The sequence below is a fragment of the Papio anubis genome, chromosome 19 (assembly GCF_008728515.1).
Source record: "Papio anubis isolate 15944 chromosome 19, Panubis1.0, whole genome shotgun sequence".
Lineage (NCBI taxonomy): Eukaryota > Metazoa > Chordata > Mammalia > Primates > Cercopithecidae > Papio > Papio anubis.
The window spans coordinates 51711597-51782443 of record NC_044994.1 but is presented as its reverse complement, the minus strand read 5'-3'; the positions used below and the strand labels follow the sequence as shown (position 1 = coordinate 51782443).

At 44.8% G+C, this 70847-nt stretch overlaps 2 protein-coding genes and 1 long non-coding RNA gene across 8 annotated transcripts; 2 read left to right on the top strand and 1 right to left on the bottom strand.

Annotated features, from left to right (window-relative positions):
- Nucleotides 1–866: 866 nt before the first annotated feature.
- On the top strand, nucleotides 867–5302 carry RAX (retina and anterior neural fold homeobox). Its single transcript, XM_021930179.2, has 3 exons — nucleotides 867–1379; nucleotides 1686–1939; nucleotides 4759–5302. Exons 1-3 carry the CDS (start codon nucleotides 1091–1093, stop codon nucleotides 5257–5259), a joined length of 1044 nt encoding a protein of 347 aa, XP_021785871.2. The 5' UTR covers nucleotides 867–1090; the 3' UTR covers nucleotides 5260–5302.
- A 27729-nt stretch (nucleotides 5303–33031) lies between these two features.
- On the bottom strand, nucleotides 33032–44932 carry GRP (gastrin releasing peptide). 6 transcript variants are annotated; one of them, XM_017951807.3, is made up of 4 exons: nucleotides 44870–44932; nucleotides 38389–38612; nucleotides 37504–37558; nucleotides 33032–33391 (listed from the first exon to the last, which is right to left on the bottom strand). In XM_017951807.3, exons 2-4 carry the CDS (start codon nucleotides 38602–38604, stop codon nucleotides 33285–33287), a joined length of 378 nt encoding a protein of 125 aa, XP_017807296.2. In that variant the 5' UTR covers nucleotides 38605–38612; nucleotides 44870–44932; the 3' UTR covers nucleotides 33032–33284. The 6 variants fall into 6 exon arrangements, with proteins under 6 accessions (XP_017807296.2, XP_017807292.2, XP_009191084.1 ...); XM_017951803.3 differs by lacking the exon at nucleotides 44870–44932 and adding an exon at nucleotides 43691–44414; XM_021930178.2 differs by lacking the exon at nucleotides 44870–44932 and adding an exon at nucleotides 43691–44416 and having other exon boundaries at nucleotides 33312–33391; nucleotides 38370–38612.
- Nucleotides 44933–44995: 63 nt separating this feature from the next.
- Nucleotides 44996–46991, top strand: LOC108583114. The gene is made up of 2 exons (XR_001897416.1): nucleotides 44996–45071; nucleotides 46778–46991. It is a non-coding gene; the product is annotated as an uncharacterized LOC108583114 (long non-coding RNA).
- Nucleotides 46992–70847: the final 23856 nt, after the last annotated feature.

Sequence of the window (70847 nt, the reverse complement as noted above, 5' to 3'; positions counted from 1 at the left end):
GGAGTGCGACACCGCTGTAACTTCAGTAAAGGATCCCGCCCTCCCCGCAGGGCAGTGGGTGAGAGCGAGGAATTCCTGGTGGGTCTCCTGCGGGACCTAAGCCCGGCTGCACATCCGACTCCGGGCTCCCAGTCTCCTGCTGGGCAATCGGGCGCTAGAGATCACCGGACTTGCGGACAGAAATGGCCCTGGGGTTGGCGCTGGGGGCAGGGAGGAGGGCTGCCGACGCTCAAGTCCGAGGGGACTGGGAGGAGTTAAAACAAATGCAGACGGATAAACTAAACGCGAGGTCTGGGACTTCGTACAACCGAGCCAAGGAAGGAGTGGGTCCAGAAAAGGGAGACAGTGAGGGGAAATGCAAACTGGAACTAGTGGGGGGCTGGGAAGCCTTCGGCTGGGCCTCCGCGCTTCCAGGGGACGCAGGCCAGGGTGGCGGCCCCGCCGAGGTGAGCCAGAGGGGGCGAGACGGGCGAGTCTGAAGTTGGGAAGGGGTGCGTCCAAGGAGCCAGGTGACCCCTAGGGGTTAGTCTGAAGTGAGAGGGCAAGCCCAAGGTACAAGGAGACAAGGGGAGAGATGAGCCCAAGGGCGTCGGCCCCACTGAGGCAGGACTAGGGGTGCGCCGCGATCAGGTTCCCCGGCGTATCAAGCATCGCGCCGCCGATCCCTGGAGTGTGTTTGTAAAGCTTAAAACGGATCAAGAGGTGGGAGGGGAATGTTCCTAGTGCTGGGGGTGGCCAAGAGAGGACCCTGTGGCTGGTCCGGGCAAGGACACGCCCCTCTGTGGAGGGAGGGGCCTAGAGAAGGGGCTGGGTCCCGGGCGATAGCTGCGGAGCCGAGGGCCAGTTGGCTCCCCGCCTTTAGCTCCAAGAGCTCCAGCTACCCCGAGCCCGAACTTCCGACTTCTGGGACTAAGGCTGCAGCGGGCTGAGCGCTCGGCCACCCCCAGCGTGCGCAGCCCGGGTGGGCTTCGCCCGCAGAGCTTAACTTAGGGTCCAGACCCTTCGGGTTGCACCGCCACACTGGGAAAGAGTCGGCTTCGAGCCTCTCCTCTCTGTCTCCAAAGCTCCCTCCCGCCTCCCGGCGCCCCCCATGCACCTGCCGGGCTGCGCGCCAGCCATGGCCGACGGGAGCTTCTCGCTGGCGGGCCACCTGCTCCGCAGCCCGGGAGGGAGCACCTCGCGATTGCACAGCATCGAGGCCATCCTGGGGTTTACCAAGGACGACGGGATCCTCGGCACCTTCCCCGCGGAGCGGGGTGCCCGGGGCGCGAAGGAGCGGGATAGGAGGCTGGGCGCGCGGCCCGCCTGCCCCAAGGCGCCCGAGGCAGGCACCGAGCCCTCCCCGCCGCCAGCCCCGGCGCCGGCCCCAGAGTACGAAGGTGAGTGCTCACCCCTGGCTGTGCGAGGCCCTTCGGGCGCCCGAGCTTAGGAGTTTGCCAGACGAGAGTGTCCCTTCCTTAACTTTTATTAAGGCACCTGGGCGCGGGGTTGGGGACTCTGTTTATGGCGGGAGCTTCCAATTTGCATTCAGAGAAAGCTTAGGACCCCATTGCCGCCCTCACCCCGGACCTCTCCGGGCCATCTCGGAGCCCGCAGGCGGGCTGGCCAGCGCCCACGGCGAGGAGGGGTCGCCCCAAGGGTGTTCTGGGGAGTGTATCTGACCCTCCCGGGCCTCGTCGCCCCAGGCCCTCGCCCCTACTGCCCCAAGGAGCCCGGGGAGGCACGGCCGAGCCCAGGACTGCCCGTCGGGCCAGCCACCGGTGAAGCGAAACTGTCAGAGGAGGAACAGCCCAAGAAAAAGCACCGGCGGAATCGCACGACTTTCACCACGTACCAGCTGCATGAGCTGGAGCGCGCGTTCGAGAAGTCCCACTACCCGGACGTGTACAGCCGCGAGGAGCTGGCCGGCAAGGTCAACCTACCCGAGGTCCGGGTCCAGGTAAAAAGCCCAGGTTGAGAAACTGGGATCCGGGAGGGCCCGAGGCCCAAACTGCAGCCAATGCTTCTCGGAATTCACGGGCGTTCACGCATTTATTACTGTCCTTCCTCGACTTGGCACGCCCAGAGTCCCAAGGGAGAGGCACAGCTCTTCGATGTTCCCTGTGCACCACCCTTCAAGTAGTATGTTCCTGTTTGTAGTAAGAGCTCCCCTTTGGGGGTTTCCCTCTTTTAAGCTAAAAAGAGAAGAAGGGAATGACTTGCAAGATGAAGAAGCCGACAGCTCATTAGACATAGCCAGGAAGGGGTTGGGGATTGCTGTGTGGAAAGGGAATGCAGGTAGGGATCGAAGGTGACAAGATTGGGGCCGCAAATGCTACCCTCGTCACTAACCGCGTATACTGAGTTGAAAACGAAAACCCTGTTTCCTTGCAAAGGGCCTGGCACCTCGCAGTTGAAACTTTGGTCGGATTTGTTTAAGAAACTGACTTTTCCTTTTCTGGTGCACATCCAACCAAACTTCTCGCTGCAAAGGCCTTTTCTTTTTATTGTAAAGAGGTTTTCGCTTTAATTAAAGCTGAATTATCTTTAATCCCTGATCATTAAAATATTTGAAAGCCTTAAATATTTGCTAGTCATCTGTGAAAAATCTGGGAGGATTTCCAAATTGGGAGAGTTTACAGAGGGCTGAAAGACAGACATTGGGAACAAATTTCACTGCATCTGAAAGGCAGTGGAACTAAGATGGGATTTTTGTGTGTGTCTAATAAGTTAGATTTCCAGGAAATGAGAATACTCAAGTGTTCGGAGCTTTTGTCCACGTCTTAAAAGTAAAAGAGGACAAGCTGCTGCTTTTTTTTTTTTTTTTTTTTTTTTTTTTCTGCTTAGTTTAAGAGTTGAAAGTAATGAGTAAAAGTCATGGCTTAAAAAATATAATTCCCTAATGTGACTTGGGATTAACCAGCAAGGACAGTTCAATGTCTCCTAATTTGGGGCAGTAAAGCTGCAATGATTTCACTGAAGGGATGGAAATTTTAGCACCTGCTTTCAAGAAAGGAAAGATGGGAGAGGGAACGAATACAAGAGAAAGAAGACAGGCAAAGCCTCCCAGTACCCTACAGAATTCAAGCAAAGCAGACTCAGCTCCCTGGGGACCTGAGCCCACCTGCATCCTCCCTCATTCCTTGTTCAGGGGTTTTGGCTTCTTCTCTAAGTTGTGAGATTCTTGAGAACAGTGTCTGTGACTTCTTTGTGACCACAGGGCCAGCACAGCACCCAGCATATGGCCATTCTTAACACATGACTATGATGTAATCAGATGGTAGAGATACTAGGCAGGATCTCCCGCACTGAGGGCAGCAGTAGAGCATTGCCATAACCGACCTCAATCCTTCTGTCTATAACCTGGGACACTGGATCTGAAGGCTACAGCTGACAGACACGGAAGCTGAGGAGGTGGTGGGACAGGATCCCTCACCAAAATCAGTGTTTCTTTTCACTACTGTTGGCAAATATCTAATATTTAAGGAAGACTTGAGGCCTTAGATATGCAGCTGAATCTTTTCTGGGATGGTACATTGTACTTACACTTTTGTTGTTTCTCTTTTTCTCCCTAATTACAACCTCTCACACACTTGCCCTGCGGTGCTTACGTGCTGAATTGCTGTTCTTTCAGCTGTCCTAGGGAGTCCCCCACCTTTATTGACTGAAAACTACTTTCTCCCTTCTGAGGTTGCGACAATCTCCCCATTTCCCTTCATAAATATAGCACTAAAGCCACCAGTTTGGCTGAAGTTCTTTTGTGTTCTCTACTAAACGGATTCTCTGTCTTGCCTATGAAGGTGGAACTGGTAGTAAAAATGTAATTACACATTTTCCAGAGCTTTTATCAAATCAGTAATGAAGTTTCATTGGAAGAAACCCGACGTTACTCTTGGCAAGAACTTTGTATATGTAAAGAAGAAGAAGCAAAAAACCTTGTCATTGAGCTAAGGTCTTAGGGTAATGTCAAAATTAGCTTTGTAATGTAAAAGTAGATATAATAGACTGGAATGATTAAACCCCTTGAAAGTAATAAGAAACAGCAGAAATAGTAAGCAGATATTAATTAAATAAAAATGAAAATATTAAAGCAGCAATTCAAATATGCTTGGGGCAAAATAAACCCCACTTGCTCCTATCTAGTTATCATAACCAGTAATCCGTGAAAATACGTGAATTTTAATCCCCATTCTCGCCAGTTACTCTGCTTAACAATATTTATTTATACCTGTATTTAGAGACAAAGGGTAGGTAAAGCAGAGAAAGTCTGAGACCAAACTACAGCAACTTAGAGCTGTACCATACAGGGAAGAAGCAAGTCTAAACTGTTAGGAGGGGCTGCCAACCAGCAGGTCACAGAAAATTGGTGAGATCTCATTTCAAAGTTCTACGATCCGATTGCAGAGTTAAATTCACTTTTTTTCTGAGCTCCTGCTCTGTACTAGGATTTGGAAACAGATACAACCACAGTTATGGATGAGATAAGCAGAGAAAAGGGTGGGACGCCGCGGAGGACTAGGATGGGACAAAAAAAGAAAAAAAAGAAAGAAAAGAAAAGAAAAAGAAGAAAAAAGTGGAAAAGAGAATGCTAGGTGGGAGGAGTCGGAGTGGGTGGAAGGAAGAAGATTCGGGCCCCCGCTCGGCAGGTGCCTAACAGTTGCGCCCCTAGTTTTATTTGAGGAGGAGGGAGTGGAACCTGCCGGGCTGAACGGGCTCAGGGTTGGGGACGCGGCCTCAGCCTCCGATGCTTCCCGACAGCCCCTGTGCTCTCTCCTGCAGGTGTGGTTCCAGAACCGACGGGCTAAGTGGCGGCGGCAGGAGAAGCTGGAAGTGTCCTCCATGAAGCTGCAGGATTCGCCCCTCCTCTCCTTCAGCCGCTCTCCGCCCTCGGCGACACTGTCGCCCCTCGGGGCGGGCCCGGGCAGCGGTGGCGGGCCGGCTGGGGGCGCGCTGCCGCTGGAGTCCTGGCTCGGGCCGCCGCTGCCCGGCGGGGGCGCCACGGCGCTGCAGAGCCTGCCGGGCTTTGGGCCGCCGGCGCAGAGCCTGCCCGCCAGTTACACGCCGCCGCCGCCGCCGCCGCCGCCCTTCCTGAACTCCCCACCGCTGGGCCCCGGCCTGCAGCCTCTTGCGCCGCCGCCGCCCTCCTACCCGTGCGGGCCCGGCTTCGGGGATAAGTTCCCGCTGGACGAGGCGGACCCGCGCAACAGCAGCATTGCGGCGCTGCGTCTGAAAGCCAAGGAGCACATCCAGGCCATCGGGAAGCCGTGGCAGGCCCTCTAGGGGTACTGGGGACCGTCTTGGGAGCCGACCCCGGGCCGAGCGCACCGTATCCACATCCTCTCTACCAGGGACCCCCCCCCCCCCCCCCCCCCCCGCCCCCCCCTTCCCCTCCCCCGCCCCCCCCCCCCCCCCGCCTCACTCGGCCCCTCTTTTCCTATCGCCTGCAAGCCACCCGCCAGGCATACCATGCGCCTGCTCCCGACGCACGGGAAGAAGGGCGACTTTCAGGCCTGAGGAGAGGCTCTCTGGCCGCCTCAACACATTCACGGACCTCAGCCCTGCAGCTGGAGGCCAACAAGCTGCCGGGCCCCGCTGGCCACGCCGCTCCCATCCCCGCAGGCGCTGGAGCCTCCAGGCCCAAACAGGCTGAAGCTTCTGAACTTGGCCATTCCCAGGAGACTTGGAGATCCCCAGATAATCGTAACAGGGAAGCAGGGGCGGCGGAAAAATAGAGGTTGAGGAACTTTTGTATAAGTAGTTTCAAAGTATTTGAGAGGAGAATTAAAGGCATGCTTGTTTTGTTTCGACTCTGTTTAAGCACGCTTAGGACTTGGGGAGAGGAGTGAATATGGGGGTTCGGGAGGAGGGCGCGCTGATGGACAGAGTGCGTTAGGGAAAGAGGAGGACTGAGAAGAAGCTCAGGGTTCTCCCGTGAAAATTCTAGGGACACTTCGCTGCACCAGAGAATCGTCCCCATTCGGAACGCTTCGGCGGCCTAGACCCGAGGCGCCCTTCCCTGGAGTGGATGTGCGCGCGTGGGGTCCGGAGTGGAAGGGGCTAAGGTTCAGCCACTAGCGCGTTCCCAGTTCCCCCGCTAGCCCCATAGTCCAGCGGCAGCTGATACTTTGAAGTCTGACTTTAATAGAAAGCGTCAAGACCAATTTCCCTAGGACGCGACGAAGTGTCCCCCGGCCCCTGGCGTCCCCGCTCTCCTAAGGGCTCCTCTCAGCTCACCAGGTAGATCTCCGGTTCGGTGCCAGTCCCTAACACCCAGGACTGGTGACTAGCGGTACAAGCACTGAGACAAAGAGATGCTTTTCCTTTTCGGAGCCGCGAGACTCTAACCTCCCCAACTCGCTCCACACTCGCCAACCCAGAGTTCGGCAAAAGGCGAGTCTGGTGAGGTGCCGTGCTCGGAGAGTGTCCTGGAGCGCCCTGCGGCACCGCCCCGAGGACTAGTTCTTGCGAGCGTGCCCTGGACAGTATCTGCAGTTCTTTGGCGCCGGTTCTAGGGCGAGGAAGGAATCCCGAAATCTTAGCCCGCTTCACAAGCTCCTGAGACTCTCGGAAGAAGGAGAGTCCCGGACTTCCGTCTGAGCGTGCTCGATATCCACCGGTGACACTGGAAGCTGGGCCACCGGCCAGCAGAACCTGGATGCCTGCCAACAGGTCCTCGCCACACCCCACCCCACCCCACCCCCGTCTACCCCACAACCCCCGTCCCTAAGCGTGCTTTCGGGATGATGCCGCCAGAGCCTTAATTGGCGTCAACTGGCTACTGTCTGTACCTGTAAAGACTGTGTAAAGTACCAAGACCCTGGCATGACGAAATATGGATCGTAATCACGGTCCCCCTTTCCCCGAAATTCCCTGACTGTTCTCCGGTTCCTGAAACCGACTTGGGAAAAGGATGACCACACTGGAGCTGGAAGTAGGGGAAGCCTCATCATAGTTTCCAGTCCTTTCTCTGGGGGTTCTGAGAGGCTATTGCATAACCAGGACTGTGTACCCCTAGACCTCCAGCTGGTGCCTTGCACACAGTAGGCTGATGAGTAAACATTTACTGAATAAATTATTTCCCCCAAGAGGTAGGGAGTAATATCTGCACTTTCCCTCACAAGTATGTCTCCTTGCGAGAGACGAATGGAGTAGCTCATGTGCTATCACCTCTTAGCAAGAAAACAAAACAAAACAAAACCAGAATGAGTGTTTGGCCTATCATTTGTTTCATCCTTTCATTCCCTAAGGATGATTATTTACAGAACTTCCCACTTCATGGGCTCCAAGTGAGTACCACACTTGCCCTGTCCTCCTTCTTACCGCAGTCTTGGGCACCTGTGACCTTGAGCATGCCACCATCAACATCTTCTTCACTTCCCTTAGATCATTGCCAAGATCATCCATTTCGTCTCCTCTGTGCTGTTTTTCAGTTCTTTCCCTATGTTTTTCTGCTACTTCCACTTCATCTTCTACTGTTTAGTTTCAGACGATAATAGATTTTCTTCTAAACCATCTCTCCAGGCATCAACAGAGTGAGCCATACCCAGATTTCAGAGACAAGCCCTCGGAAAATGATCACAAAAATATCAATAGCTAATGATCATTGAAGGCTTACTATGTGCCAGCACTCTTCTGAGAGGTTTACGTCTACTGGCTCAGTTAAGCCTCACCACAATTCTGCCAAGAAGATACAATTAGCCCCATTTTATAAATGAGGAGACTGAGGCACGGAGAGGTTGTCCCAGTTTACACTGTTTCTACGTGTTTAGGACTGAAATAACCAGAAGTGTCCATCACAGTGCGTGTTGGGAAAACATTGCTGATAAGTGCTCCTTATATCAATTCTACCACAGCTCATTAGGCCATATTGGAAACAGAGATCCTGGGCGGTGGGCACTAGCTGTGCTTTCCCGAGCCTCCTGGAGAGATCTGCACACAGCATCTGCCCCAGGGTTCCCCCGTCCCCAAGCCCCGCGGGGCAGCTCTGAGGGTGGGAGATTCACTGCCAGCTCCAGGAGTAGGGGTGCAGATGGGGCGGGAATCCAGTACTTAACTCTGACTGGAGGTGAGCAGCTTGTGATAAAGAGCATTAAAACCCCGACGGCCCTGAAATACTTGGGGCCTCTCAGTTCAAGCCCATGGCTAGAGAATACTCTTTGCAGAGGCGCTGGCCGAAGTTGGGGCACAAGCTTCCAAAAGTAGACAGTTGGCTCTGTCGGGCATGAGGCTTTCAGGGACCCCGAGGGAAGCCTGCATCACTTTCCCAAGAATCACATTCAATGGTTCTTGAATCTTCCCTAATGAGTTTGCAGATTTGGCTCAGGCGATGCCACCAGTGCCCATAGAAGGAAAACAAGAACCACATGGGTCTCACGAGGTTCCAGAAGAAAAGGCACCGTGCTGCTCCAAGAACAGACCTAGGGCAAGCCTCGATTGGTTTCAGTCAATTCAAAAGGTCTGGAGATGCTTCCTTCCCAAACCCCGACAATGTCTGCTCTGCCCGGCCCTAGGAGGAAAGCAAGCGGGTCTGTAGACCCGGATCCTCTTCTGCTCCTGTGAACCAGGTTGGGCGGGCCTCTCAGACAAGGAGGGCGGGGCGGGGAAGGACGCCGCGGATTGGACCGCGCGGAGAGAAGGGCGGAGTCAGACACTGTTGGGGAGGTGAGTTGCTGACAGCTCTTAGAGCCTCGGGGAACCTCTGCTGACCCAGAGAGCTGGAGCCTGCCGGGAGCGAACCTCCCCGTTGATCGTGGCCACCATCAGCCAGCCCCAAGGCAGTTTTTGTTTTGTTTTGTTTTGTTACAGACAGGGTCTCGCTCGGCGCCGAGGCTGGAGTGCAGTGGCGCAATCATAGCTCATTGCAGCCTCGACTTCCCAGCCTCAAGCAATCCTTCTGCCTCAGCCTCTGGAGTAGCTGGGACCACAGGCGCGCGCCACCACGCCCGGCTAATGATTTTTGTTTTCACTTTTTTGTAGAGACGAGGGTCCACTATGTGTGCCAGGCTGACCTCCAACTTCTGGCCTTAAGCGACCCTCTCGCCTCGAAATCCCAAAGCGTTAGGATTACAGGCGTGAGCCACCGCGCCTGTCGGAGCATTTTAAGTTTTGCGTTTTTCCCTTTCTAGAGCATTCTCTGTGCGCGAGGGCGGCGTGTCCATAGCGCGCGCCATGGCTCCCGGCTTCTGTTGGCGATGCTCACAACCCAATTTCTTTCCTGCACGGACGCAGGGGACTGAGGGTTCGGCCTCTCTGGATTCCTGGGCTCCAGAGGCTCGACGTTAAGAGAACAACCGTAGGATCGCGGAGGCGCCCTCGCTCTGGGTGCTGGGGTTCGGCGCTGCGGCCCTGGACGGGTCCAGGCTGTGTATCCCTAGTGGATTTCCTAGTTCCGAACCCAGTTCTGTCCCCTGCCGGTCTGAGCCCCCACCTGCGCTCCTCAGGAGGGTGATCCGGGCTGGTGAGGGTGGGATGGGGTGGAGGGACTAGAAGAGAACCCCCAAGAGGGGAGGGCTTTGACCAGAGGTCAGCAATTAAACTGGGACCACCCTGCTGAATTTATTTATCCTAAATATATATTTAATGTTTGGGGAAAGGGAATTGCCAAACTAGTGGAGACAATCCCTATCTGTCCCCCACGCCGCCCCAGTTAATCTAGAAGCTGGTGAGGGTAGAGGGAAGGTCAATTCCTCCCTCTCTAGTCCAAATTCACCGGCTAGTTCAAAGTCTTTGCGGAGACCGCCGGAGCCCACGCGCAGGAAGCGGGGGTTGGGGGCGGCAAGAGAGTCCAGGACCCCCAACTCAGCTTCCAGAGAGCCAGAGAGCGCGTTCCCCACAGAGTCGGCGTACGGTGAGGGCACCCTGGGTGCGGACCTGAGAGCCCTGGCGGTTTCAGCATTTGATGAGATGCTCTCCCCGTCATCCACCCCTTCCAGCTCCACCCCTCACCCCAGGCTCCCAGCCCCACTCCCAGCCTCGCCCAGTCCGCTTCTCCAGCCTCCATCCCAAGAGCTTCTTTTCACCAGCAGAATCTTGTTACATGAATGGAATCCAAGCCTCTAGAAGGTGGGCAGGGAAAGACTGTCAGGGAAGATAAAATTAAAAATTAATTTATTAAAATACAGTTAAAGTAATTAAAAGCTGCACTTCCGTGCTCGGGTAGACGGAGCTCCGCACTCCCCCTTGGTGCCTTCTTGCCCTCCTGGGAAAGGCGAGACCCCGCAGCGCCAGACAGGAGCACCCGACCCTTGTGGAGGCGGATGGTGCTCTCTGTGACCTTGTCGTCCCTTTTATTGGGGACAAGTTCTAATAATCTGGCCTCCGCTTGTTAACTGTACAATAGTGGGCAGAGTTAATGACTCATTAGTGATTAATGCCTTTACCACGCCTTAATTGCTCACTATAAAATCCCTTTGGTAAACTGGATTAAATCATCTAGATCCTTGGCCGCGTCTCCCCCAACCCTGGCAGAGGCGGAGACTGCTGGGTTCCCCAGCACCCTGCGCCTGTCAGCTTTTTAATGGCAGGTGCAGTGGCAGCTCCTCTGCCTGGGAGTCAGGAGATCTGTGGCCCAGTCATGACTGTGACATTGCCTGTTCGTGGGACCTTAAACAGGGTACTGTCAACAAACCTCACTGGAGCACTAGGTCTCTAAGATCTCTGCTCCCTCGTTACTGCAACATAGACACCGAAAACGTGACAGCTCATTTGAGAAGCAGCGTTCCTCTGCTCTGTGCTTAGTATAAGTGTGTGTATTTATGTAGTGGGTTCTGAATGAATTGCATACAAGGATGTCTTCCTGTCCAAAGTTCTCTGCAAAATGTTTTTTCCAATCCTAACAGTGGCTGGATGCTGTAGTCCCTCCAGAGATATTTTTTAAAAATGAGTCTCTAGTTGTGTTCTTTCTCATACCATCTTAACTTCCTGCTGTCTTTATCTAATCTGCAGACTGTTACAAAACATGGTGGGCCTAGCTGGGCATGGTGGTGGGCACTGTAATCCCAGCTACTCAGGAGTCTGAGGCAGGAGAATCTCTTGAATTGCAGTGAACCGAGATCACGCCACTGTGCTCCAGTCTGGGCAACAGAGCAAGACTCTGTCTTACAACAAGACTCTGTCTTAAAACACACACACACATACACACACACACACACACACACACACCCCATGGTGGGCCTGTAATGATAAAGTCCCAACACTCAAGCAGCAAGGCCTAAGGAGGGGAAATAAGGACCCAACTGTACATAAATTTCCAAATGCCTACTGGTTTTCTCCACCTGAACATTCCAGAAGCTATCCCAAAACAAATGTGTTCAAATAAAATCTTATTTTTTGCTCTGTAGGCTCCTAAAAGCTCCTTAAAACCCTTGTTCCTCTTTCAGCATTTATATGCATCCAATGGATATGATAATAATTATTTTTCAGAGTAATTCTTAACCCCTCAAGGTAAGTTATATCCAAATTTCCTTTCTACCTTATTTCTCAGCCATATATCTTCCAAATTTTAGCTGATCACTTGGATGTCTTGAATAAAGACATTTCCCAGCTTCCCTTTCCATTAGATGTGATTAAATAATGACCTATGTCATGTAAGGGAAAATCCTTCTTATGCCCCTCCCCTGCAGTCTGTTGGCTCTGAGGCAGGCGTGATGCAGGTGCTGGGGCAGCCATCTTGGCCCATGCCATGAAGCCACACTGTGAGGATGTTGAGCAACAGCATAGAAGAGATCCAGGTCCCTGGCTGGGAGCAGTGGCTCATGCTTATAATTCCAGCAATTTGGGAGGCCGAAGCGGGCAGATCACTTGAGGTCAGGTGTTCGAGACTAGCCTGGCCAAGATGGTGAAACCCCATCTCTACTAAAAACACAAAAACTAGCTGGGTGTGGTGGAGGGCGCCTGTCATCCCAGCTACTGGGAAGCCTGAGGCAGGAGAATTGCTTGAACCTGGGAGGCAGAAGTTGCGCCACTGCATTCTAGCCTAGGTGATAGAATGAGACTCTATCTCAAAAAAAAAAAAAAAAAAAAAAAGAAGAAGAAGAGATAGGCTGGGCATGGTGGCTCATGCCTATAATCCTAGCACTTTGGGAGGCCAAGGTGAGTGTATCACCTGAGGTCAGAAGTTCGAGATCAGCCTGGTCAACATGGTGAAACTGCATCTCTACTAAAAATACAAAAATTAGGCGGGCGTGGTGGTGTATGCCTGTAATCCCAGCTACTCAGGAGGCTGAGGCAGGAGAATCACTTAAACCCAGTAGGCAGAGGTTGCAGTGAGCCGAGATGGCGCCACTGCACTCCAGCCTAGGCAATAGAGCGAGACTCCGTCAAAAAAAAAAAAAAAAAGATCCAGATCCAAGTTGATGACACTGTAGAGCACCATACTAGCTCTGTACTACTACGTGGGCTCTGTTTTGATCCTAATTTTTAGGGTCACTATCAGCCATACCTAAATCCAATTCCTTTCTTTCAACCCTTATATGCAGTCAAGTACTTAGCCCCATCAGCTTTACTTCAGAATGTCTCCTGTATTCACCTACCTGTGCTTTTCCTTTCCCTGCCAGTTTCCCAGTTCGGGGCTTTATCATCTCACTCATGCTGCATGGCCTCCCGTGGCATGCAGTGCTTCTGTTATGGCGGCACTTCCTGCATCTAGGCCCATTTTATGGTATTTCTTTCTTAATTAATTGAGGCCTCCCACCCCGCCTCTCTTTCTCTGTCTCCCTCTCTCAGACAGAATCTCACTCTGTCACCCAGACTGGAGTGCAATGGTATGATCTCAGCTCACTGCAACCTCCATTTCCCAAGTTCAAGTAATTCTGCTGCCTCAGCCTTCTGAGTAGCTGCGATTACAGGAATGTGACACCACACCTGACTATTTTTGGTATTTTTAGTACAGACAGGGTTTCACCATGTTGGTCAGGCTGGTCTAGAACTCCTAACTTCAAGTGATTTGCCTGCCTTGGCTTCCCAAAGTGCTGGAATTACAGGCATGAGCCACTGCGCCTGGCTAAATTTTATTTTCAAAGAACCCCTTCAGTCTGTTGCTTCCAAAGAGCCTGGCTCTCTTTCTTTTGCTAAGCTTTGGAGCTATAAAAATACAGCCTCCACATTGGTCTCCTTATTCCTCAATCGTTTCAATCTATCTTTCACACTGTAGTCAGAATTAGTTGTCTCAAACGATTCCTCTGCTTAAAAACAATTTCTTATGGCCTATGGAAGAAGAGCCAAGCTCCTAAGGATGACATCTGAGCTTCTCCCAAATTTGACCTCATCTATCTTTCCAGGCTTGTGACTGGCATTCACACTCTACCTTCTTTCTCTCCTCATTCTCTATACAAATGATATCAGTGCACTCTGATTTTCACTGGACCACCACGTACTTTTTCACTTTGAGGCTTTGAACTTTAGAACAAATAAATGAGTTCAGCTAGGTTACAGGATATGAGATCAATATGCAAAATTCAATTGCATTTCTACATAACTGCAATGAACAATCCAAAAATGAAATAAGGGAAACAATTCCAACCACAATAACACCAAAAAGAATAGAATAGGAATACATATAACAAAAAGTTCAAAACTTACACCGTGAACTACAAAACTTTGTTAAAAGAAGTAAAAGATCTAAATAAATAGAAAAATATCCCATGTGCAAGGATCAGAAGACAACATTGTTAGGAGAGTGATAGTCCCGAACTGATCTGCAGGTTCAACATGATCCCTATTAGAATCCCAGATAACTTCCCTGTACAAATTAACAAGCTGATTCCAAAATCTATGTGGAATTTTAAGGAACCCAGCATATCCAAAAATAATACTGAAAAAGAATCAAGAGGATTCACAGTGCCTGATTTCAAAACTTACTACAAAGCAATAGTAATCAAGATAGTGTGATACTGGTATAAGAACTGTCACATAGATCAATTGAAAGAATAGAATCCATACATAAGCCCAAACATCTGTGGCCAATTGATTTTCAAAAAGGGTGCCAATGCCATTAAATGAGGAAACAATGGTCCTTTCAATTGGAACAACTGGATATACACATGAAGAGAATGAGGCTGGACCCTTACCTCACACCACATACAAAAAGTAACTCAAAATAGATAAACTAGCTAAATGTAAGAGTAAAAAACTATAAAACTCTTAGAAGAAGACATGGGGTAAATTTTTTCATGATCATGGATTATGGCAAAAGAGTCTTAAATATGATACCAAAAAAAGGCAACAAAAGAAAAAATTGATAAAAAGGATTTCATTGAAATTTCACATGTGTGCTTCAGAGGACACCATTAACAAAGTGAAAGGACAACCCACAGGATGGATGAAAATATTTGCAAATCATACATCAGATAAGGAACTCATTTCTAGCACATATAAATAACACTTGCAACTCAATAATAAAAGGATCAGTAACCCAGTTTTATAATGGGCAAAGGACCTGTATAGATATTTCTCAAAGAAGATCTATAAATAACCAATAAGCACAAGAAAAAAATACTTGACATAATTAGTCACCAGAGAAATGCAAAACAAAATCACAGTGAGATACCATGACACACACATTAGGATGGCTAGAATAAAAAAGGTAGCAAGAAGTATTGGTGAGAATATGGAAAATTGGAACCCTCATATACTGTTGATGGTAATATAAAATGGGCCAGCCACCTCAGAAAACATTCTGGCAGTTCTTCCAATGAGTGACACAGAATTACTTCATGACCCAGCAACTCCACTCCCAGGTAAGATACACCAAGAGAAATGAAAACTGTATGGTCACACAGAAACGTGCACATGAATGTTTATAATAGCAGTATTCATAATAGTCAAAAGGTGGGAGCAACTCAATGCTCATCAGCAGATGACCTGATAAAATGTGGTACATCCATATGATGGAATATTATTCTGCCATGAAAAGGAATGAGTACTGATGCAGGCTACAACATGTGTAGACTTTGAAAACATTGTTAAATGAAAGGAGTCAGTCACCAAAAACCACACACTATATGAATGGAAATTCATATGAAAGTCCACAATAGGGAAATCTATAGAGACAGAAAGTAGATTTGTGGTTGCTTCATGATGGGATACAGACACATGGGGACACAGAGGGGATAGGAAGTACAAAATACGGAGTTTCTTCTTGAAGTGATTAAAATGTTCTAAAATGGGCTCTGGTGATGGTTGCACGTAGCTGTGAACACACTGAAAATCACTGGATGGTGCACTTTGGGTGAATGATGAGTATGTGAATTATTTCTCAATAAAGCTGTTAAAAACAAGACAAAATTAGTGTTCCCACCAGGCTCTTGCTGTTTACACACACTGCAGGCAGATACTCACATCGGAAAATTTTTCCTAAATATCATTTTCATCATGTTGCTCCCTTACCAGTTCAGCCTATTTAGAGTCAATAAAGATACATTGATCAGCTAACAGATATTGAGTGTCCACTAGCCTAAGTGCAGTGATAAATACATCCGCAAAATTCTGCAATTTCAAACCTCAATGCCTTTACTACCTTCAAGCGTCATCCACAAGATTCACTCATACGTCTTGTTTCCCATTTATCTTCTTAGTAACAGAGATCCTCTGCTCTGAACAACTGACCTTCACAGCATCGAAGGTCATACGATTGACCTCTATACTATTGCTCGATGTGGACAATGCCTTTTTATCCAAAATTGGAGACAAGCCTAAAATGCCAGCCATCCTGGGAAAGAGAATAATGACTTAAACGCACTCTGTAATAGCAAAGACTGGCTACAGCTGCTTTTTGGCCAGTGATAGTTCAGTGAGTGGTGGGGCTTGGGTTGGAGGTCCTGTGAGGAGCAGGTATGAGAAGAGAGAGGCTTGGCCTCAAGGGAGGCTTCGCTTACTTTTCACTTGCAGAGGTCAGCCCTGCTGAAATGCCGGGTTTGTTTTTCCTTCTTTATCTGGGCACACACTATGTTTCCTCTGAAGGATGCTTTTTCTCTTCTCATTGCATCTTTCTAGTCTTCATTCAAAGCTCATCTCCTCCAGGGGTCTCTCTTTGCTTTTATTATTGTTGTTGTTTGTTTGTTTGTTTTTGAGAGAGGAAATCTCGCTCTCTGCAGCCTCCTGAGTAGCGGGGATTACAGGCGCCCGCCATCACACCCGGCCAATTTTTTTGTGTTTTAGCAGAGTTGGGCTTTCACCATTTTGGCCAGGCTGGTCTCGAACTCCTGACTTTAAGTGATCAGTCCGCCTCGGCCTCCCAAAGTGCTGGGATTACAGGCGTGCATGACTGCGGCCAAAATCTCCTTGGTTTTCTTCTATCCCTGACCCACCCCTTCCTACCCCTCCCATCTCCTCCTACACAACATTTATTTATTTATTTATTTATTTATTGAGCAAATGGGTCCTCAGTTAACTTGACTGCCTGATAGTTGACCAAAAATCTGCTCAAGGCTCAAATTTTAGCCTGTAAGACTTTGTACTCAAACTCAAATGGCTGGCTGAGCACTCAAATGGCAGCTCTTTTTTTTTTTTTTTTTTTCTATACCTTTTTTTTGGGGGGCGGTGAGGGAACACTTCTTTCAGATCACCATCTCAGGGAGATTACTGGATTCCTTGTTGGGAGATAGTAGGAACCCTAGTTCTGCTACTGACTTGATATGTGACTTTAAGCAAGACTAGACTTCACACCAGCTAGAGTTCCTTGGCTGGGAAATAAAGGGGCTGGATTATAGGACCTGTAATATCTCCCAGCTGCAAAATTCTGATGCGGTGAACAAATTTACTTCAGAAATTTGGCTGAGGCTGCCATCTGATGGCTATCTTGAGAACTTCATCTGCTGAGTGTGAAGTAGACGCTTCTAGTAGAATGTCTCGCTCCCTCTTGCAATCATCAGCAATAAGGGCTTCAGCCAGAAAATTATGTTTCCTTCTGAGTGCCGCCAAGTTCTTGAACTTCACTTAGATGAAAAGCTCCTCCTTTTCCACTCACATTCCCACTCAGGTGAAGTCAACTCAACCACGGTCTTTTTATATCAGTAAAGCCACCTTAAAAATCAGGAGGCTAAGAAAGTTTATGCCTCCATGTTTTCATGCTGCTCCATAATTCTCATCAGGAAGAAATTAGTTTTAAGTTAATTTATTCAAAGTGTGATTGACTTCACCTTTGAAACTCTCATGAACAAATATTTACTTTTTTTCTTCAATAAAATGAGCTCTAGAGTAGGGCAATTCTTAATTCAAATCTAATCATTTTTTAAAAAATTCAACTAAGAGTAGAATCTTCTTTTCCTTCCTTCCTTCCTTCCTTCCTTCCTTCCTTCCTTCCTTCCTTCTTTCCTTCCTTCCTTCCTTCTTTCTCTCTCTCTCTCTCTCTTTCCCTTCCTTTTTTCGTTCCTTCCTTTCTTTCTCTCTCTTCTTTCCTTCTTTCTTTCTTTCTTTCCTTCTTTCTCTCTCTTTCTTTCTCTCTTTCTTTCTTCTTCTCAGAGACAAAGTCTAGCTCCATCGCCCAGGCTGGAGTGCCTGATCTCTGCTCACTGCAACCTCCACCTGCTGGGTTCAAGCAATTCACGTGCCTCAGCCTCCCAAGTAACTGGGATTACAAACGTGTGCCACCATGACTGTTTTTTTGTACTTTTAGTAGAGACGCGGTCTCACCATGTTGCCCAGGCTGGTTTTGAACTCCTGAGCTCAGGCAATTTGCCCACCTTGGCCTCCCAAAGTACTGGGATTTCAGGTGTGAGCCACCACACCCAGCCAAGAGTAGGATTTTAAGTGCCTGCACAGTCAAAAGTATTTGATTCATACTATCCCCTTCCTGGAGCCTTCAAAACACAGCAAATGGATAAATTTAGTCCTTCTGTTAGACATTATATACTGTGGGATTTCCACTTAGGTTAGTCTCTAATACCTAGCACTGAATACCAAGGTATTAATAAGTATCCTAATATATCACCCATCTAAAAATAGTTGCATTTTAAATTTCTGGGGACACAGTGACCAACCCAAAGGAATCATTCTTTAATAGTAGAATTTTAGGTGTATAAGACATCTGGTGGGAAAATTCTTTGCAGTTCCGTAATTTTTATGGCCACTCTCCAATAGCACATGGGTGGCTGAGATGCTAGTGACACTTAAGGATCCCAGGTAGGAAAAGATATGTTAAAGATTTGCTTTTTTCATTCACTTGCTTCCTAGAACAGATATTAATGGTCTCAGGAAGGGAATTATCTTTTTGACTCTGGGGTATTTGTAGCAGACAGCTGTTGTATAGTAAACTAGAATTTGCCTTGGAGTTGAAAGAATTAATTTTATAAGACAGGTGCCCTTGAGCTAGTTCTTTAATTATATACCTCAAGTTACTAATCTTATAATTTGCATAATATTATCTGTCTGCCTTAAGAGTTGTTCTGAAATACTAAACTAGATCATCCAATTGGAGGTTCCAGGTAAGATTTCTATTTATACTAAAATGGTGTCCACTCCCTTTGTTACTGGAAAAGCCAAAGGCACATCTTTGTTATCCTCTTTTTTAAAGGATCTCATAAGAAAGGTTTCCATTAAAAACATAATTTTTGAGACTGCATCTTTCCTTCTCTTCTTTTCCCTTCCTAGATAATATGCAAGAGAAACAAAACCTTCAAACACCAACCTCAGTGAAACTGGAAGATAGTTATGACTTGAACATTAATAGAAAACTTATAGTGCAGCCCCAAATAGCCAAGATTATCATGGAAGATACGTACATGTGAGCCCCAAAAATCTAAGACAGCGCTCAGTTATTTTAGAAAGCGTGTTTTGCCAAGGTTGAGGACGCGTGCCCGTGACACAGCCTCATGAGGTCCTGACAACATGTGCTTAAGGTGGTCAGAACACAGTTTTGTTGTATACATATTAGGGAGACAAGAGACATCAATCAACATACATAAGATGAACATTGGTTCTGTCTGGAAAGGCGGGACAGCTGGAAGTGGGGAGGGGACCTCCATGTTGCAGGCAGATGAGAGACAGGGTTGCATTCTTTTGAGTTTCTGATGAGCCTCTCCAAGGGAGGCAATCAGATATGCACTTATCTCAATGAGCAGAGGGTGACTTCGAATAGAAGGGGAGGCAGGTTGGCCCTCAGCAGTTCCCAGCTTGACTCTTCCCTTTAGTTTAGTCATCTTGAGAGCCCAAGATATTTTCCTTTCACATAGATAGAAGATAGAAAGATGGCCTAGTGGTAGCAGATCTCAGAAATTGCCAGCAAAAAATACACCTCTGAATGTGAAGGGATCTACCTAATGTGTAAACGTTTATATTTTGAGCGCAAGTGCTGTGAGATTTAGTGAGAGTGAGGCAGAGTTTACTTGGAAGCCACACCAGGGGAAAGTTTCCCAAGGAAACATAGGAGATATTAGGCAGCAGCAGATCTCAGGAATCCTGAGCAAAAATGCACCTCTGAAGGTAAGGGGCTTTCTGTAAAATGCAGAAGGGAGAAAGAAGGAAATGATCAACATAAGAGCAGTAATCAATGAGATTGGAAATAGGAAGATGGAGAAAACCAGTGAAACAAAATGTTGGTTGCTATGGTCTACATGTGTCACCCTCCCCCAACATAACAACATCAAGAGGTTGGGCCTTTGGGAAATAGTGAGGCCCCCACCCTCATGGATGGGACTGTGCTTTTATAAAAGAAGCTGAAGGGGATGAGTTTGGTCCTTCCACCATGTGAAGATGCAGCAGGAAGGTGCATTCTAGGAGGAACAGGCCCTTACCAGACACCACATTTGCCATCACCTTGTTCTTGATCTTGGGCTTTCCACACTCAAGAACTGTAAGCAATAAATTACCCAGTCTAAGGCATTTTGCTTTAGCAGCCTGAAGTGCCTAAAACACTGGTTCTTCAAATTTGTAGGAATATCACTATAGATAAGGGATATAGGAATATCACTAACAGATAAGGGATATCAAGTAAGGGATGTCACTACAGATTCTGCAGACATTAAGGTAGTAAGAGAATGCTACAAACAACTTTAGTTCACAATTTGACAACTTATAAGAAATGGACCAATTCCTTAAAATCCACAAACTACCGAAACTCAAACCAATTGAAATAGTGTTATAACCATTGAAGAAATTGAATTTGGCCGGGCGCGGTGGCTCACGCCTGTAATCCCAGCACTTTGGGAGGCCAAGGCGGGCGGATCACGACGAGGTCAGATCGAAACCATCCCGGCTAACACGGTGAAACCCGTCTCTACTAAAAATACAAAAAAACTAGCCAGGCGTGGTGGCGGCGCCTGTAGTCCCAGCTACTCGGGAGGCTGAGGCAGGAGAATGGCGTGAACCCGGGAGGCGGAGCTTGCAGTGAGCCGAGATCGCGCCACTGCACTCCAGCCTGGGCGACAGAGCGAGACTCCGTCTCAAAAAAAAAAGAAAAAAAGAAATCGAATCAAAAATTCAAAAGCTTCCAACAAAAAAGAGATCCCCAGACCCAGATGGTTTTATGGGAGAATTCTATCAAACATTTAAAGAAGAATAAACATCATTTGTACATAATATCTACCAGAAAATAAAAGAGAACAGAGTACTTTTAACTCCTTTATGAGGTCAATATGATCCTGATATCAAAACTAAACAACAAAGAGAGAGAGAGAGAAAGAGAGAGAGAGAAAGAAAGAAAGAAAGAAGAAAAGAAAAGAAAGAGAGAAAAAGGAAGGAAGGAAGGCAGGGAGGGAGGGAGGGAGGGAAGGAAACTGCAAATCAATATCTCTCATAAGTGTAGATGCAAAAATCCTCAATACAATATTAGAAAGCTGAATCCAACAATGTATAAAAAGAATTATGCACTATGATCAGGTGGGGTTTATTCCAGGTATGCAAGACTTATCTAACGTTTGAAAATCAGTCATTGTGATCCACCATATCAACAAGCTAAATTAGAAGAATCATGTGATCATATTAATTGATGCAAAAAAGCATTTTTTGTTTTTTTTGCATCTAACACCTATTTATGGTGTTTTAAAAAAAGTCCCAGCAAATTAAGAACAGAGGGGCATTATCTCCATTTGATAAAGCGCCGCTGTAAAAAAAAAAATCTACAGTTACCATCATACTTAGTGGTGAAAGACTGTATACTTTCCCCCTAAGATCATGAACAAGGTGAGGATGTCTGCTTTCACCACTACTATTCGACATAGCACTGGAAGTTTTAGCCACTGCAATAAACCGAGAAAATAAATGTACATACAAATCAGAAAGAAAAAATAAGTTTTTCTTTATTTACAGATAACATGATTGTCTACATAGAAAATCTCAAGGAAACTATTAAAAATCTCTTAGAACTTAGAATAAACACCAGTTTGGAGTTTCTGATTAGCCTCTCCAAAGGAGGCAATCAGATATGCACCTGATCAGGTGGGGTTTATTCCAGGTGTGAAAAACTTATTCAACATTTGAAAATCAATCAGTGAGATCCACCGTATCAACAACAAGCTAAATGATTGGCGGTAACTGTAGATTTTTTTACAGCAGTGCCTTATCAAATGGAGAATGAGTTCAACAAAATTGTAGAATACAAGATAAACACACAAAAATGAATCGCATTTGTGTTTATTAACAAAGAACATATGGAAACTGAAATAAAAAACACAATATTATTTATGATCACTCCAAATACAATTAAATACTTAGGTACGTACTTAACAAAACAAATACAGGATCTGCATACTGACATTACAAAATGTTGATGAAAGAAATTGAAAAGACCTAAATAAATGGAGAGACATAGCATGTTCAGGAATTGGAAGACTCAACATAGTAAGGGTGTCAATTTTCCTCAAATTAATCTATAGGTTTAATGCAATTCCCATAACAATTCCAGCAACACTTTTTGTAGACATAAATAAGCTTATTCTAAATTTTATGCAGAAAGGCACAGACCCTAGAATAACTAAAACTATCTTGACAAATAAGAATAAAGTGGGAGGGTCACTCTACCCAATACACAGCTATAGTAATCAAGACAGTATGGTATTGGCAGAGGAATGACACATAGACAAAGTGAATTGAACAGAGAACTCAGAAATAGACCTACAGATACACTCACTGAATTTCGACAAAGTACAAAAGCAAATTAATGAATAAATGTTAGCCTTTTAAATAAACAGTGCTGGAACAATGAGCAATAAAATGAATCTCAACCTAAGTCTCCCTCCTTACACAAAAATTAACTCAAAATGGTATAAAACTATAAACTTTTAGGAAAAAATCCATAAGCATTAACCCTTGGAATCTAGAGACAGAAATAATTCTTAGACTTGACACCAGAAGTGTGCTCTGTGAAAGGATTGATAGACTGAACTGCATCAAAATTAAAAACTTTTGCTCTGAAAAAGCCTATGTGAAGACATTGAAGACACAAGGTTTAGACTGGGATAAAAGGCTTGCAAATTACATCTTCAAGAAAGAACTGGTATCAAAAATACACAAAGAGGCCGGGCACGGGGGCTCACACCTGTAATCCCAGCACTTTGGGAGGCTGAGGCGAGCGGATCACCTGAGATCGGGAGTTCGAGACCAGCCTGACCAACATGGAGAAACCCCGTCTCTACTAAAAATACAAAATTAGCTGGGCGTGTTGGTGCATGCCTGTAATACCATCTACTCGGGAGGCTGAGTCAGGAGAATCGCTCGAACCCAGGAGGCGGAGGTTGTGGTGAGCCAAGATCGCACCATTGCACTCCAACCTGGGCAACAAGAGCAAAACTCCGTCTCAAAAAAAAAATATATATATATACACACACACACACACACACACACACACACATATGTGTATATATATAAAATTCAACAATTTTTTAAAAAACAGTCTAATTAGAAAATGGGTAAGACATGAACAGACATTTCACCCATGAGAATATACAGATGATAAATAAGCAGGTAAAAAGATGCTCAACACCATTTGCCATCAGGAAAATGAAAATGAAAATTGCAATGAGATATGCATTTTTGTGTAGTGAATTGCCAAGTATTTCGTTTTCTTTGGAGTGGTTGAAAATGATATTGTAAATGATATTGTGCTTTTAATTTCAGTTTCTGTATGTTTTTGTTAATATACAGGAATATGAGTAATATTATGTGTGTTGTATCTCGTATCCTTTTAGAGTGGCTAAAACAAAAAATAGTGACAACATCAAATGCTGGCAAGGGATGAGTAACCGGACTACTCATACAGTATGGGTGGGAATGGAAAATACAGCCACTCTGGAAAACAGAGTGGCAGGTTTTTAAAAATAAAACTAAATATGTAATTACCATACAACCCCGCACTCACACTCTGTGGCATTTATCCCAGAGAAATGGAAATTTATGTTCATATATAATTTTTGCATATTCATAGCAGCTTAATTTGTAATAGCCAAAAACTGGCATCGGCCCAGATATCCTTCAAAGGGGAATGGTTTAACAAATTGTAGAACATGCAAAGTATGGAATGCTATTTAGAATAGAAAGTCCCAACTATTGATACCTGCAACAATTTAAATGAATTACCAGGGAATTATGCTGAGTAAAAAGCAGCCAATCACAAAAGATATGTAATCTATATGATTCCAGTTATATAATATTTTTTGAATGACAAATTTTAGAAATGGAGGACAGAGTAAAGGGGGGTGATGGACTCCAGAATGAGTGTAGTTCTAATAGGGCCACACCAGGGATCCTGCAGTGTTGAAATTGTTCAGTATCTGACTGTGGTGGTAGTATAATTTTGCAAAATGTTACCATTGGAAGAAACCGGGCACAGTATAAAACGAATCTCTCTGTTTTTTTTTCTTTTCTCAACTTTTATTTTAGGTTCAAGGGTACATATATAGATTTATTAATGGGTAAATTGCATGTCATTTGGGTTTGGGGTATAAATGATTTCATCACCCGGGTAGTGAGCATGAGCATACTACCCAACAGGTAGTCTTTCAGCCCTCACTCTCCATCCATTCTCCCCCCTCAGGTAGGCACCAGTGCTTGCTCTTCCCCTCTTTGTGTCCACGTGCCTTCAGTGTTTAGCTCCCATTTATAAGTGAGAACATGCGGTATTTGGTTTCCTATTCCCCTGCTACTTTACTTAGGATAATGGCTTCCAGCTGCATCCATGTTGCTGTAAAAGACATTATTTCATTTTTTCTGGCAGCATAGTATTCCATGGTGTATATGTATCACATTTTCTTTATCCAGTCCACTGTGGATGGGCATTTAGGTTAATTCCATGTCTTGGCTATTATGAATAGTGCTACCATGAACATGTGAGTGCATGTGTCTTTTTGGTAGAATGATTTATATTCCTTTGGGTATACACCCAGTAATGGGGTTGCTGGGTTGAGTGGTCAAAATTTCAATGAAAAAAGGGAGAGTGTAACTTATTTTGGGGAGGTGGTGATGAAAGAGAAAGTATGGTAGGAGGACTACTCCAACCTCCTCAAGAAAAAGATTCAGGTGATGAGGTTCATTTTGAACTCTTGAGAGGGCACAATCAGAAGAATATTATATCTCAGCCCTGAATTTAATAAATAAAGGTTATGACTGTCAACCTTCTGGTTCAGCAGAAACTGGAAAACCAACTGAAAAATCCTGGTTCAGGTGTAAAGAAACCAATCCAGAGGTTACTTCACCAACTGGGTAACCTCTTTGGATTTCCTTTTTTGGATTATGCCCTGGAAACCAACACCCATGGGGCAGGGCTTGGGTTGCCTTGATGACCCATCAGGGACACAGTTGGAATCCTGTGGTCACCTGACTTGCATTTCTGCCTGTAACAAATGTTCTTTTAGTTTAAAGAATACCTGGCTTCTTGTTTAGGTTGCAGTGGTTGGGATTGCAACTTTTGCCTTTGGCCAATTTAAAATGAAGAAAGTCAGCTCTCAGGGCCTGGAGGAGCAGGAATAAGTCAAACATGAAGCTCAGGATCCAGCCCCTCAGCAAGGAGAGCAGAATTAGGAGAGACAGAGGAAAGCCCCTGCCCTACTACCCCATCAGGACCAGGACTGGACACAGACATTTATTGTTGTCTTCAAACTTGACAAAGAAGTTCTCCGTGTAACTCTTTTTTAAATTTTATTTTAAACCTATCAAAAATCATCCTTCCTTGGTCTCCTGCATAGTTGGGACGATGATGGCTTGATCTCAGGAGTTTGAGGCTTAGTGAATGATGATGGGGTGCCCGTGAATAGCCACTGTACTCCAGCCTGGGCAACACAGCGAGACCCCATATGATAAAAAAAAAATCATATTAAATCGCTTGAAGCCTTCATGCAAGTTAAATCTCTCTCTCGAGCTAATTATCAGGAGACTAGTGAAAACTTCTATTTGCCAAGTTAAAATTTCTACATAATGGTTGTTCATTTTATGAGAACTGTGCCTTCAGTTATCTCACAAACACATAAAGTGCCTCAAAATTAGGTGAAACAGAGCAAAGGGAGATCAGATGCGGTTTGGGCCACACATAGCATGATTCTATGTAAGAACTGCTTTTTAGTTCGTTTCAAGATACAGTGAGAACTCTTGGCCAGTGAATCTCGGAAGCAGATGGTCTGCTCCCAAACACTCCACGAAGTTCCACCCAGGCTCTGCTCGCTGATTGAGAACTGCTCACCAGTAGCATTTCAGAGTGAGTTGCGTTGCCCAGCAGTCTCACCTCTTTTTTAACAGGCTTCCATCCTTATCTCAGTGACCAGCCTGGGAAGGAGTGAACCTTCAAAATCATCTGGAGGAGCAAACATTACATGGGCAAAACCCCTTGTAAGATGTTACACATCTGAGTGTGGTGGCTCACCCCTGTAATCCCAGCACTTTGGGAACGCCAAGGTGGGATTCCCAGATGATCAAGAGATCAAGATGATCAAGAGAATGATCATCTGAGATCAGGAGTTTGAGACCAGCCTGGCCTGGAGTAGAGACCAGCCCTGTCTCTACTAAAAATACAAAAAGTTAACTGGACATGGTGGTGAGCACCTGTAATCCCAGCTACTCAGGAGGCTGACACAGGAGACTCACTTGAACCCAGGAGGCGGAGGTTGTAGTAAGCTGAGATTGTGCCACTGCACTCCAGCCTGGGCAACAAGAGTAAAACTCTGTCTCAAAAAAAAAGAAAAAAAAAATTGCACACACAGTAGAGAATCATAAGCATCAACAGGAATTTAAACAGTATCATTGAACAAATCATGGAGCAGTCCCCTTTCCCCTGACATACAGAATAGTAAACTGGGATCATAAATTCAAATGTCTAGAGGGAGCAGGCAGGTACTGTAAACAGAGCAGGCAGAAGTGTGCACTAGGGTGTGGTGAGGAGTGTGGCAAAGTCGCAAATGCGTCCCCCATTTACAGGGGCAGCACCGGCACTGATTGTCTTCTGGGAAAGCAGGCCCAGCAGCAGATCTTCTGATTTTGCAAAAGCTTGCAACCTGGATTTTTATATGAAATCCTTAGGTGTTTAAATGTCTGTGACTAACTTTAATTTTCAAGACACTGTCCAGACAAACAGCACATCTACAAACAGCATCGGACCAGCATGCTACCAATTCTTCACTACTGAATTCAAAATGTTTTTCACATTATTCGCCTTTCTCCTCTCCTTCCATCCCCAGGAGTTAAGCAGGAAGAAAGGAGTTTCCTCTACAATCTGCTCTGGGCCTGTTTTTTGATTTTCCTTTCTTAATTCAGGTTCAACCCCCAGCCTGTCCATTTGGGCTGTCTCTAGCTGAGGCATTTTGGGAAACTGCCAGGTGGAGGAGAACACAATTTGAAACTCTCTATTTCCTTTTCATTTCTGTTTATTTCAGTAGTGGAATCAGAGCAGCAATTATGTTGTTACAGTAACAACCACTCGTGTTGCAAGGCAAAGAGAGGAGTAAAGGATGAGAGAAGCCCAGACAAAAGGGAGGAACCGCCTGTCAACTGTAATCACAGCCTGAGTGCTTTGAGCAGAGGAGATGGACTATTTCTTGTTCTTAAAGATTCAAGGCTTTAAAACTATCCAAAAGGACTTTACATGGGCCTCTGAGTAGGAAATAAAACCTAGACCATTTCCGCTTCATAGCAGTGACTAATTCTTGAGATTGCTGTATTGATAGAACCAGGGCTGTGTGAGATCACAAGAAATGAACTTCACACCTGTGGCAGATGCAAATCAAAGCCACCCTCCTTCCTTCCTGAGAGAGTCTTGATTTTGTTTAGGGACTTGCCCCTCCTACAACATGACTCATTGGTAAATCCTAATTGGGTGAGTCCAGTCACGGTGGCTCGATCCCCTTCATTAGTGTTGGCTTTAGCGCAGACATGTAGCCCAGCTGGTTACTAAGTTGTGAGGCATTTAGAGACCTCTGGGAAAGAATTTATCCCTATTAATTAGATGAAGCCTCAAAAGAGATAGTCCTTCTTCTTCCTCTGAATTTTGTCAGGTCTGGATTTGACACCCGGAGCTCCAGCAGCCCTTTTGTGACTGTGAGAGAAGTCAGCTTAAGGACAAATTTGAAACACTGCTGGCAGAGTGGGAAGACAGAAAGACCCCACCTCTGAAGGTATATTTGAGTCACTGAATTACATTGAACAAAAGAAACCTGAGTTTCTCTTTCCCTCCAGAATAATCCTTCTCCTTCTTCTTCTCCTCCTCCTCCTCCTCCTCCTCCTCCTCCTTCTTCTTCTTCCTCCTCTTCTTGTTCTTCTTTTGAGACAGAGTCTCACTCTGTCACCCCAGCTGGAGTGTAGTGGTGCAATCTTGGCTCACTGCAACCTCTGCCTCCCGGGTTCAGGCAATTCTCCTGCCTCAGCCTCTGGAGTAGCTGGGATTACAGGCACCCCGCCACCACGCCCAGCTAATTTTTATATTTTTTGTAGAGACAAGGTTTCACCATATTGGCCAAGCTGGTTCCAAATTCCTGACCTCAAGTGATCTACCCACCTTGACCTCCCAAATTGCTGGGATTAGAGGGGTGAACCACTGCATCCAGCCTGGAATTCTTGTATATCAGATAACAAATCCTTTTATCTTTCATGCCAATTTGAGCTGAGGGGTTTCTGTTCCTGACAGCCACAGGTACGCTCATTGATACAGTGTTTATTCCTGAAGGTCTACACAAAGGTCTTTTTATCTAGAGTCCTGTGGAATCATTCAGTCATCATCATCTTTTAATTAGATTAGTGATTCTGATCACAGGGAAAACAAAAACAGTGCCATGGGTCCCCTTCTGCCAGAGTCCAGATTGCTTGCCTTAGTCCAGTTTATTTACCAAGACCCCTTGTTTCTGAGAGGATGTAGATGGAGGAGTGCAAATATACCTCCCTTATGTGTTTGTACAGAAATGCATGCATAAAGACAGGTGTGATACAGCACAAAGTGGTTTCTTTTTCCATGTAAATAGATACTTGGAAATTGTCACATCTTGAGTTTAAGTTTAGTGATATGGTTTGTCTGCGTCCCCACCCAAATCTCATCTTGAATTGCAGCTCCTGTAATCCCCACATGTTGTGGGAGGGACCCAGTGGGAGACAATTGAACTATGGGGGCAGTCTCCTCCATACTGTTCTCATGACAGTGAATAAGTCTCATGAGATCTCATGGTTTTATAAAAGGTTTCCCTTTTCCCTTGGCTCTCATTTCTCTCTTGTCTGCCGCCATGTAAGACATGTGTTTCATCTTCTGCCATGATTGTGAGGCCTCCCCAGCCTCATGGAACTGTGAGCCTATTAAGCCTCTTTTCCTTTATAAATTACCCAGTCTTGGTTATGTCTTCATCAGCAACATGAAAACTAATACATGTAGAGATTAAAGGTGACACCCAATCTACAAAACATGATCTCTATTGCAGCCTTTTGTGTTCAGAGATGGAGGGTAGGTGAAGCCATGAAGACAGCATGTTTGTAAATCTGGTTTCCTGGCACTCAGCCTTGAGAATGAGACACAATGCAGGGCAATTTCGCACTAAACGTGGGGCCTATTGTCTAGGCATCTTCTAGCGGCTTAAGACCTACTGGCTCCAACTTGGTTCTTTCTCGGATTCAATCTTGTCATAGCTGACATGGCAAACACCTCTGGTTGCCTATCAAACATCCATTTTCTTTTCCTTATTAAGAGAAATTTTGTTTTTGTTTTGTTTTGTTTTGTTATATGGTAGCAACGTCCTCACTGAAAGATTGTATTTTCCAGCTTCCTTTGCTGCTAGAAGTGGTCATGTGACACAGTTCTGACCAAAACACAAAGGCTGAAGATTCCTCAGAAAGTTTTGTTTTCATGATATGCAGATCCCACTCTTTTCTGTTTCCCTCTCTCTTTTCTAAATGAAACTGGGGCGTGTTGGCTGCAGCTGCAGCCACCATTTTATAGGTAAACACGAAGGGAAATTTAAGAGAATCACAAAGATCTTGGCTCCAACTCCTCAGATTACTGCACTGGCCTGCACCTCTAGCCTCTAGACTTCTTGTGATATGAGAGAAAATTAAACTTCTATCTTCTTTAAGCCAAGGATATGTGGTTTGATTTGGTTTTGTCACATGTATCCAAAAATGACTTCTAATTAATATAGACACAACTGACAGCCAAAGTACCACATGTTTCTAAAGGAGAGGGTGCTGGATTTTTAATCATCGGTATAAATCAATAGGAGAAATCTCTTATTTGGATATATTAAACAAAAATAATTAACAGATTCTATTTTTACATTTTAAAAATATACATTAAAAACTCTTAGAATTAAATAATTAGGAGGCAAAAGAGGATCTTTAAAAATATGAATTATCATGTTTTTATCATGCCCAAAGTGTGTGCGTGTGTGTGTGTGTGTGTGTGTATATATACATATATATATTTTTTTTTTGAGACAGAATCTCACTCTGTTGCCCAGGCTGGAGTGGAATGGTGTGATCTCGGCTCACTGCAACCTCTTTTTTCCAGGTTCAAGCGATTCTTGTGCCTCAGCCTCCCGAGTAGCTGGGATTACAGGCACGCACCACCATGCCTGGCTAATTTCTGTACTGTTAGTAGAGACAGCATTTTGCCATGTTGGCCAGGCTGGTTTCAAACTCCTGGCCTCAGGTGATCTGCCCACCTCAGCCTCCCAAAGTGTTGGGATTACAGTGTGAGCTACCACGCTCAGCCACCAAAGCATATTTTTAATGTTTAAAATATTTATTTAAACAAGAGGTAAAGAATCTGAGCAACACTCTTGGAAAGAGTAGTATATAATTAGTGTCAGAGAGTAGAAGGATGAAAAATACATTTTCTTCCTTGAGGCTATTAGAGTTTCCTTTGTAGTATAATATATCCTTGGCATTAATCAGGTGGTCCTCTCAATCCACCCATATCACAATCTACCTTTTCTGTCCATCATATATGTTATACAATACAACATATATACGTTATATATAATATATTACATATATTATATATGTTATATAACATTTGTGAACTAAGTAGAGTGGAAAGGTGGGGAGAGGTTTCTATGTCACATCTGGGTCTGATTTAAGGTGATTAATCAAAAGAAACAAAGCCCTTGGAGGTGGAGCTAGGAGCCTTTTCCATGCACATAGTGAACATCTTTTGTTGCTGTGAGGATGACAATGGTTCATAATTACAGGTCTCCCTTGAAGAGTTATTTCATGTTGTCTGAATAAAACAGCCAGTGGCTAAGGAAGTGAATAATGCAATCTCACATTCTACTTAGATTACTCCCCACACAGCCAAGCTAGGTAAAGATGCTAGGTAATGATTAAATATTCCCCAAGTAGGGACTACAAGGCGAGCATTTTGAGGCTAGAAATTGTACTGCACTGCTGGAAATGCCTGCTTGGTGTGTTACTGAACCGCTGATCACATGTGAAAACTGCCAAATTGCCCAGAGCAATCCACCCTGTGGCACTAAAAAATGAAAATTAAAAAAAAAAAGACTGCTTTTCAAAGGAGAAATTCAAAGGCCATTACTGCTTTCCTCCCTTTTGGATTCTTCCTTCTGATTATCCTGCTTTGCTGCAAGGATTTCTAAGGTATCTGCTCTTAGAAGCAATCTTTTCATCTTGCTGTACTATGGACACACCTGGACTGTGTGCTGTGCAGAACAGCCACCAGGCTCATGCTTTCCCTGAGTCCCAGGCTAGGGACTAACTGTTCTCTAGAGTAGGGATGGACAGGAATCAAAGGGAAAATTCTTTTTGGGGAAAAAGGGAAGGGGCATATATTATTTGTGGTCAACCACATCTCTGAACACCCTCTCTCCATTTTGATAGGGTCCCATTATTTTAGTCCCACGTTCCCAAAGTAGAATCCTGAAAACTCCATTTCCCAGCAGCTCTTGCAGCTAGGTACAGAGATATAATGTAGGTTCCACTGATCAGACACTCATTCAAGACTGATTTGGGAGTCTCTGGAGGGGATTCTACTGTAGGCACAGGTGGTAGCGGAGGCAGAGGAAGAGAGTGCAGACTCAGGCAGTTCTGTAGCATGCTTCTAGGGGTAGTCACCTCATCAATACAATTAGAGACATGGCTTTGGGCACTGAGCCTGCAAGATTAGGCTTGAGCCTGGTTCTCTGGTCTTCCCTGACTAATATCTACCCATCAGTTTTCTCCTTTTCTACTTAAACTACCCAAGTTGGATGCTATTATCTTCAGCTAAAAATTACCTGACCCAATAGGCACACACATGTGTGATGTAATATAACTACCCTTGCAAATAATTTTTTTTTAAATTTTGTAGGAAAGAGTAGACCTCTCAAAAAGATTCTAACCTTGACCTGGGTTTGGCACAGAGGAGCACTGCAAGCGTGAGGAGATTTGAGAGAGCTGTTCTTACTTCGCGATCAGAGTTCATGGAAAAAAGTGACGGCTGCCAAAACACGGGATCACATAGGTTTACTCTTGTGAAACAGCCAAACAAGTGATCGTCTGGATGGGGTTATTCTAGGAGCATTGAGGAAACCTTTTCTCTTTGCCTGAAATCCCACCATTAGAGGAAGCTTCCCCTGGATCTGGAAGGTTTTTTAGTTTGTTTGTTTCATTTTTAGCTCTATGAGTGTCCTATTAGAAGGCAAATCCTTGAGAAGGCTTACACCTTCATCATCAGCGGCATGGGGGCTTTAGTTGACATAGCTCAGGATCAAGTTCTTGGGAAAGAGGCTGAAGATAGTCTCATGATAGAGAACAGGGCCCTGTAGAGGAACGTGGTAACACTGAAAACACAGTTCACACGTTTTCCCAGGTCTAGCTGTGTATATGTTGTGAATCAACATGGGTTTAAAAGAAATTAGAAAGAACACGTCATCTCTTATGTGGTTCTTAGGTAATCAAAATAAGAGCAAGACAAATCTCTTTAGGGTTGCAAATGTGATTCTCCTAAATGAAAAAAATTCTAAACATATGGCAAGAAGCTTCGAAATCTGTTAATGTGCAAATGTCATGATAAAAAAGGAACCGGTAAAAAAAAAAAAAAAAAAAAAAAGAACTAGTGAGTGTTAACGAACTGCCAGGCCACATTCTCTAAAAATGGAAGGAATTGAATTCATCTTATCCTTTAGCTGTGGAGCTAACTAAATGTGGCACTGGGGACGACTCCTCCCAGACTGGCGATGAAATTTTGAAAAAACAGTGCTACTTGCTAGGCATAACTATACTGAAAGGGAGGTTTAAAATGAGTAATGCAGGAAATCTGGTGACTGTGGATATCTAGATCCCACTTCCATTTACTACGTGACTTGGGCAAGGCACTTGATCTCTCTAATCCTCTGTTTCCTCATCTGTTAAATAGAAATGATAATTCTGAGCTTAAAGGACTATTAGGAGGCGTCCATCAATAATATCAGCAAAATACCTGGTCATGGTAGGGGCTGAAAACTAGGAAATTCTTAAGTGATGAATAGGGCTAGCCTCCATCTTCAACCTGGCCCACCTGATGGGAATGAGAAAGTGAGGGAGCCTCTGGAAAGGCTCTTAGTCACTACAAGGATTCAAAGGGGCGAGCTTCAGCCTGACTTAGTCAGTGAGCACACGAGTACATCCTCAAGCTGTTTGTTCATCTCTGCCACACTATCCTCTCATTTGGGATTGAAATAAGAGAACAGCCTGTGTTTAAGCTTTTATTGTCAATAGTAACAGCTCGGGGCCTTGAATCTAACCAACAGGTAGCCTAGATGTAGAAAGCATTAATTGGAAGACTCTTTTCGACAATTGTTCACAGCAAACAAGTTCGAACCAGAAGATGCTGCTTGAAAATCACGAATTTAGTCAAGGATGAAAGATACAAGAATAGTCAAATATTTTGCACGAGGAAATCTTGTTGATGATCCGTAGAACTGATGCTTGCAGAACGCAGTCTCTTACGGGTTTTGTTTTTCTCCTTTGAGAGAGGCCATCATTGTCATTGCTGGTTCAGCTGGGGGGTTCTTTCCTTCACGTTGAGAACCTGGAGCAGAGAGTCTACCAACTTAAGAAATATTAGAAAGAGTTCAGCAAACAGAGTGAGCTGAAGTCTAATCCTAGAAGTAAATCCATTCCTACAAGCCATCAGCATCACTTGCGAGCTTGTTAGAAAGGCAAATTCTTGGTTCAACCTAACACCTACTAAATCAGAAACTCTGGGGGCGGAGCGCAGCAATCTGTACTTTCACAAGCCCTGCAGGTGTTTCTGAGCATGCAACATTGGAGAACCAGAGCTGTCCCCCAAGAGACAAATTAACTTCTACTTTTTTTTTTGAGCTACTGCATTTTGGGATCTTATTGTTTTTATCAGCTTAACGTGCACCCTGATATGATTACTCAGGTATGTTTTAATCAATGTTGGTTAATGTACTATCCCCAGGAACTTATTACTAGAGGAGCAGCTGAGTGGTAAATTCTGGGAATGTGGAATTTGAGTTCTTACTTTGCTTACTTTGACAATGCATCATTACACAAATCAAAGCTGGTTTCTGGATTACGTAATTATACATTACAAACCTACAACTGTAAATGGTAGTAGTGTGGAAACTCGGGAAGAGGAGTTAATTTGGATTTCTGCCAATTCTAAATTTATTGTGGTTTGCTTGTTGTGGCTTCTGCTCAAATTAACTAAGACTAAAGAAAGAAAGAGTAGTTATAATTTTAAAATACTTCTTTGTTCCCATATAGCACCCTTTATGCGCTGAGATGAAAAAACACTTTTCGTTGAGACTAGAGCTTATTACTCTTCCCAAGATTCTCTGGCAATTCAGATTCCCCAACTTCCATATCAGCCATTTGTTTCTAATAAAAGAACTACTGATATTCTTGGGCAAATTATTACCTGCTCTGTGGCTCAGTTGTTTTGACCATGTGCTAATGAGCCCAGGGCCTGGGGTTTGATTCCCACGCATGCCAATTAGCTTTGCTCGCCTCCACCAACCCAGGCTGCCCTATTAAAGACTGCCGCCTGTCCGAAGATGCCAGCACATATCTTGCCTTATGAGTCACTGGTCATAAAAGCTAATGTGTGGGGGAAAAAAATCTACGTAAGTCCCCCATTGGCTCAAAATGTTGAATAAAAGAGGTTTGGCTGGAAGGAATAAAAGCTAAAAGGAAAAAGAGAATTGTGGAAACTAGGAAGATTAAGGACCTGGGAGGCAATGGTGGGGGGGTGGGTCTACTGTTGGGAGTGGGGAGGAGCTGTATTCTAGGTGGGAGCCAGCTTCACTCTGCTCCGTCATAGAAAGCGCCAGCGTAATCAGAAGGTTATGAGTGATTCTTGATTGTATGTTGCTTTTTCTGTATTTGGCACTTCCTTTGGAGCATTTCAAATATTCAGAAATAAGACCTTCCTATTCTCTGTACTGATTTGATGAGACAGTGAGAGTAGTCCCTTAAAGGTGAAGAACGAACACATTTACTTTCTTTTCCATAACAGCCTTTGTAGCTCATTTCCTTGCCCCCTTCATGTCCACTAAATAAAAGGAGAGACCTAAGCTGCAAAGAATAAGGGACTAAGTCCAAATTATAAAGGGAGACCAAAGGCCAACTAAAACCTCCACTGAAACTCAGGACAATGCACAACCACATCCAGGATCATGGATGAGGCCCTGGAGCTTCATCCATGGGGATGAGTTTCATCTTGCAGAAACAGAACAGTCTCATGTTGCAGAAACCATGGGGGAAAAGTTTCATTAATTGCAGAATAGAATTAAAAGATTTGGGCCAGGCGCGGTGGCTCACGCCTGTAATCCCAGCACTTTGGGAGGCCGAGGCAGGCAGATCACGAGGTCAGAAGATCAAGACAATCCTGGCTAACATGGTGAAACCCCGTCTCTACCAAAAAAAAAAAAAAAATACAAAAAATTAGCCGGGCATGGTGGTGGCGGGCGCCTGTAGTCCCAGCTACTCAGGGGACTGAGGCAGGAGAATGGCGTGAACCCGGCAGTTGGAGCTTGCAGTGAGCTGAGATTGCGCCACTGCACTCCAGCCTGGGCTACAGGGCGAGACTCCATCTCAAAAAAAAAGAAAGAATTAAAAGATTTGTGAGAAGGGCACAGTTAAAAGGATTAAGGTTAACCTTGAACATTGCTGGACATAATTGCTCTGAAAGTTCTGGAGCTGTTTCCATGATCGAGTAACCTAGTTTCAGTGCACATTACACACATCCTTTATGAATTAAGTAAATATCTTTGTCATCAAAACATAGGAAATGCTTGGAGTTTCTAACTACAGCTCCAAGAGAGTTGGCAACAGTACTTGATGTTTTATTACTAAAATGAGAGAGGAGAGCATATGTAGATAGTTTTTAATTTTAAGAACGGTCCTTCAGCCTCTGAAAACTCCTGCTGCTAATTCTGGCAATGCTTGGCTAAGTTATTAAGTTTCTCTCTAACACTCCCATAACTCTAAGATATGGGAGATATATGGGTTTCTAATAGAACTAATCTCTTGGCACCCCTTCTTTTTGAGTCAGATCATTGTAAGGTGTTTTCAATTTTCATAACAACATACTTTCATTGAGGTGGAATTTCCAGTGCAAGAGAAGCAATAAAATATTTTGGTCTCTGCAAAGACTAACTGTGGAATTTGTTTTTGTGTTACTAGGAAATAAAGCCAAAAGAATAGTACCAATGTGTGCAATAACTAATTATTCAACTGGAGGTGGAATGAAATGAGACGGGCTTTCTAAACCTGTAAAAAGAAAAACAATGCATAAAAATAATAGAAAAAGAAAGCCCGATTTTTAAAAATAATCTTTTTGATGACCTTTTTCAGTTCACTTGGGATAAGGACTGCCCCCTTTAAGCAGTCACTGTCCGCAGCTGCCCACTCAACCCATCCTATTTTACTGCTACTCAGACACCTTTGTGGAACTATTCTTTTTGCCATTGCCTTTGAAGCTTACAGAATATTCTTCTGAATATGGTGGAAAATTTTTGATCCTTAAGAAAGGAGTTGAATTTTTCAAAAGATTCCAAAGATACGCAGGGCCAGATTGAAGAAATAAAATAACACAAACTGGACACTGCTGTTTGTTTAAAAAATGAGGCACTATAGAATAGTAATATGATTGTGTGTTAATAGAGGGGAGTATTTCATGAACGAGCTATGAGGGCAAGTCCATTTCAATGTTTGCAAAAATTATTTTCGAGGGTTTTGTGGCGGCAATTTTTGTTACTGTTCAGACAAATGAGAAGGGTACTGCTGTTGGATATCCACCTACAGGAACTCCAGCAAAGCACCTGACCATGAAAAAGGATGGCCAGCTAGAATCTGAGAAGTCACCTGCAAGTTCACAGAGCCCTCAGAGTATGGGATCCATCAGTAAAGAAGGGGGCTGATGACATAACACCTATGACACAGGTATGGACCAGACAATCGCTTGGGGTTTTGCACAAAGTTGGTATTTATTTCTGTATTGATTTATTTAATCTGGGATTTTTTTTTTTTTCTGAATAAAAGCTACAAAGACTTTCCCTCTAGGCACTTAGTGTAACAGGTGAAATTCAGTTTCCATTTAGCTTAGAAACCCACATTTGGGAGGCCGAGGCTGGGGAAATCACTTAAGCCCAGGAGTTTGAGACCAGCCTGGGCAACAGAGCCAGTCCTTGTCAAAAAAAAAAAAAAAAAAGAGAGAGAGAGAGAGAGGGAAAGGAAAGAAAAGAAAAGAAAGAAACCACATAGACAGAATTTGAAAGAAAGAAAGAAAGAAAGAAAGAAAGAAAGAAAGAAAGAAAGAAAGAAAGAAAGAAAGAAAGAAAAGAAAGAAAGAAAGAAAAGAAAGAGAGAGAAAGACCGCAATAGACCCAAAGGGCAATGAAATAGAAAGCTTCCCTCCAGAGAGCCAGCTGAGGCTTGGCAAAGGCAGCTCTGAGCCCCTAAAGGGGCCATCAGTCTTCACTATGAACGAGTGAAGAAGGAAGCTCTCCAAGTATAGTGAGTGGAAAACAATATTATTTATTGTCAGAAGCAGCAAGAAGCAAGGCCTTCAGCCTGGATGCTTTATATTAAGATCAATGACGACCGTTTCTGGAAGATGTCTTGCATGGCAGACTGAGCACAGGCCCTTACCCTGATTTTATCAATGAAAAGCTATGGGACTAGTTTCCTTACCTCTAAAATGGAGAGAATAGTAGAATCTTCCTTCTAAGACTGTTGTGAGCATAAGCTGAGAAAATGGAGGTAAACTGCTTAGCCCAATACTCGGATTATCGTAAATATTCAGTAAAACTAGCCACCATTGTTATTGTAATTATTATTTTGTATTTTGTTATACATTTCATGGGAACTTAAAAGTTAGTGATAATCACCTCATTTTCAGTTGCCTTGCTTTCTTCCTATAAGTTTTATTCTCTCTCTTATCTTGTTCACTGTCTTTGTAACTAAGTATTGCCAGTTTAGTATAATTATTTTCCCCTATCCTCTATAAAATCATATACAGGATGAATTTGTTGATCTCAGATATGTCCACTGAGTTTTAAAATATTAGCATGAAACCTGAACTAGGTACTCCTGGAACACATATGAAGAAGTGCTCCTTTGTGTCAAAGGTAGCAAACAAGAATGTTCTTTTCTAAAACTAGGAACCTCCACTAGTGTTCACCAGAAATAAACATAAAATCTGTAGATCCACATGGATTTACTCAAATACTTTGCAGACTCACTATCAAAACATTCTGGTAGGGCCTGGCTATTAAAAATATATATATGCCATCAATGCATAACGGCAAATAGACAAAATTGCTGGAAAAAAACTCCTAAATTGGAGTTTGGAATCAATATCCTTTTGACTATTACGTCAAAAAGAAGGGAACATAGAAATTGTCTGTCAATGTGCTTAGCATGTATTGGTGTTAGCCTAATATAGCAACCATGAAGGTTTATATCATAAGCAATTCTATTCTTCCTCATTTGAACTTGCCGTCTTTCCACCTCTCCCCAAATACCTCCCACCCATCTCGCACATATGTTTCTTTTACCTTTGCCTTTTGAACCTACATCTTTGAAGTTGCTGCTATCCTCTGAATCCCACGAAGGCTGCTGATTGCCCAGGGCCTTGGGTTGAGGTGGCTGGTGGTTTCTGTTCTCCTTTGCTTCTATGAGACCCAGCAAATTGCTTGCAGCTTCTTCCCACCTGATGTACTCTCTCAGCTGCTGCTTTAGGCTCCCTCTCTCAGAAACAGAAGAAGACTCCCCTGTGCTCTTTTTCCCCATTAAGTGCCCTGTAAAAACCAAAACAAAAACACTCATAATGCCACAAATGTAACCAAAGGGAATGAACGAATGAGAAATTTAAAAGGACATCAATTGTGTTTGTGCTGCTTCCTCCTAAAATGCAGAATAAATCACGTTTTATTATTAAGAGTTAGTTCATAAATGACAGATAGATTTTGCTGTCTGTTCAAAATGTGCAATGAGCTAGACTGCATTCAGAACTGCAACCCAGAAACCCTGGGCTTGGTTCCAGCACCTCTACTGGCTAGTAAGGTGACCTCTGCCAAGTCGTGTAGCACTCCTAGTCTTTAATTTTCTCTACTATAAAATGAACAGGGTAGACTAGATTAAATCTAAGGAGCCTTCCATATCTAAAATTCTGTCATCAATTCTGTATGCACCAAATTCTATTTCCAACTGAAAGATGGAGTTTAAACATCTTCCCCAGCCAATTTTGAATTGCTGCTGAAAATAAAAGTCTCCATGCTTTTCTTTGTGTGGTTTTTAAAAAATATTGCTTTCCTTTTATCTGTAGTAAAAAATACCAAAGGAATTTTTCATTTAAACTTTCTCAGAATTTTAGTTGAGATTGAACCTAGGAAACTACCTAGATTGATTGTTTGTTAAGAGTGTAGTGAAAACCAAGTTGAAAACAAGCCCCGAGTAACACTTGACAGCCACATAAATGCAGAATTTTCTCTTGGGTGTCTGCAAGTCTATCAATGGCTCCAGGAATGTGTGCTAGCCGTGTAAATAATTTTTTTAAAAAAAACAGCTGTTAAGGAGGCAAAACCACCAAAAACATGAAAATTTATGTATGCAAGAGGGGATAACTTGGAGTCAGAAGTGGGTACAGAATTCAAGGTCTGCATTCTTAACACTTTAGACCCTTGCTTGAATATTCTCATGTTCTCTACTTTTTACTGTTGATTTTTCCTCTCTCTCTCTGTAGTTGGACTTTGTAGCACTTTGAAATTTCTAACGTCAACAAAACTATGGTACTTTTGATCTAAAGTGTGCAAAGGAAAAGGTCTTTGTGGTGCCAACACTGACTGGCATTAAAAGTATTTAAGACAAACATAAAATTTGAAAGATCTTCAGCCTTAAAATGGAAAGAGGCCCTTTCCTAGAAGTTCTATCCACCAACAGAGAAGCCCTCACTGTAAGCAACTTTATTGCTTTTATGTGTATTGCAATTTGCAGTTTATGGGATGTTTAAATGTGCTTGATTTCATCTGATCCATATGCTAACTGGTTTGGTGAAAATGAGACTTGCCAGAGGTCACACAGATGTAAGTAACTATTTTAGGATTAAAATCAGCTCACAATCTAGACTACATTATTATACTGCGTGGCAATGTCTTTTAACTTGCTAAGAATATAAGGCAGCTAAAATCATTCTGGGATCTGGAAATAAGGATAAGGTCTACAAAAGGCTTTCTAATGTTATAAAAATAGGGATTATATACCAATATATCATGACACATTATGTAATTGAGAAAAAATAATTCTATGAGTATTAAGGAGCGTTAAAATCAGGTTGTACTGCATTGCAGTGTGAGCGTTTGCCAAATTGCTTATGACATGAGACTTCACACAATTTCAGGACCCTAACTGGGAATACTGTCCCAAGCGAAGGCTTGGAATCCTGAATGATTGGCTCTGCACTTATCAGCTTGGTCACGTGGTGCTCAGCTATCCACTCAGCAACTTTGCATTCAGCCATAACAGTGATTACGTTGTGCAAATTCCCAGGAAGTAGTGATGCATTTGGTTTTATTTATATGGAGGAAATTGAATCATGATGATTGGAAGGCAGGACTAGAATCCTGATACTCCCAGAAATGACCTAGGTCACCTTACCCTTCTAACTGCCTATCATCTAGTTAGAATGCTGGAAATGAGAAAGAGTTATTGCCAATAAAACAGAGGAGTGATAGAGAGATCACACATAAGAACCTCATTTTTGTCATGCCTGAATAATTTTGTGGGTTTTTCTAAAACGGGAGGAGAAAGTCATTCTCCAGTCTCTGATTGTACTAAATTTCAGTACATGCATATCTGGGAAATGTGTGGGGATCCGTTCTTTACCACTAGATCCATAGACTGGTTGTTAAGGAGAGCACGCTATCTATAACATCCCAGGGAAGTACACATTCCCTGGGTCTGATTTCATTTTTGAGCTAGTGACTGTCAACCAAATCCTCATCTCCATGGCAACATGGATGATACGCCCACTTCCACCTCTTCTCCCAACATCATTTGTCAAGTGCCCATATCATAATAATGGCAATCTCACCACAGACAAAAGACAGTCACTTGAAAAAATAAAACCTCGATCAGAGAAAAAAAGGCTTTTGTTCTTTTTATTAATCATTTAAAGATACTACTAAAGGGATGGTTTGAAACAGAAATGAATACGGCGTAGATGAAAGTGTTGAGTACTCCTAAGAACTAGTTTCTCCGGACCCACACTTAAATTCTATTCCACAGTTTCTGGAGCCATAACAAGCCATTCTGCCGCTGAATACTGGCATTTCCAAATTCAGCCTTCTAGGATATGTCTCACATCCAAGTTAGAACCACAGTTAGGAGCATTTCATGGGTGCACAGGGAATAGTCACCAGTGTAAGTGTTGACTTATATTTTCATCACACAAACAACACATTTCCACAAACATCAAGCAGATAAACATTTGTTAAGTTTTCAAACTGGTAACCTTTTTTCCATTGCTGCGCCATCCTTCTCTCAGCTGGAAGAAGCAATTTACTGACCAAGCCTGTAAATGTGTGCTGACAGCATCTTCATGGACAGCAGTATGTAGCTTTAGTTTTATATCATTAAAACGAAGCTACATGTCTTTGGTGATTGAAGAGGATAAGCATTTTCTTGGGATAATTGAAAGCTGAATTTAAAATCTAACATCATTCATCCTTGTCAATGCTTATATTCCAACAGAGGTCATTTTACTCAAAGGAAACTTTTTCTCAACCACAAGGTAATTTTAGGCCAAAATGTGAGTTTCTACTTCACCTCTCTCTTTCCCTTGCTCCTTCTCAACTCTGCACAGCTATCAAAGGGAGAGAAAGAAGTGCGTTTGAGAATAAATATGAAAGTAGTATTTGGGGTCACCACTGGTTGGTATTCTTTTAGATTAGAAATGCTCAAGTACCACTATGAAGAGCAATTAAATGGCAGCCACCCTAAATAACTGGAGACAGATGTTCTCCAGAACTACAGCAAATCAAGATTGGCTTGACTTGTACCAGAGATAACATGATGCCGCTCCCCAGTTAACTCTATTGTCCTCCTTTGGGCCTGCAAGGGTTACCTAATAATAAGCTTTATTAGTATAATAATATAGATGAGTAAAAAGAGATTGGGAATCCAGAAGTTTCATTCCACCTTTCCAGCCCCATTGGCTGGTGGCTGGGTCAGATAATGGCCACTTGATCTAAGCTCCCAGAAGCCCTCTTTGAGAAGCATCAATTCTAAATTTGGATTCTTCAACACCTGCTAAGCATCCTTCATTCTTGAAACGCAGGGTTTTTCAGCTTCACCCATTCCAACCTCTCCTCTCCACACCAGACTGCTGGGTTCCTCCTGTCCCTCAGCGATCACATATCCTCTCATTCCTGGAACTGTCAAGACTTGGCAAATGATTATTTTAGCAACAGTGAAAACCACTGTGTTGCAACCCAAAGATCTCGACTTCCCTCACAAAAGCACACACAACACAGAAGAGCTGAGGAAGCAACAGTTCCAGTCCCACTCCCTTCCCCAAATTCTTTGTCTTCTATCAAGATTTGTGAATGAGCCGATATATGAATTAGCAAGTACTTGTTCTCCAGCCCTCCCCGCCCCCCTGCCCCGCCTTCTAAGTAGATGGCTAAGGAAATACACACACACACACACACACACACACACACACACACACACACACACCCTTAAATCTCTTCCCACGAAGCTGGTTGGGGTTGTTGTCGTTGACTTTTGTGGGGCGGGTGGGTGGGGGAGTGAGGAAGTTGGATGCTCTGCGTTTGCTGGAAGCTATGCTCGGCGAGGACGAGAGCCGCGGGGTGATGCTGGGTGAGCCGAGGCTACGGGTCGCTTCCTGCCTCCCAGCTGAGCGAAAGCAGTGAGTGCGCGCGGAGCAGAATCCTGACCCCACCCGCGGGCGCCCTCCCCACCCGCAGCGCGGCCGTCCTCTCCGCCCGGGTTCTGGGGGCTGTGGCGAGGGAGCCTCCAAGCCGGTGCCTAGAGAGCAGGACCTGTTGCAGAGGGAATGGGAAAGGAGCGAGGGGAAAGGGCGAAGTCGTGGGTCTAGAGGGGCGGAGAAAGAGCGGAGCTCAGAGGGGCAGAGAGATCGGGATGAGCTTGGAGAGCAGGCGAGATTCCCCAAGCTCAGAGCCTGTAGGCTGGAAAGAGGACAAAAGGGCAGGGAAAAGAATATCGCTGCAAAGCGAAGAGAAGGACTGTGGAAACTCCAGAGAGCCACAGATAGGCGGGATTCAGAGCACTGCGCACTGAACAGATGTGAAATCCAGGGCGGGAGCGCTGCGCCGGAGGTCCCCACACCTGTGGCTTTGCGGGGCGCATAGGCGCAGCTTAGATTTCAGCCCATGCCGGTCGGTGTTGAGGCCACCGAGCTGGACTAGGGTTCTGAGATGTTCTTAAGGGACAACGCTCCCCAAGATTATTCTAGGAGAGTACCGTGCCAGACAGGGTGAGACTAGGCGGACAAAAGGAGATGTAGGATGCACGCAGAGGGAAGATGATCTGCACCGGGGTTGGCAGTTGGGAGCTCGGGTGCCCTGGGGAACACGCGGAGACACCGGCTGGAAGCGAGCGGGAAAGGATCAGGGGACCAGCTTCCGGCTGGTGAGGGGCTCATGGGCTCCCTAGAATGGGGAAAGGTGGGGTGGAGTTTTAGGAGAATCGGGAAGGTGTTTCGGTAGAAGGGTCACAGCAAACCCAGCTCCCAAAGCTGGGCCCGGGAAACGCAAAGAAATGGGGAGACAGGTCCCCTCTGGCTGGCTGATCCAGAGGAGGCCAAGCGCGCGGCTCCCGCGGCCAGGACACTCACCCACCGCCCAGTGGTTGCCGCGCGGGTACATCTTGGTCAGCACGGTCCCTCCGCCCGCAGGCAGCGGGACCGCTCGCCCCCGGGGCGCCTGGAAGAGGACCAGCGCCAGTAGGACCAGCGGGAGCTCGCGGCAGCGCATGGTCCCGACGGGAAGCCCTTGGAGCGCGGCGGAGACGCTGGGCGAGGCTGGGTTGTGCGCCCTACTGGCAGAGCAGCGACTGGTGACCCGGACCTCAGAGGAGCTCCGCCGCCGCAGCCGCTGGTGCTACTGCTGCGGCCTCCACTAGGGCCCCTACTTTATATGGAAGCCCGGGCGGGGGGAGCTGGGGGCTCTTCTACCGCGGACCGGAGCGCTCTGACGTCTCCCTATAGCTAGCCGGGGCGCTGGGACGCCCGGTCCGGAAAACCATCCATCTCCCAGCCGAGTGACGAAAAAGCTGAGTGTACATTGCCCCCTCTTTTTTCCTCATAGCCCCGTCCGCCTTCGCCACATCGGATTAATTCCTCCGGTCCTCGACGCCTTACATCCAACACAATTTAGTGAACTCCTCCCTCTCCAGGCTCGCCGGCGCCTCCAGTGTTAGCTGCCCTGAAATTCCTGGAGAGGGCGACCCCGCTGCCTGATCCGGGCCAGGAGGGGTTCGGGGGTGGTGTAGATGGAGACGGGTGAGCTGTAAAGATAGATGGGCTTTGCTGGAGGGATTTAGAACCACCATTGAAAGGCCTTCTGATTCTCCAGACCTTTCTCTTCGTAGGCCACATCTTTGCTGTCCCAGTCCATAGATTTCGGGACCTTGCCTCCTCCTTGCAGATCTCTCTCTCTTTCTCTGGACCTTGCCTTTTTCTTGCAGCTCTCCTCCCCTCCTCTCTTCTCCTCCCCTCCCCTTCCCACTCTCTCCCCTCTCCCCATCTCTCTCTCTCTCTCTCTCTCTCTCTCTCTCTCTCTCTCTCTCTCTGTCTTTCCCTGCTGCCCTGCACCTTAAGTTTAAGGGCAGTATCCTTAACCCACCTGGTATTCCCAAGCAGCCCTGCCCACTTGCATGGCAAGACAGAAGACGCCTGGCCCTTTTCACAAGCATGCAGCTTCCATGGAATAGAGAAAGAAACTGCTTTATGCCGGTTTCCCTAGGCTGCCTCTACCCGAAAGCTCAAACTGTCCCTAAACTGCCACATACACACCCCTCTAGAGTTGCTCAACGTTCCTCTGCTCCTTCTGTTCTCAGATCTAAAGAATGGTCACCAGCCCAATCCCCGAGGTTCTAAATACCATGGATACAAAGGGGATCGGCACCATAGCAATGCAACAATAAATAGAAGCTGGTAGGATGCTGTTGCCCACGTTTTGGCTGCCAGAGTTGGCCGTGTGGTTGGAATAGGTGAGGTCTGTTCCTCCCCAAATGCTTGTTAATTGCCTCCCTGGTGGGTCTTTACTGTTCCATGTCAACGTAGTGTTGATATTGGTTTTGATAAAGTTGAAAACATACACTTGTGTCTGGGTATCTGCTGATTCAATACATTCTTTTTTTTTTTTTTTTTTTTTTTTTTTAGACAGAGTTTTGCTCTGCCACCCAGACTGGAGTGCAATGGTGTAATCTTGGCTCACTGCAACCTCTGCTTCCCCGGCTCAAGCGATTCTCCTGTCTCCGCCTGTGGAGTAGTTGAGATCACAGGCATGCACCATCACATCCAGCTAATTTTTGTACTTTTAGTAGAGATGGGGTTTCACCATGTTGGTGGGCTAGTCTTGAACTCCTGACCTCAAGTGAACCGTGGCCTCCCAAAGTGCTGGGATAACAGGCGTGAGCCCCCGCACCTGGCCTTCAATGTATTCTTAAGTGATTACACACTCACATTGCATGACTGAGTATTCTTGGATCTGAAGAGTATTTTCATGCATGTGTCTGAGTCTAAGAGAAAGAAAGTTAATTTTAAGATCATTAATAGTTTAGTAGCCAACAAAATACAATAATACTACCCTCCAACAAAATACAATAATACTTCCTCCAACAAAATACAATAATACTTCCTCCAACAAAATACAAGAATACTATCCTCAGGGAGTGATTCAAGTGAAAATCAAAAGAAAAAGGCCCACATATTGGCCTGGGCTCCATCCCTCCCGGGTTCTCAGCCTCTCTGCATTTCGTCCCCAGGCTCTGACAGTAGGCAAGTGTTCCACTGGCAGGCAACTGATCATCCCTAGGCTTGCTGCCTCCCACACAGTGAGCTTGCTTCAAAACAGGGACTTGGTGTTGTTCCTCTGTGTGTCCACGGAGCACCTGGATCATAGTGGTGCTTGAGAAGTATTTGGTGAATGAACAACAAACCTAAGAAATGCCCAGGTCTAAGAAATGCCTTCTGCAACCCTGGATCTTTGGAGATGCATTAAACCCTTATCTCTCCAAATTAAGTTGTAGAAAAATGCTTTCTCTTTAGTTTAACCGAGATTATTTTAGAGTCTTTCAAATGAAATCCTCCACCTCCCACCATCCCCATGAAACTAAGGGGAAGCCACTGTAAAGACATTCAAGTGTAGAAATAATTCTTCAGAAAGCACAACACTTCTGCTAATTCGGGCAACACTGTCTCTCCTGTCCATTACAGGCCAGGAGATGTCTAGGCCCCTCCACTCACCTTCGCTCTTGCTCCAAAGCCACCCCAGCCTACAGGTTTCCTGCATGCAGACCACGGCTGGGCCACATGACTTGCTGTGGCACCCTATAAGGACAGCACCCATGTCATCTTGCTTGATACTGCATCCACAGTGCCTGGCCCAGTCTTAGGCACAAAGAGGGAACTCAGGAGATTTGAATCAATACATTGTCCTCCAGGAAAAGGAGGCTGAATCCAAACTTCTCACCAGAAAAGACAGTGAACTGTTTCCGGTTAGAGAATGGAACCTGTGCATGTTTGATTCAGTTGATAGGCATCCTCTCATATACCTCTTAAAATCCTTAGTACAGACAGCTGGGTAAATATGATTAACTCCACTGACGTAGTTAGGGGAAAGCTGAACTCTTATGAGACAGAGACCTTGCAGTGCAGTGACCCATTCAAAAGAGAAGTCTGTTTCTCTTTTCTGTCCAGGGCAGGTGTTCCAGGTTGGCAGGCAGCTCTGTTCCACATTGATATTCAGAACCTGGGTTCATACCACCTTCAGTCGCCACCGTTCCCTACAGCAGCACTACTCAAAGGGCTGGCCTGCAGGGAGAGAAAGAGCTTGCGTCAGAATGTAAGTCAAGGCACTGCTTCCTTCATCAAGAGCATCTTGCTATGAAAGAAAAATGTCAGCTATACTAAACAATGTGTGTAGAGAGGTCATTGATTTGTGTCCTAGCACAGGATCTTTATCTCATTGTGGATGGGAAACAAATAGTTTGGGGATGAGCAGCTGGTCTACGGACCACACGTGATGAGCACTTTCCTATGTGTCTGCACAGCTTGGGTTGCAGCTGCCAAAAAGGGGAAGATGGAGGAGGCACACCCGCTGTCTTAACGTACCAGCCAAAATGAAGCATGTATCTCTTCTGCTCATGTTTCATTAGTAAAAAGTCAACCACATGGTCATAGCTAACTGCAAGAGAGATTGGGGGTTACAGTCTTAATAATCAGTTATGCCTGGCTTTGATTGCATCACTGTAGAAGAAAGAGTCCATGGAGTTTGACAGATAGCTGAGAAACTCTACCAGAACCAACTAGTGCCTGTTATTCCATGATTTATGTTGTGACCTTTTAGCTCAGTGACCCCGGATAGTTCATCACCCAGTGCATTTGTAAAGTTATTTCATCCCATGGGGCTCAGGAGTATTTTGTGATTTGGGGTTTGTTTTTGTTTTTGTTTTGAGACAGGGTCTCCCTCTGTTGCCCAGGCTGGAGTGCAGCGGTGCAGTCGCGGCTCACTGCAGCCTTGACCTCCCCGGCTCAAGTGATTCTCCCACCTCAGCCTTCCAAGTAGCTGACACTACAGGTGCACGCCACCATGGCTGGCTAGATTTTGTATTTTTTGTAGAAACGGGGTTTCGCCGTGTTGCCCAGGCAGGTCTTGAACTCCTGGGCTCAAGCTATCCTCCCACCTTGGCCCTGCAAAGTGCTGGGATTACAGGCGTGAGCTACCATGCATGGCTGAGTTCAGGCTTTGATGAGATTTTAACTGTGCAACAGGCCATATATATTTAGATTTCCCATTTTTTTATTCATCAAAGACATAAGGAACCGTCTATCAATCAGAGCTTCTAATCAGGTTGAAACAACAAGCATCACCACAGAGAGTCGATGTAATTCCAATATAAATCAATGCACCATTGCATTTTAGTTTCTTCATGGCTTTTTGAAATATGGAAAGTAGCTCACGCATCTCTGCCATTGCTCTTCGGGGATTCCAGGCTGAGAGTCTCTGCTTAAGTTTAGCGGCTATTTTTGCCAAGTGAAAATAGCTCAGTGTGGGGAAATACCTTAAGCTGTGACTGGCCATTTATATGTGGAGCCAGTGAAGGCTTTGAGGGCAGGTCTTGCTGCCATGAGATGCTCCAAGATTCCCAGGTCCAGGCTGGAGTGAAGGAAGCAGAGCAAGAAGGGGAATGACGGAGAACAAGGAGGCAGTGGTGAGGAGTTTAGGAGTCAGGCTGGCCTGGGTTCCAATTCCTCCTCTGCCATTTAGGAGCTATGATTGGCACCTCACTTAGCCTGGGCATGTCAGTTTCTTCATCTGTAAATTGAGTTGGTAATGCTTCCCTCCCTAGGATGGTAGGACAGTTAAATGAGATCATGTGTATCTATTGTCCAGCAGCTACTTATTCTTTAAATTAATAATAATGGACAACTGTAATTAGGGCAGCCTAATTTCTGTGTTAGATTGTGATTTTCAAGATAGCATCATTTTCTTGTTCAAGGCCTAATCCAGTGTTGTACTATTTAAGTCTCCTGAGAAGGAGATCATACAAGTAATAGCTGCTGCTTAGTGAGTATTTATTATGTGCCAGAGACTGCGTGTGATTGTTACGTGCATTTGTTCATGTGCTCTTCACAGCTATCCCATGAGGTGGGTGTTATTTACCCCATTTTATAAATGAGGAAACTGAGGCTCAGAAAGGTTAAATAACTTGCCCAGGCCCAGATGGTAATTGACAGAGCCAAGAGTTGACCTCAGAGCCATCTGATTGATTCACGCATCTGGTAACAACGAATTTCATTGTAATTCTAGGATTTTTCTGGGGTTTGACAAATCGCACTACCCAGCAGGCATAAAAGGGGGATTAAAAGATAATTTTAGAAGAGATATCAGGGATCATTCTTAAAGGCCTTTGAGTGAAACCTCACCGTAGTTTCCTCTGTTTGCTTGTTTTCTATTCTTCTCCACTCCCTAGCCCATCCTGTCTCTAGATCTTTGCCTTCTAACTTGTACACAGAAGTAGGTACAAATGGTGGGAACAGAAAATTTGCTGTGTGGAGAATGACAGGCTCATAGTTTTGGCTACAGCAGAAATGGCCAGCATCCCAAAATATAACCCACAATGTTTGAAACTGAAAATATATTTCTGAGATTCATCTACTTGAAAATCTTACTGCACGGTCCTGCTTGAAATCCAGCTCTTCCAACATGTCGCTGATTTCCTTTCACGGTCTTCTGAGTTGCCAGACAGATGGGAGGGGGCGATTACCCTCCACTTAGGCTTTACAGCTTATCTAATTTAGGGTTTCTCAACCTCAATGCTATTCATATTTTGGGCCTGATAATTCTTTGTGGTGGCGCCATCCCATGCATGGCAGGATATTGAGCAGTGTCTCTGGTCCCCATCCATTAGAGGCCAGTAGGACCTCTCAGTTGTGACAACCAGAATATCTCCAGACATTGCCATTGTCCCTTTCTGGGAGTAGGAGTGGAATCGCCCCCAGCCAAGACCCATTCATCTAATCTAACTGCCCATTCTCCTTAATTGCATCCTTGCCCAGTGCTCGTGGTGTTCTTGAACATCTCCAGTGCTGGAGAACTCACTTCTTCTCGTCTTCAGAGAAAACTGAATTTAGCAAACTCTTCCTTATATTGAACCTAAATATGTCTCCCTAGCTCTTCCCCTGTCACATGGTCCTATTCTGCACTGCTTTCTGGTCCTTGAGGAGTCCTTGAGACACTGTCATGCCCACCCTAAGTCTTCTCTGTGCTACACTTTCCTGTGCTATCAACAGCTCCTTGCATGGGATGATCATTCCTCCCTTCCCCACCCTGGCTGATCCATTTGAGCATCCTTCAGCGTGATTATTTCCCCTTTAAAGTTGAGAAAGTAAGAGACAGGGGTGCCGAGTGTGGCCACAAAGGAGCCACTTCCTTGGATCACCTCCAGAAGAAACTGAGCATCGGTTAAGGGACTTGGTGAGGAAGGGGTACTATTTTCTAGAACTTTCCACAGGTATATATATGCCTAGGCCTCTTGGCCAAGGGATCCAGGCCTGAGACAATGAAAGCCACTGTGCACTCTGGGTCAACCCTGCCTGGAAGGCTGGGAGCCTCCGAATGTTATACCCACTCCTCGGACAACACAAAGGTGAGGACTAAGGCAGGAGAGGGATCAGAGAGTAGGTGATGGTGCAAGGGGTGGGGCTAGCAGCATTCTGGGGCTGAGCAGCTCTTGTTCTTTCTTCTAAGGATCCATCTGCAGGGGCCATGCCCTTCATCCTACCTTTCTTCCTATCTTTGTCAGGACAAAATTTTAAAAAACTATAAATATTGGCTGGGCGCAGTGGCTCACACCTGTAATCCCAGCACATTGAGAGGCTGAGGCGGGCGGATCACTTGAGGTCAGGAGCTCAAGACCAGCCTGGCCAACATGGCTAAACCTCGTCTCTACTAAAAATACAAAAGTTAGCCAAGTGTGGTGGCACATGTCTGTAATTCCAGCTACTTGGCAGGCTGAGGTGGGAGAATCGCTTGAACCGGGAGGCGGAGATTGCAGTGAACTGAGATCGCACCACTGTTCTCCAGCCTGGGTGACTGAGACTCCATCTCAAAAAAAAAAAAAAGACTACAAGTATGAAACAACTTCATATCTCTACATAAAGAGCTGACTTCACAAAGGTAAAGTGATTATCCCTAAATCACCACTCCCACCCTCCCACCTGCACTCCTATCCCACCCCCAGGTAGCTGGCTTCTCCCAGCCATAGTCTCAACTTCAGCCAAGAAAAGTTGCAACCAAGTTCAGTAACAAGTTCCTAAGGAAAAAAGTATTCAGAAAAATCTCCGAAATGCCATTAGTTTAATCTGATTTGACTTATCAAATCAAGATACATCCATCCATCTCTCTTGTTGTCTTTCTTGATGGCGCCCAGCACTGCGGCCCCCAGGTTTTCAGACCCATAGATTACATTATGGCAGAAACAAGGGTGTCTGGGAGGGCCAAGAATAGGCAAAGCCTCCCTGCACGGCCTCCTGGGAAGGCCCAGGAAGGGATGGACATTGATGGTGAAGCAGTATCATGCATATGAAGGTTTATTCACAGCCTGCCTACCATTGTGACAAAAAGACTAAGGCCAACTCAGATGAGTTATCAGAAATCCTAAGACTACTTATCATGGTACCAAATATTATAATACCATGACAATCCTTCCCACTAAAATTGATATTTTAATTCATTTATTTTTCAATTTTTAATTTTTTTTGTAGAGACAGGGGCTTGCTATGTTCCCCAGGCTAGTCTGTAACCCCTGGGGTCAAGTGATCATCCTGCTGTCGCCTCCCAAGGGAAGGTGTGATTACAAATGTGAGCCACTGCACCTGGCCCAAGTTGAAACTAGCGTTGGCCCTCTCAAGGTTCAGAGTAGTGTGGTCCACTTCAGATGTCATTGAAGACAAAGGAGGGACACTCTATAGGTATCCAGAGGCAGTGAGAGGAGTATTGCCCCCAAAGTTGGGAGACTTTGTGTGACCTTGGTTGAGTCACCCTCTGGTAGTAAATATCAATAATAGTAAAGTTTTTGTATTAATATCTCATTAAATCCTTATCGATGAGTAGGTGGTTTTATTGTCTCTTTCTTGGAATGGAAGAGTCTTGGAAAGTGTAGCCACTTGTGGCCAAGCAGCTGCCTGGCATTAGAATCCCGGCAGTACAGTGCAGGCTCTCCTTTCTAAGTATCACCTTTCATGGCTAACCCTGGAGTGGCAACTTGTACATGGAGGCCCTAGAGCTTCACTACTCTAATTCCATGGTGTTACCTGTTTGCATTAGTCAGTGTTCCCCAGAGAAACAGAACCTACCAGATGTGTATGAGTGTATATATATAAATCAATGAGGGCGGGGGAGAGAGAGAGAGAGATTAATTTATTGTAAGGAATTTACCCAAGTGATTATGGAAGCTTGACAAGTTCAAAATGTGCAGGCTAGGCACACATAGGAGACCAGGGAAGAGTTACAGTTCAAGTCCAAAGGCAGTCTACTGGCAGAATTCCTTCTCGCTTGGACAGGTCAGTCTTTTTCTCTGAAAGCCTTCAACTGATAGGATGAGGCCCACCCAAATTATGCAGGGTAATCTGCTTTACTCAAAGTTTACTAATGTAAATGTTGATCATCTAAAAAACACCTTCAAAGAAACATCTAGAATAACGTTTGACCAAATATTTGCATACTGTGGCCTAGCCAAGTTGACACAAAAAATTCACCATCACACTGTCTCTTCCTGCTATTGAATTGGGGCAATTACTGTCAATGCTGCCATAGCCCCTGTAGCATTCTGCATTTCCACTAGGTGTTGGGAAAACACCACTTTCTCTGGAGTGCTGCTTAAACAAAATTGGAATTTTCTAGAAGCAATTTGGCTAGGGACAAAGGAAGCAAACAGAAAAAACATTAAAATGGAGATGTAGACAGACTTAAAAAATATAAATAAACTTTGTCAAAGTATAATTTACATATTAAAATGTTCCCATTTTAAGGGTGTACTCTGTTGAGTTTTGACAAATGTATACAAACACCACAATCCAGATATTGAACGTTCCTGCCATCTCCAATAGTTCCTCCCAAGTTTAGTAAATCACTGATAAGCTTTCTGTTACTCTAGATCTGTTTTGTCTTTTTTGGAATTTAATATAGATGGTCCTCTAGTGTATGCAGTCTTTTGTATCTGGTGTCTTTTATTTACCACAATGCTTTTGAGATTCAGAGCAGCAGTGGCATATATCAGATATCTTCCTTTCTGCGGGTGTTCTGTTGTGCAGCTATCCCTCAATTTGTTTGCTTATTCACCAGTCAACGGATATGTGGGTGTTTCCAGTTTTTTTGTTTTTTTGAGTTTTTTTGATTTTGCTTTTTGTTTGTTTGTCAGCTAGAATCTTTTCCTGACACAAAAGCCAGTGCTCTGTGTTTGGAGAAGCCATCGAGTTATTTCGCCATGTTTGGGGGTGCCTCTAATTCTGACTTTATGTACTGCACAGAAATGCCTGGTGGACCCTTATTCTAGTGAATGCTCAAACTCCTCCATGGGTGCTTGCCCTGGCAAAGGAGCTTTCCAGAACCTGCTCCGATAGATTTTTGATTTCAGTTCCTTTTCATATACTCTACTGAAAATGAACAATGAGAATAGCACATCTTATCCCCCTCCTGGCTCACACTTTGGCTAGAATATGTCAGCTGCTCAAATCAAGACACTGCAGGAATCAGGTTGCTTGGTTGAAGAAAAGAGAGAAAAAGATACTATTAGCAGCTTGCCCAATACCACTTTTCCTTTCTTCCTTGCAGAGAGCCCCAGGCCCAGGTTCAGGCCATGGACCATGGTTCAACTCAATCACGGCAGTCCCGTGTCCTGCTTTCCCAGTCTCCCCCTGAACAGCAGTGGCCACGTGACCTAGTTTTGGCCAATGAGACTTAGGTGAAAGTCAGCCTGCAGTGGGTTCTGGGAAAGTTTTTGCCTTTGTGATCAAGGGAACAGATATAGATGGCACAGCTCTTCTACCTTCTTCCTGCCTTGACTGTAGACATTCCACTGACCTCTAGCAGCCATCTTGCTATCTTGAGAGAAAGGCCAAGAAATACACAGAGACTTCAGCCTTGGCATTGTTGAAATGGGAAATCATTGCTACTATCTGTCCACCACTGTGTTCATAGTTACATGTGACAGATAAGCCCCTATTTGTTTAAGCCACTATTAAGGTTTTTGTTACAGCCATATAAATTCCTAGATGATACAGGGGAGGAGCATATTGGAAGTATATGCTATCTTTCTTTCTCTAGGGCTGATCTTACCTACAGAGTTCACCATTCCTCAGATCTGCTAGGACTCTCCTAGGTTTTTTTCAGATTCCCTCTACTGCAGTTCGTTTCTCAAAGAACATGGGTTGATAGTCCCTACCCCTTCTCTGCCATTGGCTGTGTGACCTTGGGCAAAACACTTAACCTCTCTGTGAGTTTTCTCATCTGTACAATATGACTAATAATATCTGGTTGTTGTGAGGATTTTTCAAAGCTAAATAAAGTTCTTAGAACAGAATCTAGCATGTCAATAGGAACTCGGTAAGTCGTGGTGATGATGATGATGATGATGACGACGACAGAACGATGACGTGCAAAGCACTGAATCACCTTGTAGCCATATTAGGATACAAATTTCACCTGAATTTCCATTTTCCTGCAGCAAAACTCTATGACTCTGACCTAGGATGGCAGGTCTATAACACCGACTTGCTTCTCCAGCTGCAAAATCTCCTTAAAGACACAATCTGCTAAATTCTTAAGACAACCTTCCAAGGTGTGTGGGAGGAATGCCAAGTTTCCCTTCAGCTTATCCCCAGCCTCCCTCTGTGTGCTATCTGATTCCTCGGACCTTCAGGTGTAACCAAGCCTGACCATGTCATATTTTCCTTGTTCATGTTAAATTTCATCTTACTGAGTTCTGACCAAAGTTCTCAAATATTCAGGCCCTCTGGTAATTTTAACTTTAATTTATCTTTTGCATTTGCCATTTCTCACTCATTTTGCGTTATCTGAAAATGTAATCTAAGTCAAATTGACTTTCTCCTCCAGGTTGTTAATGAGCACTGCATATTGGATAATACAGTTTCCGGTACTGAGCTCTGTGGAATGCTTCTTGATTTTTATTGACATTCAGATCTAATTTAAGATGCCACCAATTATTACTTGTACTGACCATTTGTCAATAAAACCCAGAACTATGCTACCGTCAAATCTTCCAGGCCCTATCCCTTTAATTGATTATGAATTGCTTGGGTCAGAAGTTTCACATCAAATAAATGTTTCAATGATTTCCCCTGAATTCCCCTGTGGGGTTTCAAGTTCATAATTGTGTTCAAAAATGGCTGTGTCTGTGTTAGGGAGAATAACTGGAGGCTTTTGAATCTGCCTGGCTTGTTGCTCATTAGATTCTCTTTCCTCATGTGCGTAGAGATCAATTTTCTTATTAAATTTCTTAACGTCTTACCTGGAAGGGCTGGCAGACCACGAGAACATTCATTTCCTGAGTCACCGTGTTGATGAATATTCCTCTGTCTCTGAGTTTGGGATCATGCCAGAGCCCAATATTTCTGCTGCCATGGTTTGTGCTGTGGCTTTCATACCTGAAAGCCTGAAATGTTCCCCACTTCTCTTGAAGCACCGAATTTTAAATACTCCAGTGGTTCTCAACCTTGGCTAATTTTGTCCACATACCTGGCCCCCACCCCCGCCAGGACATTTAGCAATGCCTGGAGGCATTTGTGGTAGTCACAGCTCAAGTGGAGGGGGACGGTGCACTGGCATCGAGTGGGCAGAGGCCAGGGCTGTTGCTAATCACCTTACAATGTACCGCACAGCACAGCACCCACAGCCAAGGACTTTCTGGCCCAAAATATCAACAGCGCTGAGGCTGAGAAACTCTGTCAAATTTCAGGTCTTCTCAAAGTCACCCTTTTCCCTCCCCTATCATCACCACCAAGAAAGTGGAACTAATTAACCTGATTGAGACATGGAGAACTGCCCCCAACTGGCTGTTGACTTTACCTTTCTGGCCACAGCTCCCTCATTGTTCAGTCTGAATGGGGATGAGAATTGAACTAGAGGTACTAAATTTCTAAATCCCATTTATGTTCTCCCTCTCCCTCTCATCCTCCCTTCCTCCCTCCCTCCATTTCCTCCTTCCTTCCTTCTTTCCATCTATCTTCTCCTTCCTCCCTTCTTTCCCCCACTTTTCCCCCTCCTTCCTCCTTTCTTCAACAAATATTTACTGCGTTTGAACCATGGACCAAGCACTTCCATGGATACTGTAGATGCAGAAATTAACAAAACAGAAAATTCCCTACCCATAGGGAGCTGATGTTCTAGCTGGGCAGTGAGATAATATGCAAGGGGAGGAATTTCAGAGACCAATGGGTGCTGGTGTCGCAGTACTTTTCCTTAGTTCAGCTAAAGACAGGGTCCTTACACCACGGCCACAAAAATATAGGCTCGCAGACAATTTGAAGCTTGAGTAAAACAGGGTTTCATTTGCTGAAAAGAAAAAAAAAAAGTGGTGTTGGGGTTGGGAACAGGCCAGAGTTCCCTGCTGCTGCACTTCCTGCCTCACAGTTTGAATCACAGGAAGATCTTCCATACAGGAAGAGGAAGGGCCAGGCTCCTCCCAGCTGCACCCCAGTGCGCAGGCCTGCTGGAGTTTTGCCAGAGACTCCTTACCCACTGTAAAGAAGTACATCTAGCTGCTGTTAAAATAAGGATAAGGACGAAAACAAATCTTTTTTTTCTCCCCCCTGAGATAGAATCTTGCTCTGTTGCCCAGGCTAGAGTGCAGTAGTATGATCTCAGCTCACTGCAACCTCCACCTCCTGGGTTCAAGTGATTCTCCTGCCTCAGCCTCCCAAGTAGCTGGGATTACAGGTGCATGCTACCATCCTGGGCTAATTTTTTTGTATTTTTAGTAGAGATGTGGTTTCACCATGTTAGCCAGGCTCGTCTTGAACTCCTGACCTCATAATCCACCCGCCTCAGCCTCCCAAAGATGAAGACCAATCTTAACTGCTTCCTGCTGACTGGAAGGTGACAGGGGTGCTGTTTTGGGGAAAGGATAGTCAAGATCTCAGAGACCTATTTAAGGGTTTCCAGCAGAAGGGGCCATCCTCAGAGGCTCTGGTTGCATGACCGTTTGGAGTTTGATGGCCTGAAGGCAAGAACAGATAAAATGAATTATTAGAAAATATTTATCAGAACAAAACAAGGGCGAGGTAAGGACAGCTCAGAAATCCCAAGGCCTTTTACCAGTTTGCCCAGGAAGATAGGGGCTAAAAGCCTGACTGATAAAAAAAAAAAAAAAAAAAAAAAAAACGTGACCCTTTTGCTGGCATGTTGGGCTTCTGGATTCCCTCTCCCTGAGCCCAATCTTAAGCCAGCCAGTTGAAGGTTTGGGAAATTAACTCTTTCTGGTTTGGAGTGCATCTGAGGGGAGTGTCCCGTAGTACAGAGACACAATTGTCTATCAATGAAGAGAGGACAGAGGAAAAGAAAGCGAAAAAGAAGGCACTTTTTAAAGGAGTCCCAGGGGTTCAGGATGCATTCAAAAGGGGTACAGACTGAAGAGGAATGGTTACCCATCTAGAAAGAGGGGAGCAGGCATCCCTGGTTCCCTTCTCTTCCTAGCAGATACCCAGTGTATGTGAGGGAGAGAGGGGAGAGGATCCCCTTTCCTCTTCCGTCCTCGCATTCCCGAGTCCCGGCAACATTGGCAGGCACCACCATGTGTGCCAAAGTGGCTTGCATCCATGAAGCGGGGAGGCCTAGGGGATGGGAGTCATCCACTCTTACCCATGTACACCCTATCTCCCCAGCTTTCAGTAGCCTTGAATTTCCTAGAGCTCATTTATGCCATGGATACTAACATGGCCTTTATCCATGAAACAGGAAGCTTGGGCTTGTCCTAATTGGCAGGAATCAGCTATGCTTACCTGTACTGTGTCTTTTAACCTCTGTTATCATCTGCCTCTGGATCCCTTAAATCCAGTTTTCTTTCCTATGGCTTTGGCCTGAAGCTTGGAATTGAGTTTGGGACAAAAATATGTCTCGGGCGGTGGGCAGGGGGCAGGGGGTGTTACCTAGACTTCTTATCATAAGACAAATGCTAAGGTAAAACTGTGGAACTGAGTCCTCCTCCAATAAGGGAGAGAAAAGGATGTCTTGTGACACACCCAGATAACTAGTGGTTAGGATTTGGGTGCATTGTGCTTGGCTTTGGTTAGCTCCCTTGGTCTTACTTTCTCAAAAAGGAAACCTCCAAATTATGGGCATCCTATTTAATCCCATCACCTAGCAGGATTTACAGAATAATTGCTCAGAACTAGATTTTTTTTTTTAATTTTAGATGGAGCCTCACTCTGTTGCCCAGGCTGGAGTGCAGTGGCATAATTGTGGCTCACTGCAACCTCTGCCTACCAGGTTCAAATGATTCTGCTGCCTCAGCCTCCTGAGTAGCTGGGACTACAGGCGCATACCACCGCACCTGGGTAATTTTTTGTATTTTTGGTAGAGAGGGGGTTTCGCTGTGTTCGCCCGGCTGGTCTCAAGCTCCTGACCTCAAGTGATCTGCCTGCCTTGGCCTCCCAAAGTGCTGGGATTACAGGCGTGAGCCACCACGCCTGGCCAGAACTAGAATATTGATCCAGATTTTTACATTACCCATCCCTCTTGTTCTTTCTGAGCTGCAGTTGGAGATTGCTGGTAGGTTCACAGGAACAAGCAGGGTTAGTGTAAATGTAGGCAAAATCTTAAAAACAACTAGTGAGTTTAGAATTTAATGACAGATGTATGATAAGTTTTGAAACATAATTTCTCTCTCTCCAGTCCTCATTTTTGCTGAAAAAACATATCATCATAGGACTGAGCGATTTGAAAAATAGACTTTAGTTTTATATTTGGCCTGGTTGTTGGCATAAAGTGCAGCAAGAATAATTATTTCTGTATAAAAGCCTTTAGGATTGGCTTTGATAGAACTCTGTTCCCCAAGGAATCTCAAATAAGACCTTTTAAAGCAGAGTCCAACCTGCAAGTTGGGTGATCCTTTCCTCCTAAGGTCCCAAGATAAACTTGGAGTTTCTGAACCTGTTAGACAGTGACATTCTTTACTGACTACAGGTCAGAAACCATGTATAGGTACTGTGTTGGCAAGGGTATGAGGCCAGTTTCCCCACTGGGCTTTTATTGTCTCTGCAAATCAAGACTGACTCCTTAAAGGGAAGCATACCCTTCCAGTCAAAGCCTTGGTAAAATAAACACTTTCTCCAATTTTGTTCTGTTGCAAAAGAAAAATGGATTATCATTGCACTGATGTAAACAAATATATTGCCATAAGAATACTCACAGATAGTTTCCAAATTTTAGAGGAACCAGACAGAGAGAAACAAACATGCTCCAAATTTTGTTCATAGGCGTATAACTTACTCAATTATTAAAGGTCATAAATAGTTCAAAGCAAGTTTCCTTGACTCTGAAAAACAAAACAAGGATCAGCAATAATCCAAGCAAAGTCAAAAGGTTGCTTCAGCTTTCTGAGTTCAGTTCATTTCGTTAACTCTTGTTTTGCTTGATGTTCATGACCATTTCGGCTCTTTATGAGTCCTGTGCATTTTGCTTTACTCCAATGTTACAATCCCCAAAGTTATCGGAAGCCTATATTTGAGAGCACGTGTTAAAGGCCTATAGTATTGTAGACCATCTTTTGAAAGGGATTAAAAGAAGACAACAATTGTCTGTGAATAGCAAAATTTCCAGGGTAGTTACAGTTAGAAACACAATTGACAAAGAAGTTTGGTTATCTCTGTAGTTTACAATAACTTAATGTAACAACCCTAATTATGATTGGTAGCATATACTTAGACATTATAATTTTAGAAATCCCATACAATTTTGGAATGTATATTAGCATTATTTACCAAGATATAACCTAAAGAAGACTGAACATCATTTTGGCAATCCCATGTTCCTAAACATGTCAAGTAATCCTGTTTACCTCTCTTTTCTGGATGTCTCAGGGGCCTTCTGATTCATCTGAAAAGCCAGATGTCAGGAAAGACAATTTTGAAACTGAAGTTTGATTTTGGGAAGCCTCTTAAATATGTTTGAAGCCCTTTATATTATGAAATAGAATCCAGATTACCATAAGTTATTTATTGTGCCAAAATGATGACTCAGAAATTGAAAGAAGCAGAAACCTTTTATAACCTTTTTGAATTTAGTCAATATGTTCACACAGAGAACCCCTCTGCAAGATTAATTTCCACAATCTTTCCACCACTTGTTTAAACCTTCAGCTTTTCCTAACTCAAAACAATCCTTTAATCATAGGCAAAAATTTACATTTCCATGCCTTTTTGTAACCTTTTACTAAAAAACACATTTTACTGTTCTTATACTCCTTGCATGTAAATCTATTTTCAGCAGTTTCAATTACACATTATAACGGTAACTCCTAGCAATTTTTAACTTTGGGGTAAAACTGGGTAAGTTGCTTTTATTGTGTGCTAAGTGCAGCCAAGGTTGTGGTTAGTTCCACATGTCCCCAGGCCCTACCAATTGTGAAGCTGGCAAGTCAAATAGTTTCCAAAACTCAAAAAGCAGTTTGTAACCTCAAAACATTTAGCAAACCTTGCATCTGACCTGTGTTTTACCAATAGTCTTTAGGGCTGTTTTTATTTCTCAAAGATTAAAGTCACATGAACTGAAAGGTACTACAGCTTTTAACTTCCCTTAAAAAAGAATGCTTGATCCAAGCACTCGTTTTTCTTTAAGCCAAAGTAATAGAGCTCTTTTTGCAGACATTACACACAATACACACACTGTCAGGCAGAAGAAAACCCAGTCCCCACAAGATCCTTTTTCACAACCAAAACTTTACAGAGAATATAAACAGGAGTGCTTATCATTCCTAGGCTAGCAAAAATTCTTCTAAAAGAAAAAATCTTGCTAAATGGTAACTGCTGATGGGGTGGAGAAGGCGAAGGAAAAAAAAAAAAACAGTTTAAAAATGCCTGGGGGAGAACCTCTTATTCTTATGCAACTGGTTTCTTCACAAGGAGAAAAGTTTAATTACTGTCCAATGGAGTAAAATCCCTTGGCTGGGGAAGAGGAAGGCTGCATGGCACATGTTTCGGAACCAGCCAGCTGGCTGTGCGGGACCCTTGGGCCATGGGTCCCAGCCCCAGCAAGGAGCAGGGAGCAGTGGCAAGCCGGCTGCTCACCAGGTCCATCCTGAAAAAGGAAGGAAAGGCCAGGAAAAGGCTCCTAACCCCTGGGTGCGACAGGGGATGGGAATGTAGTTTCCTGTAAGCTCAGAACTGTGAAGATGAAAAGGCTCCAAAGAGAGAGAGGAAAAGAATTCTTGGTTTGCATCTCACTCAACGCTTCTTGAGCCCCACGTTGGGTGCCAAAAATGTTGCAGGACTTTTCCTTAGTTCAGCTAAAGATGGGGTTCTTGTCCCATGGCCACAAAAATGTAGGCTCACAGACAATTTGAAGCATGAGTAAAGTAGGGTTTTATTTGGTGAAAAGGAAAGCAAGTGGGAACAGGAACTCTCTGCAAGGCCAGAGTTCTCTGCTGCTGCACTTCCCACCTCACAGTTTGAATCCCAGGTTCTACACAGGAAGAGGAGGGGCCAGGCTCTTTCCCACTGCAAATGACATGAGCTTCCAGAGGCTCCACCCCAGTGTGCGAGCCAGCTGGAGTTTTGCCAGGGACTGCCCCCCTCCCGCCATTCCCCAACCTGGCCATCTCACTAGGAAGAAAAGAAGGCAAAGTTCTGTGATCTGTACCGTAGTCACCCATTTCGGTGGCCTGAAACCCAGCTTGGGGAAAAAGAAAGCTGAGTGTTTCACCACAGAGCTGTGTGTCGTTCTTATTGTTTTAGTAATGCCATTGCTAGTGCCATATACTAAGATGTAGTTACTTTCCATGGAAAGAAAACTCTCTAAAATAAACAATAAATTTCAGTTTTACTTCATTTGCATAGCTACAAGCCTTTTTGTCCGGGCCACACAAAAGCTTCTGGAGAACGGGGACTCTGGAGTTTCACTCCTAGGTTTGGTACTTACGAGCTTATGTGTGACCTGGAGCAAGTTTCTTAATCTTTTTGACATACGAATTCCAAGAACATAACAACACCTACCTTGGAAAGTTGCTCTAAGAATTCAATACAATGCTGTATATTAAGAGCTTAGCATATTTTTCAGTACATTGCAAAGTACTCAATAAATAAGATTTTTCATATCATTCATATGAAGGAAAAGTCCCTCTTGCACATTTCAGTTGTCTTTTGCATAATGAGCATCTCTGCCCTCTTCTTCCCCTGGTATTTCCAGGGAAGCAGAGGTTTAGTAAATGTAAATACCACTTGGGTAGATGCCAAATCCTCCTTCATGGTCCTGGCCTTCCCAGGGACCAAGTCCTCCTTCATCAGTGGTGTCAAAGAAAAACAGCGGGACAGCTGTTAGAGGTGGCAAGATTGATTTTATTCAGACTACTCTAGCAGGGGAGAGAGGGACTTCAGTATAAAACCAAACTCAAATCCACTGAAATAACAGATGGGAGACTATTTATTTAGTTTTTGGAGAGATGGGATCTCACTGTGTTGCCCAGCTGGTCTTGAACTCCTGGCCTCAAGTGATCCTTCTGCCCCGGGCTCCCAAAGTGATGGGATTACAGGCATCAGCCACTGTACCCAGCCTAGGCTTTTTAAACCATAGGTTGGATTGTGCTAACGGAAAAGTATTGAAGAATGTAAAAGTGGGGCAGCAGGGTGGTCAATGTGATTGGCAATCTGTGTTTGCTAACTGGCGCTTATCTGGAGGAGAAACAAACGTCTCACATCTGTATGGCAGGAGGTAGTTTTGCAAATTGGAGCAAGGCACCCACTGAATTTGGTCCCTCACCCTCCCATAGAGACTGGCAGACAAGGGAGCTATCTCCCTAGACGTTTGCATTCAAAGACACGGTTCCCAGGTCCTCAGGAAACATTTCTGGGTGGAAGGAGATTTACATCTCAAAGGGGCAGAGAAAGGATTTATAATTGTAAGTTTTCTAAAGTAACTGCTCTAAACAAAGGGAGAGCAGGGGCCTATAGCTGTTTTAGTTGGAACAAGCAAATTCTTTAGGCACTATTTGAGCCTTCTCAGGCAGGCACTTTAAGAGGGACTGGGCTCACAGTCTTGGGCTGCTAGAAGCCATCCTAGAGTTTGGTGAAGTTTCTTAGTGTGGGGAGGTTGGATGGAGTCATTCCTGCCTAGAGTTTTGCAGCTGTGAGTGGACATGGCTTCTTTGTGGTCCAAGGCCTCCCTCTCCTGGGAGGAGAATCTCAGGGCATCTTATGGGCCCAATTGGACGGACAAATATCTTCACCCTTCATTAATCCTCATCAATCACACTGAGGGAGTGCCGAGAGTAGTTACCTGTTAATAGATGGCTTCTAGTTTTGAGACAACATCTTTTCAAAAGTCGGTTTAAACATTTCTGTAAAAAATATAGTCTGAAAGGGAATATGGAAAAAATTAAAGTTCCCCTTTCCTTCACGTCCGACACCCTAGAGTTGATCATTACTAATGGTCTGTCTGATAGTTTCTGAAAGTCTATTACATGCCAATGAGGCAGAGACTGTTATTATTTCCATTTTACAAAAGTGGACACCAAGGCCTCTTTCACATGTCCATGGTGACCAGCTGTAAGTAGCGGAGCCAGGACTCAAACCCCCACAGTCTGACCACAGAGGACCTGCTCTTATCCACAATGACATGTGTGGAAGCTTTTATTTTTTCCTCTTTCAAGTCAGATCACATTCTATTCTTTTTTTTTTTGAAACAGAGTCTCACTCTGTTGCCCAGACTAGAGTGCAGTGGCACAATCTTGGCTCACTGCAACCTCTGCCTTCCAGGTTCAAGCAATTCTCCCACCTCAGCCTCCCAGGTAGCTGGGATTACATGCGTGTGCCACAACACCCAGCTAATTTTTGTATTTTTAGTAGAGATGGGGTTTCGCCATGTTGGCCAGGCTGGTCTTCAACTCCTGGCTTCAGGTGCTCTGCCCACCTCAGCCTCCCAAAGTGCTGGGATTACAGCTATGAGCCACCACACCCAGTCGAGATCACATTTTATTCTGAAGCTTGCTCTGCTCACTAAACAATATGCTAAGGATGCTTTCCCATCACTACACATAAACCTGCCTTACCCTTTTAAAGGAATAGTACTCTTTTGTATGAAGGTACTATCATTTATTTAACCTATCCCCTGTTGATGGTTATCTAAATTATTTCTCACTTCTTTGTATTACAATGCTTTGATTGTGATGAATGTTCTTCTTCTTTTTTCTTACTTTTTTTTTGTTTTTTGTTTTTTGTTTTTTTTGAGATGGAGCCCAGGCTGGAGTGCAGTGGCACAATCTCGGCTCACTGCAAGCTCCGCCTCCTGGGTTCACGCTATTCTCCTGCCTCAGCCTCCTGAGGCTATAGGAGCCTGTCACCATGCCCAGTTAATTTTTTCGTATTTTTAGTAGAGACAGAGTTTCACTGTGTTGGCCAGAATGGTCTCGATCTCCTGACCTCATGATCCTCCCACCTCGGCCTCCCAATGCTTCTTTTTTCTTTTAAGAGATGGGGTCTCACTCTCTTGCCCAGGCTGGAGTGGTGTGGAGCAATCACAGCTCACTGCAGCCTCAACCTCCAGGACTCAAGCGGTCCTCCCTCCTCAGCCTCCTGAGTAGCTAGGACCACAGGTGCACACCACCACATCCAGCTAATTTTGTTTATTTTCTGGAGAGATGAGGTCTCACTATGTTGCCCAGGCTGGTCTCGAACTCCTGGGCTCAAGTGATCTCAAGTGATCCTCCCTCCTTAGCCTCTCAAAATGCTGGGATTACAAGCATGAGCCACAGCACCTGGCCGTGAGCATTTTTATACATGATCTTTGTACACGTTAGTGAGTATCTCTGCATGCCATAGTCCTAAAAATGAAATTGCTCTGTCTAAATATGTGCACATTTAGAATTTTGCTGATCATTTCCAAATTGCCCAGAGGCCACCTTTAAAATGGCGCTGTGTGACTGCACTTGGTGGCATCTCAGTTGTTTCACTTTTGCCTGAAATATTTGGTCTGCCACCATGTACTGTCTTCTCAGGCAAAATAGCTGGTTAATAACTGTTAGTAAATTAGCGTGTTGGGTCTATTGCAGCTGGGAAGGCTCTCTGAAGTACCTGCCTGTATTGATAATTTTGGATTAAAGTTGATAGTTAATCCTCATGAACAGAGTGGGTTTGATAAGCCTGGCTTCAGCTCAGGGTAGAGGCTGTCCCAATCACTTTCATAATTGATAAATACAGGCATAAATTTTATCACAATTCAGATTCTAATTCTCCCATTGTGTTGAGTTTTTATTCTTTATCTGAGGCATAAATATCCTAACATAACAGGTTGAATTAACAGTGAAGTTAGTCATGAAGAATTCTTTCATTTGAGCCCCTAAAATCACCTTTTAACTTTCATCTAAAGAAATTAGATACACCGATTTTGAACAATTGAAAAATATATTTTTAATACCAAGGAATATCCCCTTATTTGAAGGAAGGTGCTTTACCGATTTGGTTTGTTTTATTTTTCAACCTCAGGCAAAATGATCCAGGGATGAGTTTGGGGACAGGAAGACATTTATGCCAGTAATCTCATTGCTTTGCCATTACAGTAGTATGTATGGGAATGACAAGAACGAAAGAAGAAAATTGCCACATATTTATCATCATTCAGCTTATAACATGGTGGCGACAGTGTCTGCCAAGGACAGTGCTGATAAAGTCTAAAAATACTTGAATCAGGCACTGGAGGACAGGGATGTCTACACATGCTTGATGCAATTGAGGCAAATCTAGAAAATTGAGTTAAAAAACACACCGGCTTGAAGTCTTCTTTTGCCTTCTGCATGTGTAGACTTGTTGCCTGATTTCCCAAAACTTTGTACTTTCCATGGAGCATTAGATTAAGTCGTATTTTTATTTGTAGCAGAATTTGTTGTCCCTTTAAACAAGAAACGAGCAAGTAGGAAACCTCCCACCCAACTCGCCACTTCCCCAAATGGAGGATCTTCCCTAACTCAGGTGCCACTGTCACCTGGCTGTACCCCTGCCACATTCCCCCCGCCCCATCTTCTGCTTGCCTTGCATTTTCTGAGATGGTTCCTTCTGCTTGGACACCCTACTTCAACCTTCCCGCCCTTCCCTGCCATCAATTCTGCCCCATCGTCAGGAAATCGACATACCTCCCTGGGAACCTGAGTCTTTGAGCTGCACACAATAGAACCTTCCCTACCTGTGGCCTCATTTGGAACTGACCAGCCCCCTGCCACCTTTGGCCACAAGTCCTTCACTCCAGGGAAGGCGGTCTCCCTCTTTTATCCTTACTATTCTGCCTGCCAGGAATTTTCTTTCCACTGGTTCTGGTTATGCACACCCTGCTATTCAAGGCTCAGCCCAAAGTACCACGCCTCCAGGTGGTCCCCTGGCCAGCCCAGCCCTGGGCTCTGCTTCCAATGCTTGTTCTGGCCCCTTCGAAGTTCAAGTAGTCATCATCTTCTGTTCATTGGTACTTAATCTCCTCATCCAGACTATATATGGCTCAAGGGCAGAGACCAAGTCTCAATCTGGAGGCTATTTAATTAGCAATTGACCTGGCAAGAAGATTTGTTTGCCCAAGCCAAATAAGCACAGGAACAGTTTAAAGCCAAGCTTCAACTGTTCCTGAAGTTACCTGCTTCAGTAACTGGCAGGACGATAACCCCTTGCTGAGCGTAATCAAAGTCTTCCACCTGCTCATGGAACCAAAAGCTGGTCCTGGCCAAGATTATAAACCTGTGCAGTCCCTTGTCTTCAGCCCAGCCTTCGTTGTTTTTGCTCCAGTCTTTTCTTTCCTCTTCTTTCTCCCTCTCTGATCCTTTCATTGTCCTCAAGTCCTCTTTGCTTGTTCTCTTACATAAGTAGAAATCCTATCATTTATATGTTGATCAAAGAACCTTTCACATTTGCATGGATGGACTCATAATAACTGCTCCTTATTGACAGTTTGCAAACACGACTGCATAAAAGACAATCGCCCTCTTAATTCTTAAAAGACCCCTATAAGGAAGGTGTAGATCTCAGTCCCCAATTTACAGATTACGAAGATGAGAGTCTGAGAGTGATGGAAACCACTTAAACAGCAAACCGGAGAGCTGGGACAGATCTCAGGCCCCACCTAATTTCAAAGCCCACACTCCAAACCTCCACTTGGTATCTTCCCCCTCAGTTTAACCTGTTGCACTTTAGGCCTTATTTCATTATGGTTTTTTGAGTGTATTGTGCATCAAGTTTTGTGATTTGGGTATAATTATGGTTTAAAAATATTTCCCTTTGCTGCAGACATTTTAGGCATTGGCCCAGAAAGAGATTATCTTTTTATGGGAAAGGAAAGAAATACCTGAAATAGTTAGTGGCATAAAGAGGTCCCTGAAACTGTTAGCTGCTAAGGTTTGGGAGATGCCTCAAAAATCCCATGCATCGCCAGATCCTCTTGCAGACAGACCCCTGACACACAAAGAAGCCTGTCTATGACTAGGAAAGCCCTCCTCCTGGGATGACGGGGGAGCCTGTGATTCTTTTCATGACCCCTGTCAGTGCCCGGGACCCCTAAGCCACCCCATATTTTCTACCCACTTTCGGACCCCACCATTAGAACTCCCCTGGCGACTGGTTCAGAAATTGACCCCTTCTCCCACCTTAATCCCAAACCTCCTTTCCATTTGTTCCCAAGATTCCTGGGTACCAAACATGAGTGAATGTGTGTGTGTATGTGTGTGTGTGTGTGTGTGTGTGTTTCCATATTTAACGATTATTCCTATAGTTCCTAATATACAAACATACTCTCTCCCCTTCATTTCCTCTCTGCCTCCTGTCCTATCTTAAAATCCCTTTGGCTAGGGCATTTCTAAAAGGGCAGAGTGCCCTGACAGCACAGCCTGCTCATCACCCTAAGAGCCTTTGCATTTCTCTTGGGTCTCCCACAGCAACAAGTGGACAGTAGAGTACAGGAATCAAGCAGAAGCTCAGTGAATAGCTGCTGGCAGTGTGGCTGCCCACTAGCTCAGGGAAAAGCAGGTCTCTGTTTGCTGCCAGCTGCATGAACATAAAGCTCACACTTACAGCCCCGGAAGTTCAAAGGGAAGCAGGAAAAAGCCAGTCAGGAACACACACCTCATTAGCTGGCTTCGAGCACACTAGATTGTTGTCCTGCCCCTTGGACACAGCCCAGGCCAGGTGAGCTGGTCTCTGCTCCAAGCCATTTTAGTTGCTGCATCCATGAGAGCCCCCCTCTGCTGGTGTCTTTGGAGGGTAGATTTCTGGGTATCGATTAGCAGCCTTGCAGCTGAACAACTCTCATTTCTTTTCTGTCTATAAACACCATCTGCTTGGGAGAAAATGGTAACAGGAAAAGGAGAGGGTACTAAGTAATTAGAAAGAGTCAAGCTCTGTGTGTGTGTGTGTGTGTGTGTGTCTGTGCGTTGGGTGGTGGGGAGGGGGGGTCTACTTCAGTTAAGAGGAAGCTCCAAAATGAGGAAGCTGGGATAGGATTTTCCAAGTAACTGGAAGTCTACCGGTGAGGCAGAGGTGGGGAAAAGCAATGGCGTTGAATAACCTTCATGGTGGCCTTGAGCATGGTCTGTAATGAAATAGAATAACGATTTTATGTCAGGAAGATGTGGGAGATGCCTCTACATGTGTCTCTCTCCTTCCAAATTCCTCAGCCACCCGCTGCTGTGTGGAGGGGATATATCTCAGGGCAGGGTGGAGGAGTGGCGGTGACACTCACGCTGCTCCCTCTCTACACACCCATGGTTGTCACAGTCAAGATGCAATGGTGGCGTCTGAACATATAGTCTGCCATCATATTTCCTCAGGAAGCTGTACTGAGAGTCTGTGCCCTAGGGCTCCATCCTCAGTGCTGTGCTTTCCAGCAGTGTGATCAACAGCTCCATGATGAGAACAAGCACGTGCATAGCAAAAGTGGCTCATGCCTGTAATCCCAGCCCTTTTGGAGGCTGAGGCAGGCAGATCACTTGAGGTCAGGAATTCGAGAACAGCCTGGGCAACATGACAAAACTCCGTCTCTACAAAAAAAAAATACAAAACTTAGCCTGGTGTGGTGGTGGGCGCCTGTAGTCCCAGCTACATGGGAGGCCAAGGCAGGAGTATCACTTGAGCCCGGGAGGCGGAGGTTGCAGTGAGCCAAGATTGCGCCACTGTACTCCAACCTGGGTGACAGGAGTGAAACTCTGTCTCATAAAAAATAAAAATAAAAAGTATGAGTGGTCTAGTTCTTATGGGAGCTGACACAACATTGGGTGAAACAGGGATAGTTCAAAATACCCCCAACCTGGTTGGAACTGTGGGATTGGGCACATTGCGAGGGAAGGAAGAGCGAGTTTGATAAGGATCAATGCAATTCTGTGACACAAGAAAAGATATGTTGTCGCAGCAGTTTTCACAAAAAAAAAGAAAGAAAGAAAGAAAAAAAGGAGAGAGAGAGATTTGGGGGTAGGGAGAGTACTTTCTAACAGAAGCTACATAAGGCAATAGTGTCATATGATTGCCAAAGAGGCTAAAGTCATTTTAGGCTATGTTAATGAATACTTAAATCCAGATTAATTCAGGTAGGACCAGTTCTTCATGCTGATGAGATTCCGGATTATTGTGATCTTAGTGCAACAGAAAGGACTGATGTGGAGTGTGAAGACGTGGATTTGCATCCCAGTCTTTCACCGAAGGGTCAGTCGGTTTCTTCAGGCAATCCACCACACCAAGCCTCAGTTTCCTGGGCTGGTTTTTTGGGTGGTTCCTGAATTAATCTGGATTTTTTTTTTTTGAGACAGAGCCTTGCTTTGTCTACTGGCTGGAGGGCAGTGGCGTGATCTCGGCTCACTGCAACCTCTGCCTCCCGGGTTCAAGTGATTCTCCTGCCTCAGCCTCCCAAGTAGCTGGGATTACAGGTGTGCACCACCACGCCCAGCTAATTCTTGTATTTTTTTTTAGTAGAGACAGGGTTTCACCATGTTGGCCAGCGTGGTCTTGAACTCCTGACCCCAGGTGATCCACTCGCCTCGGCCTCCCAAAGTGCTGAGATTACAGGCGTGAGCCACCATGCCTGGTCCTCTAATGCCTTTGCTGCGTATCTCAAAGGATTGGAAAGAAGAACAAATAAACTAAAATATTAAATTGATGCAAAAGTAATTGCGGTTTTTGCCTTTAAAGTAATGTTAAAAAGCATCATATCATGTCCAGTTGTCAGCATCACATCTTAGGAGGTGCGGGCAGAACATGGAGGAAGTGAAGAAAGCAGGGAGGGCTTCGGTGTCCCGTGAGCCTCCATGTTTCAAAAGCCCCACAGAGTAGCAGAAAGTCTGTGGGCTCAGTTAGTCTTGGTTATGTGGCTTTGCTGCTTTTCCAGTCTTCTAACCTTAGGTGAAGTCACTTACGTGCCCTGGGTGGGCCTCCATTTCTCTATCTGGGCTGTAGATAATCATAGAAAATTTGAAGATTATATAAAACCCTATGTAAGCACCAGGCCATATATAACAGGTATTCAAGAACTGGCAGAGTCTTTTCTTTTTGGAAGAGCTGAGGATGTTTTACCAGGAGCGGGGATGTCTGAAGAAGGACCAGATTGTTGTTTCCAAACATTGATTTGAAGGGCTGTCATGTGGAAGTGAGTAGACTTCTAATGTGTTGCTTTAGAAGCTAAAAGCAGTGAGTGAGAGCCACCAGGGCGTCTCTCAGCAGGAGCTGAGCACCTTGCATGCCCATGTGCAGAACACTGCCCCGCGGAATGAGCGCCCGTCACCATCAGGCGTTAAAGCAGGGCTTCATTCACCACCCGTCAGAGACATTGTAAAAGACACCCCTGCCATGAGAGAGAGGACGAACAGGAGTTCCACTTTAAAGCTGTACGGCCGGGCGCGGTGGCTCACGCCTGTAATCCTAGCACTTTGGGAGGCTGAGGTAGGGGGGATCACCTGAGGTCATCAGTTCAAGACCAGCCTGGCCAATGTGGCGAAATCGCGTCTCTACTAAAAATACAAAAATTAGCTGGGCATAGTGGCGCATGCCTATAATCCCAGCTACTCAGGAGGCTGAGTCAGGAGAA

Excerpts from the sequence above, each read along its gene's own strand:
- RAX (XM_021930179.2), top strand. The coding sequence starts at position 1,091 with ATGCACCTGCCGGGCTGCGCGCCAGCCATGGCCGACGGGAGCTTCTCG. Across the intron at positions 1,380-1,685 it reads GCCGGCCCCAGAGTACGAAG|GCCCTCGCCCCTACTGCCCC; the intron begins GTGAGTGCTCAC and ends TCGTCGCCCCAG. Across the intron at positions 1,940-4,758 it reads TACCCGAGGTCCGGGTCCAG|GTGTGGTTCCAGAACCGACG; the intron begins GTAAAAAGCCCA and ends TCTCTCCTGCAG.
- GRP (XM_017951803.3), bottom strand. The coding sequence starts at position 43,829 with ATGCGCTGCCGCGAGCTCCCGCTGGTCCTACTGGCGCTGGTCCTCTTC. Across the intron at positions 37,559-38,388 it reads ATAGCAGCAACTTCAAAGAT|CTTATGCTCACAACAGTCTT; the intron begins GTAGGTTCAAAA and ends CCATTTTCTCAG. Across the intron at positions 33,392-37,503 it reads CTATTCTCTCCATTTTAGAG|TTGGTAGACTCTCTGCTCCA; the intron begins GTAAGGAAACTA and ends ATATTTCTTAAG.